The sequence below is a fragment of the Panicum hallii genome, chromosome 4, assembly GCF_002211085.1.
Source record: "Panicum hallii strain FIL2 chromosome 4, PHallii_v3.1, whole genome shotgun sequence".
Taxonomy (NCBI): Eukaryota; Viridiplantae; Streptophyta; class Magnoliopsida; order Poales; family Poaceae; genus Panicum; species Panicum hallii.
In genome coordinates this window covers 28417142-28487138 of record NC_038045.1, presented here as the reverse complement: position 1 = coordinate 28487138, position 69997 = coordinate 28417142, and the positions used below count along the sequence as shown (strand labels likewise).

The window sequence follows — 69997 nt, the reverse complement described above, 5'->3', positions numbered from 1 at the left end:
GTTTATTTACGAAAATCTCGGTTATGTGCAAGGATTTGTTTTGGAAAACATTTTCTAAATAAGTTTTCAAGTGTCGCTGAACACACGACGTGGATCCACACAGGATCCAAGTTTTAAATCGCTACCGGACTCCCCGTCCGCCGTAGCACACGGCACATCTGCCGGACACTTTCCAAACAACTCACGCCAGCCCATCCATTCCAGAGAGAAACACTAGTTATGTGACCACACCGTAACTTGCCCAGTACCGTGGGCACGGCTATTCGAATAGATTTTAACTCTGCAGAGGTGTGCAACTTTACCCACAGGTGGGGTACCGCAGCACGAACACCTTAGTGCCGGTGCAGATCCCATCGAAGCCCTTACCCACCTTAGCTAGACCTGACTAGCCACCACGGGATCTATCAAGGGTCATTCGACCTATCACCGAGGTTTAACCGGGGCATAAGTCACACAGAGCTTATCCCGTCTCCTTGATCACCCGTTGCTCCCAGCCCTCCTGATGGCTATCGGACTAACTAGTGGGGTTAGGCCAAGCCGTTGCCCATACAACGGTCAAGTGGTTTGCACGACAGGAAGCTAGGTGAGACGACACATCAACTCGGTCCTTAGGGGTGACAAGATGGATATCTCCCTTCCACGCTCAACCACACAGGTACGAGCACACCAACGGCAATTCACACAGAAATGCCATCCATCCCGTCTAACTCACTTTTCAGAGCCACATTTTATCCCTTCCCACACGCACACGCATTTCTTTGCAAAACCAAATGGTCAAGGTATGGTTATCACAAATAAGGTGACTATCCTACCATGTTTTCAGCACGCAAAACCATGCAAGTTTTATAAAACGGGCCACTGGGTTGTGTTTATAAAAACTAGGACAAAAATATGCATCAAAGGGCGGAGTTGAACTTGCCATCGTCAAACCCTTGCGGGAGGTCCTGATCGAAGCACCGTCCTTCGGGTTCGGGGCCGCAGAACTGGTCCTCGGTTGCTTGGTCGCAGTCGGGAACTTCTTCGTTCACTCCGTGTCCTACGACGCAAACAGACAGACATACAATCAAGCGAAAGGACTAAAAGCTTTTATCGTTGGGCTTGAATCGGAAATAATTTAGTTACGGAGTTAGGGGTGATATCTTTGGGTGGTTTCTTAATGGCATGGCCAAAACTATACTAGAAACGGAGTGGTAAAGTTTCGGGTCAATCGGAGGTCGTTTCGCACATAAAATGACGAGCTAAAGGGGGTTCGGGTGGTTAAACAGGGCTCCAGGGGTTTATTCGTAAGTGCCTGGAGGGGGCAAGGGCCTATTTGCAAATCCTAGAAATGCGCAGGGCACGCTAAAGGATGTCAAGTATAATTGGGTTTGTGTAATGGAGGGTTTACTTTGAAATATTAAAAAGAGCGAGGTTTCTTTTGCAAAGAACGGGTGAATAAGGGGTGTTCCTAAAAGGGGGGGGTTTCTTTGGGGAAATACAGGGGAGGCCAGGGGGTTATGGGCAAAATGCCCTTTCTTCTTCCTCCTGCCGCAGGAAACAGGGGAGGGGAAAAAGGGAGGGGGGCTCGGCGCCGGCCCAATCCCGGCGGCCGAGGCCCGAGGCGGCTCGAGCGCGTGGGGGAAAAGGGGGAGGGGCGCGTGGGGATCCCATCCCCGGCCTCACCTCGGGCTGAGGCGGAGCGTGGAGGCCGGCCGACGGGGGACGGCGGCGGCGGGTGGTGCGGCACGGGCGGGCGGCAATGGGGGCGCGGGGAGAGGCAGGAGGCGACGGTGGGAGCTGTGGGGGAACGAGGGGCTGCGCGAGGGCCTATTTATAGGCGGCCGAGTGGGCGGGCGGGTGGAGGCCGGCGGAGCGGCTCCGGGCGGCCATTAATGGCGCTCGGGTCGCGACACGGCGTGCGGCAAGGCGCCAGCGCCGAGGCGGCGTTGAGCACGTGGGGGAGGAGGGGCCGGGGGCTGTGCGTGTGGCAGAACCAACCTGAATTATACCGGCTCAAGTACGTGAGTCCATTCCTGAGGGCTCCAACGTGCTTCAAACGATATAATCCCTTGGTCTGTCGGGTAACGTCCCGATAAACCACCGATACACAGGATTAAATAAGGTTACCTCACACGAAGGTGAGTCCAGAGATACAATCACCCTCACATTTTACATCACAGAGACTTACATTACAAGCATTTCCAAAGGAAAGTATGAAGTTTCAAATTTAGAGAAAAGATTACAAACTGTAAAACTAGGGTTAAAAACAGCGGAAAACATACGCGAAGAATTATAACACGTCGTCAAGGTGGATGTCATGCTAAGCCCAGACACGACATCACTCGAGATCATCAGTATTGGTCGGGGACGGATCCCATTCCTCGGACCAATCTTCTGGAAAAGCACAGGGCCATGACAAGGAAAGGGTAGGGTCTTCAAAGGCTTTACCTGAAAAACATAAAGCTAGCAAGGCTGAGTATACTAATACTCAGCAAGGCTTACCCGGGATTGGGTATACTTTAGCCCATATCTAGACTTATGAAAGCTTATAATGGTTCTGGGTTTAGTTTCAGCTGAAAAGCAACAAAGAGTAGATCCTTAACTTCAAGTTTTAGCTTTCAGATTCTAGTTAATTATCCATTCTAGGTAAGCACCTATAACTAAGCAAGCATGGTGTAATCTTTGGTCAAACATCATCTTTGTTAACCATAATATTGCTCTTGTTACTCTATGTGATAAAGGGATTAAGCAGTCTCAATCTTCGTGAGAGGCGGACGATTCTGAATCGAATTTAACCTTGCAAGGTAAACCTAACTCACACGCTTGGAACATCCAACGATAGTTCCGAAGCAACCGTTTGCCTTTCATTCCAACTCGTGGATCAGATCCACCACAAGCGACTGCAGGAACATACGCACATCACTCGTGCAGGACATACGTCTGTAGCGCGACTACAAAACCCGTATTCCTGGTTGCCCTTGCAACACGTATTTCCTCAGTCGAACATAAGTAACCAAAAGAAGCAAATCGAGTGGTGGGAGGTATGTCCACTCCTCGGGCCGATTGGCTACTAGGCTTACCGCTTACCATATTTCGCGGCATGTGGTTAGTACTTTCAAATGCTTAACCACCGCTAACACACCCTGCGGCCTTATCCAATTCAACAACACAGACGGGGTATCACCTCAACCATGATACCTCACAAAACTCCCGTCCGGCATCCTTATAGTGATAACAAGAATGTAAACATTACAACTCCTATATCGCGCGAGTGACAGGAAATCACCCGACTTCTACCGGTCCTATTAGCTTAGCATCTAGTCGATATGACCTCAGGTGCAATACATTGGTTCCTAGGATTCATGCATCTAGGGTTTCAAGCAATTCCTAAGAACTTAATGCATAGAATACGTAAATAGATATAGATTGCAGTGTAATAAAATAGTAGGTTATGTCCGGGGCTTGCCTTTACTGGTGGGGCTGAAGTCAGAAATGTCAAAATCTTCCGAACTTTGGTTCGGGGCTTCAGTTAATCTCTTGATGACATTCACTTGGTCTTTAGAAACATCCTCTGCAGACTCCTGGGAGATCTTGTGGGTACCGTCTGCGGAAATAGTCGTATCTACATGCAATGCAACATTACATTCAAATGCGCGCACAAAACTATTTTACTTCACAATAAAGTTGCAATCTAACATTCATGTAACATACTACTCATATAACAACCAAAAAGATCTGAGCTAAACCTAGATAGAGCTTTAGGGGAACAACTAACTAGAATCGGCTACTCGTTGAAGATTACAACAAAGCTGATTGAAAATAACGAGGGTTTAGCTGATTGAAAGGTACATCGGGTTCCTAGATGATCGATGAAAGCATCGATTACCTTGGCAGAAGGATGATTCCTAAAGCAATGGTCTTAACTAAGATGTGCTTAAGTGTTATTCTAGGTAACTAAGTGTGGTTATATCGACTTGATTACGTCAACACAACAATTGAGTGACGTATAGCCGATTGGAGTGTGGTTGAGGATATATGACCGATAGATATAGATAGCCGATCATTCAGTCGATAAATCGACTGATAGGAGTACGTAGATAAGGAAGCGGAAACTAAGGATTGATCGGCCGTGTTTGACCGATATGGAAAAGCACCCAAAATCGGCTTGGGTCGGCTGATGGCAAGAATCCTAAGATTGCGTGTGCACCTTTGATACATCGACTATGTGTAGTCGATGCAGGATAGAACAACAGACTTGTATCGGCAATAGTCGATACTAGAAAGGTAACAACCGTATTAGCTAACCAGCCGATGGTAAAGTATCGACTGACAGCTGTTACACAAACATCCTAGACTCAAGGAAAGCGGATGCTTAGCAGCTGAACTGATAGCCAATGCTAAAGCATAGCCGCAAAGATGTTTTGGCTAAGCAGCAGACACACAAGAACTAACGGGAATCCTTATACGACAAGGAACTTAAAGAAACAGCAATCAAGACGAGGATAACGTCTTGACGGTAGGGATAGGAGCATTTGTGTGATGGATTAACTAATTACCACACTTTTCCACTTGAAACATACATCTTATGATTTATCTTTTAGTTAAAACACATGCATACAATATATGGTACAAACAAAGCATTCATTCCCTAACATTTAACCTAGACCACAGATCAAGACTTTCAATTCAAGAGCATAACACAAACTCGTAAATGTTCACTGATTTGAAACAAAGAAAGTTTTGAAAATTTTACAAAGGACACCCTAGAACTTTCTAAAACATAGCAATCAAGTCCCTGGTCCGGGAAAACAGATAACAGGAAGTTAACGGCGATATTCCGGCAAAGGAATCACCGGTATTAGAAACATTCAAAGAATCAGGGCAAACCTTGGTTGTGGAGAAGAACAAGCGGAAGTGAATTCCTGCGGTGAATAGGATTGGCAATGATAAGATGAGCTCGGTGATGACGAGATTCCGTGGATGACAAAGGAGTTTGTCGGGGATGGTCGCCGTGGGTGGAAGATGGCCTGTTGTCTCGCACGCGCTTGCTGAATCGAGTCGTGCTGGCCACTGGCAAACACTTCCGCTCGCATTCGCGAACGCGCCAGTTTAATTCCGCTCGGACCTCCGGGTCTTGCAATTCCGCCGCCCTCTTCACCTGTTGCGACGCCATTAAGGCCGGTCTATCACCGCCGCCGGTCTTGCGCTGTGCGTCGAATCCGCGCTACGTTACTCCTGCCTTGACTTCCGCACGGATGAAGGGAGTTCGCCGTGCGTGGCTCCTCCGAGCTCGTTGCATCCGGTCGCCACCTCAGCTTTGCCGTCTTTCCTTTCGGCTCGCCGCTCCTCGTGCATCTCATGAGCGAATGAGCTCGCACCTTTCCTTTCAATTCATCGGCCTTTGTCGGGCGTGCTCCATTGGTGGCAGTGCCCCAGACTGGCGACCGCCTCCTTCCCGTGCTTGCTCGCGTCGGCGCCGGCCTGAAGATTGGGTTCCCGTCCCTGAATAACAGCCGCCATCGCTACTCCTGCACCATCGCTGACAGCCTCACCGACACTTCCGCATACGTGTGCCTGCGCGTCCCCGCACCGCGAGCTCCGCGCTCAAGCTCGCGCAGACCGTTCTTCAACGCGTCACCGGTCCCGTATTCGCACACGCACGCCTGCACTTCGTCGTTCTGCTCGGCCACCTCTAGCACCTACCGCGCGCGCCAATCCCGCGCGCCCACGCTTCTGCTCCGCCGCGCGCGCACTGCTCTACCCGTGCGCCCGCATCTGCCGCACCTTCGTCGGCCTGCCGCCGCGCCCGAGCCAGTGCGCTCCAGTGCCCGCTTGCTCCTAGCGCCTGCGCAGCGTTGCCTGGATCCACTTTGCTCCTCCTGCACCGCGTGCTTACGCCGCGCCAGCTCTGCTCCTGCGCTCACCCGCTCACACTCATCTCCCGAGCCGCGCGCACCTGCTCGCCCACATCCAGCGTGCCTCCGCTCGGGCCGCTCGCCCAGCAACCGCGCCGCCTGGGCTCTGACCGCCCAGCGCCCGCGCCTGGCGCTGCCCACCACGCCGTGTACTGCTGCCCGCGCTTGCCCGGACCTGCCGCTCCCTGCCGGGGCCGCCTAGCGCAGCGCCACTCGCTCCGCTTCACGCGCTTGCTGTCCTAGCGCCGGCCCGCGCGCTACGCCGCCTGCGCCGCCTGGGCCCGCCCCGCCAGCACCTGCTGTCGCGTGCGCGCCCCGCCGCCAGCTGCGCGTCGTGCTTGGGCCGCTGGGCGCCGCCAGCTCTGCGCCGGGGGCCGCGCTCCGCCTACCGCTCGGGCCCCGCTGCAGCCTGGGCCAGCCTCCAGCGTCGCCCGCAGAGCTGCTCGCTCCCACGCGCAGGGGCCTGGCGCCGCACCACTCGCGCGCTCCTGCCCCTGGGCCCGCCGCCTGGCGCCTGCCGCAGCTAGCGCCGCTCGCCTGCCTGCCGCGGCCGCCCTGGGCAGAGCGCCCCACTCCCTCCGAGTACCTGCGCCGTGGCTGCCTGAACTGGTGAAGGAGAGGGTAGATGAGAGAGAGAGGGGATAGGTCTGCCGATGGAGAAGGAAAACAGAAGAAGGGAGACGCCAGGATAAGGTAGAAGAGAGAGGAAAGACAAATGGAATTCCCTAAGGGCTTATACGTAAAATCAGAAAACTGTAGGGGCCTATTTGTAAAACAAAATTTCCCGTTGATTTAAAACCCAAATGAAGAAATGCCCAAAACGAAAGTTGGAGAGTTTTTCAGGCTCTACAACATTTCTTTAGGGCTCAAGTTCAAAAACTTAAAATTTTACATTTTTACACGTGAATCTTTGAATAAAAGTCGGATTCGAATTGCTTTTGTCCTAAAAAATGAAACTTTATAAAATTCAGGACCTAAATGCAAGCATTTATGACACGTCATCATGACTTGCACTTTTACACTTTAGTCCTGAGTAAATTTAAAAGTTACTTTTGTAAATTAGAAACTCGCATAAACGGACTTGTACTTTCATAAAATTACGTAAACACCCTTATTTTTACCATTTTACTCAAAATTTTTACACACTTCAACACTTGCATTTCTAATGCAACTTTTGAATAAATAAATATATATTTTTACAAGGGATAAAATAAAGAAAACATGTTTACAAAACCACCTTTCACTTATTTTGAAATTACCCTTATCCAGGTACATTTTGCAAAAACAACCCTAAGTTTTTCTGTAATTACAAAAATACCCTTTTATTTGCACTTTAAATTTTCAAAAACTTCACATAAACACACATAAACTTTATACAAACAAACACATATTTCACACTAACAGATTATGTGCCTAGTTTACAAACACATGAACTGTCACATTGCGCACAGGGGCGGCGCGGGCGGCGAGGTGGGGTGCGGCAGCGGCGGGCGGCGCGTCGCCACGGCTCGGCCGTGTGCGCGGAGCGACGGGCGGCACGGCGGGCGGCGCGGCACGCGGTGCACGCGCGTGCGCACGCGTGGGCGCGGGCAGCCGGCGTGGCGCGGGCCAGGGGGGGCGGCCGGTGCCCAGGAGCTGGGCGGCGCTCGGGAGCAGAGGAGAGAAGGGAGGAGAAGAGAGGAGGGAAAAGAAGAAAGGAAGAAAAGGAAGAGAGGAAAAAAAAGGAAAAAAAAAGAAATAGAAGGGAGAGAGAAAGGAAGGAAAAGAGAAAGGGGAGAGAGAGTGTCGGCGCCGGTCGCGGTGGCGACCGCGGCCGGTCGGCCACGCGCGGGGGAGCGCACTGCGCGAGGAGGAAGGAATCGCGCCGGCGTTGATTGCGAAAAGCGGTCGCGCGCGGTTGTCGTGACGCGGCCGGGCGCTGTGCGGCACAGGGCGGAAAACGTGACAGCGCGCGTGTGGCGAAGAGGGTCAGGGTTTTTCGACGGTTAAGTTTTTAGTCGGAACGCGTAGTTTAGATTTGAAATTTTCGGGGCGTTACAAACCTACCCCACTTAAATGAATCTCGTCCTCGAGATTCGGCTGGCTTCTAAACAGATGGGGAAATTCCTTCTTTAGGGCCTCTTCGCGTTCCCATGTCGCTTCTTCTACTCCATGTCTACTCCACTGAACCCTGCATATCCGTACTTCGGAGTTTCTTGTCTTCCTAGTGACAGTGTCCAGAATTTTGACCGGTATTTCCTGGTATCGCAGATCCGGCTGTAGATCGATTGCTTCCGCAGGCACATGTTCTCCCTCGGGTACTCTTAAACATCTCCTTAATTGCGAGACATGAAATACGGGTGTATATCTGACATTTCTTCCGGTAACTCCAGTCGGTATGCCACTGCTCCGACCCTCTTCAGAACTCGGTACGGTCCAATGTATCGAGGGGCCAATTTTCCTTGCACTTGAAACCTTCGCGTTCCTCGAATGGGTGAGACCTTGAGATAAACAAAATCTCCCGGATTGAAACTTATTTCCCGCCTCTTCTTGTCTGCGTAGCTCTTTTGTCGCGACTGGGCTGCTTTCAATTTCTCGCGGATCTCCGCTACTTTTTCTTCCGCTTCTTTTATGAGTGCGGGTCCTACTAGGGCACGTTCCCCAACTTCTGACCACATCAGGGGAGTTTTGCACCTCCTTCCATAGAGGGCTTCGAATGGCGACATGCCCAAGCTGGCTTGGTAGCTATTGTTGTACGAGAATTCTGCATAAGGTAGGCTCTGCTCCCAATCATTTCCATAGGTCAGGACGCATGCTCTCAGCATATCTTCCATGACCTGGTTTACCCTTTCGGTTTGACCATCCGTCTGTGGGTGATATGCAGAGCTAAAATCCAACTTGGTGCCCATGGCTTGATGCAAGCTTTTCCAGAACCTAGAGGTGAATTGGGTCCCTCTATCCGAGACAATTCGGCTAGGCACTCCGTGCAACTTTACTATGTTTTCAATATAAAGCTTTGCCAGCTTTTCTCCACCATAATTAGTTCGTACGGGTATGAAATGTGCCGATTTAGTGAGTCGGTCCACTATCACCCATATGGAATCGTGTCCCTTCTGTGTTCGGGGTAGACCCACTACAAAGTCCATTCCTACCTCATCCCATTTCCAGACCGGAATGGGCAAGGGTTGCAATAACCCGGCTGGTTTTTGATGTTCGGCCTTGATCCTCTGGCAAGTATCACAATGGGCCACAAATCGTGCGATGTCCGCCTTCATTCCATTCCACCAATATTTTTGCCTTATGTCCATATACATTTTGGTGGATCCTGGGTGGATGGAGTAGGCTGAGTTATGGGCTTCGTCCACGATTAGCTGCCGGAAGTCTCCATTCCGGGGCACACAAATCCTATCCTCGTACCATAATATCCCCTTATCGTCTACTCTGAAACCCGGCGCTTTGTTTTCTCCAGTTTGTTTGCAGATCTTCATTAACTCTTGATCCGATCGTTGGGCCTCTCTAATTCCATCTTCTAGTGTCGATTGGATGTTTAGCACTTGGCTGGAACCTCGAGGAACAATGTGCACATTTAATCGTGCCATTTCCTCGCATAGATGATCATCCTTGGGTCCATAGGTTTTTCGGCTTAAGGCGTCGGCCACCACGTTCGCCTTTCCGGGGTGATACTGAATTTCCAAATTATAGTCCTTGACCAACTCCAACCATCTCCTTTGCCTTAGGTTTAAATCCGGCTGGGTGAAGATATACTTCAGGCTCTTGTGGTCGGTGTAAACCTCACACTTATTTCCAATCAGGTAATGTCTCCAAATCTTAAGGGCATGCACTACGGCTGCTAATTCCAAATCATGGGTCGGATAATTCTGCTCATGAGTCTTGAGTTGGCGGGAGGCATATGCAACGACTTTCCCGTCTTGCATTAGTACGCACCCTAATCCTTGTCGGGATGCGTCACAATAAATGACAAAGTCCCGATGGATGTCCGGTAGGGTCAGCACTGGGGCGGTTGTCAACCTTTGTTTTAATTCTTGAAAACTTCTTTCACAACCTTCCGTCCAGGCGAACTTCTTCTCCTTCTTAAGAAGTTCCGTCATGGGTCGGACTATCTTGGAAAATCCCTCGATAAATCTCCGATAGTACCCGGCTAACCCAAGGAAGCTCCTGATTTCACTAACGTTAGTTGGTCGCTGCCAGTTGGAGACTGCTTCGACCTTCTCTGGGTCCACGGCTACGCCTTCCGCGGTCAGGATGTGACCAAGGAAAGCTACTCTTTCCAGCCAGAATTCGCACTTGCTGAACTTAGCATAGAGCCTATGTGTCCTCAGCTTCTCCAATACTACCCGCAGGTGTTGCTCATGTTCCTGAATACTCTTGGAGTAGATAAGTATGTCGTCGATAAAGACTACGACAAACTTATCCAGCTCGTCCATAAATACCTTGTTCATGAGGTTCATAAAATAGGCAGGGGCATTGGTTAGTCCGAAGGACATTACGGTGAACTCAAACTGCCCGTAGCGGGTGACGAAAGCTGTCTTAGGGATGTCACTTTCCTTAATCTTGAGCTGAAAATATCCTGACCTTAGATCGATCTTGGAAAAGTACTTGGCTCCTTTTAGCTGATCGAAAAGGTCATCAATCCTGGGGAGGGGGTACTTGTTCTTAATGGTAACCTCGTTCAGTGCCCGGTAATCTATGCACAACCTCATACTCCCATCCTTCTTTTTGACAAACAGAACTGGGGCTCCCCACGGCGACGAGCTTGGTCTAATGAAGCCAATTCGTTGCAGTTCTTCTAGTTGCTTCTTTAACTCTGTCAACTCAGAGGCCGCCATCCTATAGGGTCTCTTGGCTATAGGGGATGTTCCGGGGATAAGGTCTATGACGAACTCTATATCCCTATCTGGCGGCATACCGGGAAGCTCTTCGGGGAACACGTCTGGGTATTCGTTTACTACCGGGACTCTTTCTAAGGGCTTGGCTTCCATGCTAAACATCATTGGGTCAAACTTACTATCCCGGGTATGGCAGATCACTTGTATTCCTTCGGGGTTTGTTAGGTGTACCACTTTGTCAGTGCAGCCTATGAGACCATTGTGTCGGCTTAACCAGTCCATCCCAAGGATCACATCTATTCCCCCAGGCTTAAGTACTACCAAATCTGCTAGAAAGTCTACCCCACTTAAATTGATCCTTACCCGTGGACAACCTAATTGACAATTGATGTCGCCTCCAGGCGTCCGGGTTAATGGGGGTGTTTTTAGTAGTACTGTAGGTATTTTGTGTTTCTCCACATAGCTCGAGGATATAAACGAGTGTGATGCTCCAGAATCAAATAATACTGTCGCCAGAGCCGAGTTGACTAGGTACTCACCGAGCACTACGCCTTGGGCCTCTTGAGCCTCCTGCGCGTCGATGTGATTGACGCGGGCTCGTCCAAATGTTTGCTGCTTCACCTGTTGGCTGTTGTCGTTGTTGCGGACGGGCACTCGGTTGGCTCCGGTCAGGGCTGGTCTGGGTCCATTCACTGTGTTGGAGAAGGCTGACGTGGCCGGCTTATTCTTGGCGTAAGGGCAGTTGGCGATGAAGTGCCCTGTCTCACGGCAGTTGAAACAGGCCCTAACGTTGCTGTTGTCGAAAGCAGCCAGGCTGGTGTTGCTCTGCGGGGCCCTCATGGTATTCTGACTCTTAAGCTGTGCTTCAGGGGCTCGTGATCCTGTCACTTGGGACTGAGTCCTATACTGCATTGGGGCCTGGGATCTAGGTGCAGTGTAGTTGGAGTTCCTCGGCTTTTGGAAGCGGTCCTGTTGGCGGGCCTTACTTTCCAGGAATTTGCGTTTATTATCCTTTCTCTCTTCAGCTTTGGCCCTTTCTGTGAGGATAGCCTTGTTCATCAGGGTGTTGAAGTCCGGATAGATCTGGGGAGTAAGTAAGGTCCGGAGTTCTGGGCTTAACCCCTTCTTGAACATGTCTTGCTTCTTATCGTCGTCGTTCACTTCTTCCGGCGCGTACCGGGCCAATTCTATGAACCGGTGGGTGTATTCTTCCACCGTCATGCTTCCTTGTTGTAGTGCGCGGAATTCATCCGCCTTGCGCTTCATAGTGGCTGAAGGGATGTGGTAGCGGCGGAACTCCCTTACGAATTCTCCCCAGGTGATGGTAGAGGCATCTTCGGCTGCGGCACAATAGTTTTCCCACCAGGATAATACTGTTCCGGTGAGCTGGTGGGCTGCCAGAAGGACTTTATCCCGATCCTGGCATTCGAATGGTTCGAGCTTCCTCTGAATTACTCGCAACCAGTCGTCAGCATCCAACGGGTTGCAGGATCCGGCGAAGGTAGGTGGCTTGGTCCTTAGAAAGGCCGTCAGCTTGTCGTTCATATTCTGCCCTCGTGGCTGCCGGTTAATGAGGGCATTCGCCAGAGTCTCCAGTATGAGGGTCTGGTTATGGATGATCTGCGCCAGGTCTCCGAGGGGTGGGGGTGGTGGTAGTTGTTCTCCTTCTTGACTTCCCCCTCGGTTCTGGCTTACTTCTTGGTCTCCTTGGGGAAGATCTTGTTCAACGGGATGTGCTCCGACACTAGCGGCTACGGGGTTCCGGCCACGGGAGGCCCTCGCGACGTTCCGGGGGGTCACCTGCTGATTGGGTAAATTGGGGTTACGATTATGTGATGTTTAAGTTGTTTAATTCGTATATATATAAGGCAGAATCTACCTTCTGCCAGTACCCATATAAACAAGCAGCACACAACAAGCTAGCATACAATCACAAACAACAAACACAACCCTTTTTATTATTGCAAAGGGGGTACAACTTGGGGGTACGACTAGGTCCCGTGCTACTCGGCCAGGGTCTCATCTTAAGGGTACGGCGTAAACAGAAAGGCTGGGGAGGGGCATCACTGGGATGGCGTGGTCGGCGAGGTGGCGTGGTCGGCTTCATCTTCAGAATCCAATCCCAAGCTACGTTCATCGCTGCTGTAAAAATCTTCTTCTTCCTCAGCTTCATAATCTAAATCTTCCTCTATCTCTTCATCTTCTTCTTTGTAGGATTTCACTGTCCTCCCCCTCTTTGATCTTCTCACACTTGATTCAGCTGGATCCCCATCTTCTGCAAATGCTAATTCTTGAATAAATATACCTAACACCTCTGGGACACCACCGAGAACTTTCCTTATAGCTTCACATATTTTCCTCTTCTTCTGAAAAAATAAACCAAAAAGGACAACTTGACCATGAGAACAAATAAAATGCCATCTGAAATGTACTATTTTGCTGGTTCATATTAAAAAAAATACTTTGCTGGAACACTAAAATGTTGGGTTGTGAGTGTGAAAAAAGAGACGTGTACATACCTCTGGTGCCAAATCTCTTGGAGCTTTTGACGATACAAGGCTATATATGTCATCCATTTGGAAAGGAGAGTCCTGCACCAATGAATGTGCCGACAGTTTGAGCTGAAAAAAAGTAGCTGTCAGACCCGGGACTACGGGACTGTGTACATAATGTAGTTCATACAAGAATAAGGGACAGGATATGTCCTATACCTTATCTATGTTGTACTCTACTCGCATGTGAAGTAGAACTAGACGATACAGAAGGAAGCTACTCGAGTTGTACTCGAGTACGATTCCTAGGCTAGTGTCGGACTAGGACTTATGTAACCCTATCCTCCCGGATATATAAGGGCGGGCAAGGACCCCCTCAAAACACATCAACACCCAAAGCAATACAAACCACCAAACAGAACGTAGGGTATTACGCACATCGCGGCCCGAACCTGTCTAAACCTTGTGTTGTTTGCAGCTTCGAGTTCCTGATCTCGGCGTCGCCCTACCTAAAACTTACCACCTCGGGTATACCCCTCGGTGGGCAGGCGGTAAAACACCGACAGCTAGCGCGCCAAGTAGGGGTGCGCATCGAAGATCCACCGGCGAACTTGATGGCTTCTTTCAAGTTCACCAGTGCCGTGCCCCCTAGGGCACGACGTTCATTTTCGGCTCGTGGGTCTGCGTCGCAGATGGTGCGGGCGATTTTCGTCGGTTCACCATCGACATCATGAAGCCGAAAACTCTCGCAGCGAGTTTTCATAGAGAGCTCGATGAGTTCGTCGACAATCTCAATAACTTGTCGACCCATGGCTCCGCTAGGAAGACCGAGGAGGAGTCCGTTTTCAACACGACTCTGCTCCGCGCTGCAACGACCACGCTCGGATCGGACTCGCTCCAATCTGAGAACTTGCGTAACCGATCACGACTCGGTCTACGCAATTCGGCCACTGAACATCAGGAGGCCAACAATTTCGAGTCCCTCTCCGCATTGGAAAAGGACTTGGACTATTTACTCCAAATCGGAAAACCCGAAGCCATCGCATGTCGGGGGGCTGCGGGTTGCCTTGGTGATAATGGTCTAATGATCACCTCCACTCCAGAAGGCTGTTTCGTGCATTGGAAGGGCATGAAATTCTCCGATCTACTCGAGGACGAAGTCAGACTCGTGGCACACCTTGAGCCCTTGCCTTTTCAGGAGGGCAAGCCTTTAGCCACCATGGCCGAAGAATCGACCGAGCTAGTCGAAGCAAGCTCTTACAAGATCATATCACGCCAAGTGTTGATGGTGAAACAGGGCGAGAACGATGGCATCTCTCCCAATGTCGCACTTGACATGATATCCAAAGACGAGGCCACAGCCAACACCGGCGACGAAAATAACTCCAAGCGTGAGGCACGAAGGGTGAGGACCAGATCCTGCGCAGCACGGCGAAGGAGGTTCAACGAGCGCATGTCAAGTACAAGTACCCTCAGGGCTTCAAGCTGATTGGGATCACCAAGTATGACGGCAAGCAAGCTCCCAGCAATGGCTACGATGCTACTCCATCGCCATAGAAGTCGCAGGAGGCTCCAACATCACCAAGGTTGTCTACTTCCCGATGGCTTTGGACCCTGCGCCACTCACATGGCTGGAGAGCCTCAACAACAACTCGATCGACTCCTGGGAGCGGCTCAAGAAAGTCTTCATTGACAACTTCCAGGGGGTGATCACCCGCGCAGGTACTCGTCATGACCTCGCTCAGTGTAAACAGGAACGTAACGAGCTCCTACGGTCATACACACGCCGTTTCTTCGACGTGCGAGCCACCATTACGAACATCTCGGAGAAGGATATTATCGACTGCTTCTACAATGGCATCATCGACCCAGGCATCTATAGAGACTTTGGGCGGAACAGACCAAAAACTATTGCAGGACTTCGTGACATGATGCACGACTGGTCCGAGCAAGAGGAAAAGATGTGTGAGCAGTTCCCGAGGCGCAATGACAACAACCTGAGGCGCACTAATGACAATCGCACCGACAAGAGCCAGCGGGACTACTCGGGTCCGTCCCGAAAGTGCAAGCCAGACGACCTCGTCGTGGTTGTGGATCATCCTTCGCGAGGCAGGAAGACAACGACGCAAGAGGAGTTTGAAAAACTCTTGCAGAAGAAATGCCCATGGCATCTAGGTGCCAATCATGCGGCAATTGATTGCTACCACCTCCGGAGGACATTCAGCAATCCCAGTGGCAACAAGAAGAACAAGCTAGCGGATAAAGAGCCCGAACCTGTCTAAACCTTGTGTTGCTGGCACATCGCGGCCTGAACCTGTCTAAACCTTGTGTTGCTGGCACCTTCGAGTTCCTCATCTCGGCGTCGCCCTACTTAAAACTTACCACCTCGGGTATAACCCTCGGTGGGCAGGCGGTAAAACACCGACAGTAGCTAATGATTTGAGTAATGCTTAAAAGGGTCAGAACATAGATGTTCTAGCTTTCCAAAAAATACCTTAAGCTTGCCAAATGAACCATCACGATTCGTATCCAGCTTGATGACCTCGTTCAACAGCTTCCTTGTCCATGCAGCAATCCTTGGCATGGTGGCAGGGATTTGTACATTTTGAACAACTAGAGAATCTGCATAGATAATCTGAAAAAATGCACAATATTAAATCTCTTGAACAGAAAAAAAGAAGTGGATGAATATGGAAAAAATATTGTATTGAGTGAGACTTATGACAAGCGGTAGGATGCAACCCTTGACAGAATTTTTCGTGTTGATCTTTTTAGCAGCAACCTTGAGCTGGTCGACCACAAACTGACACCAATTCAACTTCTTCACTCTTGAGACGTCCACTAATGAGGGACTAGGACTTATCCCCAAGCTGGTGGGAGGGTACAGAAAAATCGACACTGCGATCATCAGCCAGGACCTTAGGAAATCTTCGTTTGCGTCCTTGTTATTCTTGATCCTTTTAATTATTTATTCAATCTTTGGTGCTGAACCTTGCAGAATGCCAAACTTGTTGTGTATAAAATTGATGGCGTCCACGTCAAGCTCATATTTGACTTCAGCACCCCTGCTTGGCAAATGCAATATATCAGCAACGGATTGTGCTGTGACTGAAATCCTTCCCCTTCCAGAGAGAACAAGCTCTGAAGTGTCTGGATTGAAGCACTCAACCATTAGCCAGTTTGCAAACTTTGTTGGAATGGTGGCGCATTCAATCTTGAGCAGCCCATCGAAATGCACATCTCGAATCATCTTCTTCCGATCTTCAGACATGACCCTATATAGCTTGACAAACCTAGTAGGGGAGGCCCTGTTCCTTAGAACCTGCACATTATAGAAACGAATAGAAAAATATAAGAACCTTAGAGTTTTGTATTGTCTAGCCAGATGCGCTGGAATACCTATGCTACCTTAGAGTTTTGTATTGTCTAGCCAGATGCGCTGGAATACCTATGCTAAGTGTATTAATGCCTACTTATTAAATAAAACTTGCCTAATTTGATGCATGAATTTGCCTAGCCGAGAGAGGTATTATTGCCTAAAAATAAAAATGCATGACTATATTAGTAAAATGACAGATGGCAATACCTACTTATTAAATAAAAGTTGCCTAGTCTGATGCATGAATTTGCCAAGCCAAGAGAGGTATTATTGCCTAAAAATGACCATATTACCAGAAAATGACAGATGGTAGTAGATATTGTGACATACAACATTGGATGCCCGTCCTTGTTTCTCCTTCTGTACTCTTGGCATTGGCATTGTAATTTATATGTGTTTTTTAAGAAAAACTACACATTACGAAAGATAAAAAAGGTCAATGATGATGGGGGCTGAGGGGCTAAAAATCGCAGTCATCCAGCGAGCTACCACACCGGGGATTACATGATTTTCCGCGCTCTCGCAGAAAACCACAACCACTTTGGTGGATTTTTATGGTTCGAAATAGAGACTTCTGTGACCATCAGCCCCTCAGCTATGCAGGTAAAAAAGAAGTCAATGCAAAACATGAACTATGGTTTATTCAGATAAACAACACCTAAAAAGTCAGTGCATAAAAACTGTGAAAAAACCAAGGTATCCCATACATACCCACCGATCTCCAACAAAAACAGCTGAACTATATTTCAGGGGGTCAAGACAAATCAATGCATACCAAAACCTAAACTATAATTTATTCAGACAAAAAACTCCTAATCATCAATCCAGAATCCGTAAAATCCCCACCCCCTCCTGATATCCCCTACCTCCCTACCAATCCCCAACAAAACCACTACCAAAATGTAGCCCCAACACACAGATTTAATGCAACAAAAATACCTAAACACATAAGCATCCACTACAAAACACAACTACAAAAAAAATGTTACATTACGAAAGATAAAAAGGTTAGTGATGATGGGGCTAAGGGGCTAAAAATCGCAGTCATCCAGGAAGCCACCACACCGAGGATTACATGGTTTTCTGCGCTCTTGCAGAAAACCACAACCACTCTAGTGGATTTTATGTTTCAAAATAGAGACTTCTGCGACCATCAGCCCCTCAGCTATGCAAGTAAAAAAGAAGCCAGTGCAAAACCTGAACTATGGTTTATTCAGACAAACAACACCTAAAAAGTCAGTGCATAAAACTATGAAAAAATATGATATCCCATACATGCCCACCTATCTCCAACAAGAACCGCTGAACTATATTTCAGGGGGTCAAAACAAAATCAATGCATACCAAAACCTAAATGATAATTTATTGAGATAAAAAAACTCCTAATCATCAATCCAGAATCTGTAAATCCCCCCTCCTGATATCCCCTACCTCCCTACCAATCCTCAACAAAACCACTACCATAATGTAGCCCCAACACATAGATTTAATGCAAAAAATAAACACCTAAACACCTAAGCATCCACTTAAAAGAACTATGAAAAAAATGTTACAGTGCTGGATGGGGGGATTTTCAGTTTAAATCACCTGTGGCACTTTTTCAACTAGCAGAAATCCTTCCACTATAAATACAATCTTCGTGCACTGAAAAGTCTGGGGGAAATCCACATAAGCATATATGAGAGGGAATCTGAGCAACGCGGCAAAAAAAGGGGGATCCCTCACCTTTCCACCACCAAATTGCAGAAACACCTATCTGAGACAAGTTGTGAAGAGATTCAAGTGGATGCACGGGGAGGGGGGATGAGCTCAACTATCTGATCTGCGCTTCCCGCACTCCTTCCCAGCTCCGGATTCCAGCTGCTCGGGGGCAATGACCTCCACCAAAAAGCAAGAGCAAAAAACAGCGAAAAAACCTGGATTAAATGCCATGGGAATCAAAATGATACGAGCGTGCTGGAGGAAAAGCTCAACTTAGTACGATCTCCGCTTCAACCCACGTGATTCCCCGCTGAGCGTCCAGATGCGCAAGCCGATGGGGGTGATGCAGCCGAAAATCGTCGGTGGGTGCGAGAGCGGATAGAGGAGAGAGAGAAACCCTAGAGAGAGAAGATGACTAGAGGAAATGACAGGCGCGCGACCCAATATTTTGAATAAATTTCCCCTCTGATTTCTAGAACATGGGACCGGCATGTTGCCTGTTAGTGGGGGTGCGAGCGGGGCGCGTGGGCGGTGCGTGGGACCGGTCTGTCACGGGGAGGCTAAGCGCGCGCGCCCGAGGCTCGTTGGATGGAGGACGGGCGGTGGATCCAATTGGTCGTTCCGTCGGACAAAAATACAGCTCGCTGTTATAGAGTCATTACCATGAAAGAATAGTGATTGCGTAAAATTTGTTAGGTTTGGTAAAGTTTCTTTTATCTACGCACACCCTCTCTTTTAGCGAATTGCACAACTGGCCCGAACTCCGTCTCTATGACAAGTGGCCCCACGTATCGACTCCGACCCTACAAACCAGCGACAGACAACAACGCATAAACTCGGACCTCAAAACCCTGTCCAAAAACCCTAGCCGCCTCTCCAACCAAAGCGCGCGAACTCCCAGCTCAGCGGCGGCGGCGGCGGCGGCGGCGAGGAGGGGATCGCAGTCCTGCGATGGGGAGCGACACGGAGGCAGAGAATAAGAGGGCTCCGGTGGCCCTGGCCCCCATCGCGAAGCCGCTTGCGGGCAAGAAGCTCTGCAAGCGGACCCTCAAGCTCGTCCGCCGAGGTCTGTACGGTTCCTTTGCCCTCTTCGCCGTTGGTTTAAAACGATTTCCCATGTTTAGATGCGATTGTCTCAATGTTTTTGCAGCATCTGAGGCCAAATGCTTGAAGCGAGGAGTCAAGGAGGTTGTCAAGAGTATTCGCCGGGGGAACAAGGGGTTCGTAATTTATACCGCTTTACTCTATTCCTGCATTTTTTTTTCATTTGTTTGCTTTATGGTACAGCGTAGTGAAAATGGGAACTACCGTTCAATATTCGCATTTATTTCACCTTTTTAGGTTCAAACATAATGACCCATTGTGACTCCCAAGTCTCCAACGAACAAATTGCATATTCGACTGCAAAACTAGAAACTCCTGGTTGGAACTTGAGAAGTGGGAACTTTATCAACAGAGATTCTGAAACAAATTGGACTTTCTAGTGTGATTTAGCAGCTTCTATCTGGGACACATTAATTAAGTAGGATTTTTGAAAACCTTTAAACTAGAATTTAAACTGTCAAACAGAAAATTCCACCAGAATTGGATCATTCTACCGACGAGGGGATGAAGGTTATGGATTTCTCAGTTGACTGTTTGAACTTTCATATTGAAATCAAATAAACATTATCCTATGGAAAGCTGCGTATTGAGGTGTTGATGGCTGTGGCTGTTGGAGCAGACTTCGATGGTGATTTGGACAGCAGTGCTTTTCTCTGTTGGATAAGGTGGCAGATGGATATTTTTTATCCTTTTTTTTTGACCCAGACCATGGTAGGTTAGAGAGGATGAAGAGGCAATGAGGTGTTTCTTTTTCTTTTTTCTTTTTTGCTAGAGAGGAAGCCAAGAAGAGAATTGATTGAGACAACACCTCACGCTGCGATGTTACTTTGCATCAGGCCCACCTGTCAGTCTCCTGAGGTCTTTTTGCAGACTCCTGACCAAATAAGCTGACACTAGTTAACATGTGTGTTTGTCAGTCTAGCGACCCATTCTACTGTTAAGAGAATCCGGTAGTTGGAAGATGCATTGACACGGATGAGAATTGACAAATGCCATCCAAATCAGTCTCTTTTGTCAACGTATTTATGAAAAATATTAGGTGGAGTACAACACAATACATACTTTGAGTAGGACTATGGATGCACCTTGCTGACATATTTGGGCCAATATTAATGGCCCCTGGCTCTTACTCAGTTTTGATCTGTACTCAGGAATCTGGAGTGGTATTAGTTTCCACCAGTTGAAAAATAGCGTTCCACTGTTCCCACTAGTTTGGGCTGGAATGAGCTGGAAACTGCTTAGTGCTAAGAACCATGTGAACCCACCCAGTCACCGGTCCATATGGCTTCTTAGTTTCAAATTAGCCCAAGTGCGCAATGGGATTTTGAAATTCAGTAACAGGTACTTGACCGGTCAGGTTCACCCTCTTAGTAGTGATAAGATGGTACAATCAAACTGATTGTGTGGCAGGTAGAGGCACCCGTTCATTGTCATGGCCTAGTAGACCTGTTTTTTTCGGAGTGGTGGCACAACCCATATTCTACAGCATCAGATCCGATCATTACTAGGATACTTTTTGCACTGTAACTCTAGCTGTAGACGTCCAAGTCGACTTATAGGGGAAAAAAGTGAAATTGATAGCAAGTAGCACTTTTACTTAGCCTACTGGATCTTGACATGACTATGATACTTTTATGCATTTTAGTCGATGTTTAAAAAAAGGAAGGGAAATTGATAGCAATCAGCGCATTGACTTAGCCTAACTCTACTTCGGTATAACCAAGTACAGCAGTTTTCTGACAGAAAATTTTTATTTTTATCTTAAGATATGTTGTCGAATTTCCAATTATCCTCTTATGCAAAACCAACAACCTCCTCTGTCATTTACTAGAAATATTAGTTTGTTAGTATCCTAGGCATATCCTTCAGTTATACCATATAGTTAATCAGGGAAGCTGTTTCTCCTAGTTGGGAGTTCACTGAGTAGTTAGGCCAATTGGTGTGCTAGCTGTTTACCTAGCTAATATTAGGTTCACCAGGACTTGCCCCATTACCTTCCGATGCCAATCTTCATGATGTTCTGTTGATCAACATAACTTCTCCTAAAGGAAGTAGTTGCCATTCTGCCTTAATAAATGCATTTATAAGTAAATTACTTATTTGCGTTGATGCATTGTTGTTTGCTCATTTTCAAATTCCTAGTCTGGATAATTTGTGTTCCTTGTTTTTTTTCCGATTTTTTCATTAACTTCCCTATGTTTTGCTTTTGTCTTTGTAGATTGTGTGTGATTGCTGGCAACATTTCTCCCATCGATGTAATAACTCATGTTCCAATACTCTGTGAAGAAGCCAATATTCCTTACGTATATGTTCCGTCAAAAGAGGTATGCTGCACTGAACCTGCAACGCTCACTTTAAATCCTTGTCTTTGTTTTCAGCATGAGCGTGAAAAGGAATAGGTTGTTATGATGCACTCTGACTAGGACATGGGAATCGCAGTATTGTACAAATATCCTTAAACCAAGTAGACAGGATGTATATTTTAGTTCGTATGTTACATGAATCACGACTAGACTTAGCTTGGAGAGGACTCATGTTCTCCACGTTCACTGATTTTCTTCCCTTATAGTTCTAGGCATCAAAACTGAATGAAAAAGAGAAGTTTGTTCTGTCAAAATTTAGGAATGAAAGAGCATCCACCTAGTCGTCCACTCAAAATGATTAATTTGGTTGCGTCTGCAGCTAATTAAGAGGATGCATAACTCAGATGGTCTTGTCCACCTCTCTGATACCTGTCCTTAATTTCCACTGAAGATTTTTTTCCATTAGTGCTGATCATAGTTTATGGGATCATGAACTAACTTTTAGACCAAAGGCATGGCCCGGCTTCTATTGAAAGCAGATCGTTACTGGGGTTACCAGTTTTTACAGGGGAACAAAGCTCCTGAGTGAGCTAGCAGCAGAAACACACCCTCCACAAAAAGAAGAAACTCCCCCTCTCGAACCATACTAGAAGACACTAACAGAAGAAAGGAAAACAAGCTTTTTAACTATCTGTTGGCGGCGCGCCATGAACCCGCAGGCCTCCAGCTTCCAGTCCGTCCTCGAGCTTCCTCAACAGCCACCGCCTCTTATCCTGGTCTTCAGGCGACGCCATCTTGCTCCACGTTCGCAGGAAACCGATCACCTTATAAGCCAGCATTTTCAGGCTAGAGATTAGTTTATTTTCAAAGACCCAGTCGTTGCGGGTGCGCCAAATAGCCCACGCCACTCCAGCAAACAAGTAAAACAAAATCCTCATGTTATCCCTCGATGGGATCCCATCGATCTGCTTGTGCAGTAACTCCACCGTGGTTGGAATTTCAGACCAACCCAGACTATCAATAACCCAGCACCATATGAACGTGGATGGAGGGCAGCAAAACAGCAGGTGGTCAGTGTCCTCTGTTAGATTGCACAGTTTACATTCTTTGGGGCCATCCCATTTTCTTTTCTTCAGTTGCACTGCCGTCTGTAATCTGTCCTGCCAAATCATCCATAAGAAGATCTGAATCTTAAGAGGTAGTTTTGTCCTCCACATTTCTACCATATCTCGGCGGATAACGCCAGGATCCACTATAAATCTGTATAATGAGCGTGTGGAATATATGCCCTTCTTTTCCAGCCCCCATTTTGCAGCATCCTCACTATCAGTTAGAGATATTTGGGATAATTCCTGTTGCAAAGTCGCCCACTCCTCTAGCTCGACTCGGCCCAGGTTTCTTCTGAACTGTAATCTCCACTCCACATTGCCGGCTTCAGCGACTGAGATGGCTTGATCCGAGCTGATCTTGAACAGATGGGGAAACTTGACCATAAAAGAACAGCCACCACTCCACACATCTTGCCAGAATCTCGTCTTTCGCCCGTCACCTACCACCATAGTTTGGCCATACCCATACCACTCTCCTGCTTTCAGCAGGCCCTGCCAGAACTGCGACACCCCTCTATTCTTTGCCTGAAAGAAATTATTCCTGCGGAGGTATTTCTTCCTTAGCAGGTTTATGCACAAGCTTTCCTCTCCACTTCCCAGCCTGTATATCCATTTGCCCAAAAGGGCAATGTTCATCGCTCTAGTATCAATGAAACCCAGTCCTCCCATTTCCTTTGGTTTGCTCAGTGCCTCCCACTTTATACATTGGACATGTCAATGAACTAACTAGTGGCATCAATACAATATAATGATTTCATTGGACTTATTTTGATTTTCATGAATAGTTGCATTTACCATTTGATTGATACTAATGTGCTAACAATGAGTGGGAGACCTGTTGTTGAAATCAACTACTTAAGTAAAAAACATCCTTGCTCCTTGCCCTAACATCAATTTTCCCCTCTCCTGATGATCACTTCTTTTCTTGATTTGGAGCAATTCTTTATTGTTCAACCTTTTCTGTACCTATCATTTATCCATGCTGGTACTAAGTATTCTTTTGTATATATCAGATTTTTGACTGATTGGAACTGTTTGAAGGGAAAGTACTTGGAAATTAAGTACCCAATGTCTTAGAAAACACTTTCAATTAGCTTGTACTTTCTTTGAATACATGTTTTCACTGCTACCCAAAGTCCAGATAACAACCTTACTTTGCTGCAAAATAACCACCTGCCTTGCAGTGTAGCTTTTATTAGTAGAAGCTATAGCATATATGCTGTAGTTCTAGGACTAGGAATCACTGAAAAGAACAAGAAGAGAGCAAAACTAAACAGTATAACAATCAACAATATAATGTCACATTTTCATGCTATTGTCCTGATGAGCCTAAAACGCTGATCGTGATAGTCCATATCACAATCATGAGATTCTACTGATGCGTTTTGTTTCCCCTGTTCTCCACAGGATCTCGCGACCGCTGGCACCACCAAGAGGCCTACCTGTTGCGTGCTGGTGATGACCAAGCCAGCCAAGGGTGAGCTTGAGGGTGAGGTCAAGGAGCAACTCAAGACGGACTACGACCAGGTCACGTCTGAAGTCGCCGGGGTCACGTCAGCGATGTTTTAATCTAAGCAAACTCACGGGGCCAACAGAGGCGCCGAACCGGCATCCTTTCGTTCCCTTTCTGTAATTCTGTAGAGTGCCAGTGTGGCCTATCAGAATATCACTCGCCTTCCTGTACGAACCCGTTAGATATGTGCCTTTTTTTACTCTCTATGAACTTGTGGGATAATGCCAGTTCTTAGCATACTAGCAGCATCCTTTTTATTTTTTTGAAAATTTAGCAGCATCTGTTTACCTTTGGGTTCTTTTTTTTTGGTGTGATATTTCCACATCATGTCTGCTGCCTTTTTGCGGTCCTGTGCGTCCTCTGCAGTCTGCATCGGGACAAAACATACGTGTTGTGTGCCTGTGCCCCGACCACACGGATCGTGGATCATCCACTGTTGAGCGGCCAGTGTAGCTGCACCTGCTCCTGCGCAGCCTCGGCCCGAGAGGGTGGTGGTGTGTGTGCAAGTCAGGTGCAGCCCAGAAGGAAGAAGTGGGCAGCGTGTGTGATGATCGGGACTAGACGGCGCCCGTCCCGTGGCGCGGTCGATCCTTTCTTGGCGTCCTGGCCGCGCGGCCTGCCTGCCGCTCTCGCTCGTCTGCCGGCTTTGTCCGGGGGTGGCGCAAGCCGACGGCGGCAGGGCTCCGGTGATGGATGGTCCAGGACTCCAGGCCAGGCCAGAGCGCGGCCAGAGCTGGGGGCTCTGGTGATAGTAGGGAGGGAGCTAGCGAACACGTACAAGCTCGGCCGGTTTGGCTTGGATTCTGACGATCTGTCCGGTGGCTAGGCGATTGCGTGCGTCCGGGCATGATCTGGTCTGGTCCGGACTGGGTAAAATCCCTGCGGCAAACGCTGGAGGACGGTGGCGCGCGGTCCCCCTCGCCTTGCGGTGGGGGCGCGTCAAAATGGGCAAAAGCCCATGCTGTTCACCGCTCTCGTTAGGAGCAGCTAGACCGTTAACGTTTACTGCCGCCGGATGCTTTCTTTTCTTTACGGTTTCTGCCACTTCTTAGCGGGGGCGGGTCCAGGATTCGAGGTCTGAGTATTCAAAAATTTTAAAGAGTGAAAAAAATTAATAACATAAAGTAGTATAGATTTATAGTACATAATTAAATACTAAAATAAGATCGAGAAGTGAGGCAATATGAATAGGAAGCCTATTTCGTGGTATTATTTTCTCTTTTTACTACATATACATGTTATATATTATGTATATAAATTTTTTTGCTAAAAATTTTAGGTATTCAGCTGAATACCTATGCACCAGTACCCACCCCTGCTTCTTGGCCTACAATATATGTAGTCATGGTCACAACACTTCTAACCACCATGCATCAGCATGGACAATGAATTGGATAGATTTCTCCCATGTAATTGATATTAGTATGTTCTGTATGTGTAACACAAAACATCAGTCGAAACTCAGACAACTTAAAAGAAAGGGAAAGAAAAAGGTCACTCGAACTGTTTCAAGGTAAATCAAATATTTGGGAAAGCTGCTCAAACTATTGCAAACTGTGACCCTGAACCAAACGAAGATAGACATGACAGATAGTAAAATAAGTGACTTGTACTAGGCACTGTACAGCTAGTGTTCTTGATCCATCTTATCAACTCATCTATTCGACAGAATATTAGACTAGAAAAAAAAAACAAGTGAATTCTTTGTGCTCATTTTGAAAACATGACAAGCATTTGTTCGGCTAAGATCTGTAGGATCTTACTGGGAGTTCCTTTGGTGTTGGAATGGATGGAGTTATGCATGCTCAATCATTGGCACTTTAATTGTAGCAAGTGGTCCAGAACCAATTTGTCAATACCTAGCCTTTATCACAATCTGCCAACTTTCTTCTGTTGTGTCTGGCTCCTAAACTAATAAAGTAATAAATACGATGCACTTCGATATCAAAGAAATTGGATGCCACTTGACACGTCCCTGCAAATTTTATCAAGAATGTTACGCCTATAACACATCGCGCTAAGGAACCGTGTTACACCGTAAGTGCGGAACTAAATGGCATGACAAGAGAAAGATTAGATCGTCCAACTCGACGTGGCCATCAACCAAACAGGTGTCGCGCGCGCAATTCTGTTATTAGGTAAAGCTACCACTTCCGTGATTCCACATTGAAGCACATATTCATACGCTTCGCATCAACGGTTAGTTTCCCATCCAGCTCTTGGTGCTAAAAAAAACTCAAGATAGCTGCCTACCTACACTGCATTTTGCTAGCAGAAGACCAAATACTTTTTTTTTCTTTTGTCACCCACCCCTTTCAGTGAGAGTTGACCTGGACCATGTATGGAGAATCAAATTATGCAAGCCGCAAGCTGCTTGCATAATGCACTCTGAATTTATTTTCCAAAAAAAAAAGATGCCACAGAGAATCAGAAAAGGCAAAGGCATGAACTCAAGTGCTCGGCATGTGGACGAAATTATTCTGTGCTTCGGCGAACTTTAATAAGTAGAGTATTTTTTTGGCAGCAAGAGAGAGCAGTAGTAGCAGCAGTTGAAGGGAATGGAAGTGGATGCTGGAGTGGAGACAGAGACGAGGAAAAAGCGGGAGAACCAGCAAGCGAACAGAGATGCACGCACGCTCGCTCGCTTCTCGAGTAGGCCTCCAGCGCAACCAACTCCTTCCTTCCAGCTCAGACTCAGAGCTCACACCACCAGGACTCCAAGGAGGGGGATGTTTAGATTCTGTTCTCTTGGGATGAGCCGTGCAACTCCAAGCACGCCCTCCTCCACAGCCCAATATGGCAATATGCATTTCTAATTAAGGGCAGTATAGTATGGGCAAGAGGTGTGGTTAACAACTAACAAGAGGTCATGTGCACTCTACATGCACACAAGCGCACAAACAATGGCTTTATTCTCAGAGCAACTATTCAACAGGACAAAAAGTGAGGCGGTTGGAAAGAGGGTTAGAGCAATTCCAACTGAGTACTCAGATCTAAATCACTACTCCTACATGTGGGAGCTTCTCGTCCATATTCTGAAAGCAAGGTAACCACGGGCAGTAAGAAGGAGAAGGCGCTAGAGGGACACCCCATGGGATCTTTTGATTTGTTTGTTGACCCCATCTGTCCAAGCTTGGATGTTTAATTTTTAGTAAATACACACGTAAATAGATTGATGTACTCTATGTTCATAAAGCACCCTAAAAGCCAACATGTCCATTTCATTTTCACTGGAATTACATAAACCCTACTGCATTTCGATTCGATTATGAGTTTGTCCCTTATAAGTTCTTTTTTCCTCTGATGCACTTAACAAGCTTGGTTTTCGTTGGTGTGGCATTATCGAGTAATCTAGTCACCACTTTCAGTATTTCAGATAATACTAAAAAAAGAGACGGTAATCATTTGTGCACGGCCGCCATGCATCCAGACGAGTGCAAAGCACGTACTAGTAGCCCGGCAGAAATTCCCTTCGCCTTATTCCTCCCGTGTCTCCATTTCGCCTCAGCGGTTGAGGGCCACCGGCTGTCATCATCCGTGCCTCCTCATCTCGATCCTCTCCTCTCGTGCCAAAGACGCTTTTGCTGCGTCGCTTTATTTGTTCCTCTTTCCAATCGCCTTTGGCCGCCTCCCTCCCATCCCATGCAATTCCGACACACTTCCCGAGCCAACCAGTGCCAGTGCCCGGCTGCCCCACCCGGCCTTTGGCAATTCTTTGCCTCCAGATAATCCCCCAAAGGAAGCTTTGCTGTCGAAATTTTCTTTACTGCGGCCACAGCACCGTCGCAGCTTCCAATAAAGCTCTCTCCATTCCATCTGACATTGCTTTATGGCACGAATGATGGGTGAATTCTTCTTTTTTGTTCGCTATCTACTCCGAAAAATTTTGGTTTGAATTCTGTCTATTTTGTGTTGGAACAGATTTGTGAGGCGCGTGGCAACTTTCTTTTATTTTCGGGAAGCCGTGAGCTTACAATAATGGCTCGAATTTGAATGATTGCAAATTTGCAATCCAACTTAAGGGATGCGATTAGAAAGGATGCGCTTATATCACGCCACACCAAGGATACCTCAAGATCACAGGCGAATTTCAAAGTGGGCAGCAATATTTGTATCCTTTTTGTTTGTACAAACAGAACAGAAAATTGATGAGTCCAAGAGAAAACTATACATTTCACCCTTTGTTGTTCCCCTAATTGGCATAACCGAACGTCAATACAGCTACCACACATGCCGATGAGAGGGGTTAGTTTTCTTTTTCTTTTTTTTCTTGCATAGTAGTAGCATTGCACTTGCACTTTTCTCCCTATTTGACAGATCTTCATTATGTTTGAATATGTGGGCTTTTGGCTCAATATTTACAATTAAAGAATTAAAAGTCCACTATTAAATGCTAGTCAGTTATTGTGTAATCCAGTAATGAAAATGGAAGAGTATTTCAATCGACTTAAAAAGTGGACTGTTTGTACACCGCTTGTGAAGCCGGTAAAAGAGGATTGGCGAGCCCCACGCGCGCGTGCCGCCTCGCCGGGCCGAGGGCGTGCCGTGACCAGCCGAGCCTGATGTGCAGCGTTCCAGGGCGGATGTTTTGCACCAAGTAATGGCCATTATAACCACGATTCATTCACAGCGATTGATTCTGCGCGAGTTAATCGCCATTACGTTGTTTGATGATGTTAATGACGTTCAAGTGCATCCTCCCGTCCCCAGACTCTCATCTATATCACTAGGTGACTTCTCCTCTTCCTCCGTACGTGAATACACCTCTCTTCCTCCCTCTGCTGCTCTTCTGCATTCCCATCGCCGGCGCTACACGCACATCTTTGCTGAGAGTAGGTGCCTCCGGAACCATTGCCCGCTGAAGGTCCTGCATGGGATAGCGGGGCAATCAGATTTTTAGGGAGCGTCTTCACGCGACTGCTCGCCAAGAACCGTGTCGTCTTCACCGGCGTATTGTTCACCATCCATCCCTGCGCACCAACTCCATTCCATCCGTCGACATCGCCACCCGTAACTCTTCGTCGCCTGCGTACGACTACTTCCTCAACAAGTATGACTACTTCCTCAATAAGTACGACTACTTCCTCAACAAGTACGACTACTCAGTGCCTCGATCGACTACTTTCTGAAGCTCGATCGACTACTTCCTGAAGCTCATACGACTACTTCCTGAAGGCCATCTGCACTACGCCGAATTTGTTCGACTACTTCAAGCAGGCCAGTCGAGCGTGTCCGCTCCAGCTGGTAACGGTGCATTCGGTGCCTCCGGCACTAGTCCCACCTTGGGGTATAGTCTGATACTCTTCTATTTTATTGGATTCATCATTAATTTCATGTTAACTTTGAACACGTGCACATGCCTTGTTTCACTCATCATAATCATCAAATATTAATAAATTATATGTGTGATTTTGAAATTAAAATGTACCCGAAAATGTCTATTTTTCTAACAATCCAAAAACCTGATTTTATTGATAGGCTTACGGTAGCTAACTTTGCTGCAACAATAAGACTGAGCATTTTTTATGGTTCCAACTTTAACCGTTGGCGTGAGTGGGTGATATTGTGGTTGACAGCATTGAACATTATGCATGTGGCAAAGGCGAAGCCCGAACAGTTCACTCCAGAGGAAGGGAGTGCATTTGAGGCTGTCGATAACCTTTTCCGAGGCTGCATCATAGGTGTTCTAGCTGAAAACCTAGTGGACTCATACATCCATATCAAAATGGGGAAAGAAATGTGGGAGGCTCTTGATGCTCAATATGGAGTTTCTGAACACTGGTAGCAAGTTGTATGTTACGGAACAATTCCTAGACTATACGGTGGTGGAAGACCATTCTGTGATGGAACAAGCCATGAGATAACATACGCTAGCAAAAGATCTCCGAAGTTGCAGCAAGGAGAGTCCATGTGTGTTACCTAACAAGTTTGTGGCCAGACGTATTATCTCCAAGTTGCCACCTTCTTGGAAGGACTTTGCTACTTCACTAAAACACAAGAGATAAGAGTTCACCATCGATGGGCTCATTGGTACTCTTGATGTTGAAGAGAAGGCGAGAGCAAAAGACACATGTGGAAAAAGAGTTGTCGGATCTAGAGCCAACTTTGTTCAAAAGAATAATAATTTTGTTTAAAAGAACAACTCCCACAAGAACAAGAAGAAGCCACCGCAGACGCAGAACCAAACAAAGACTAAACAGACAACCACTTTCAAGAAGAAGAAGAAGGGAAACTGCTATGTGTGCGAGAGTCCGGACCACTTCGCTGGAAAATATCTGCATCGTAAGGGCATGAAATCTGCCAACATGGTCATTAGCAAGGCTGGAGAAACATCGGGTATGGTAATTCATTACCTATAGTTCTTTCAGTATTTTGTTTACCTGAGTGGTGGGTTGACACTGGTGCTAATATTCACGTGTGTGCTGATATTTTCTTATTTTCTTCTTACCAAGTTGGGGGGACTGCCTCCTTGGTGATGGGGAATAGATCGCATGCACATATTCTTGGTGTTGGTATGGTCAATCTGAAGTTTACTTCAGGCAAGACCGTGCAGTTGAAGAACGTGCAGCATGTCCCCACCATCAAGAAGAATCTAGTCAGCGCTCTCTACTGTGTAGAGATGGTTTTAAATTAGTCTTTGAGTCCAGTAAATGTATTTTATCTAAGTTTGGAATATTTGTTGGAAAAGGTTATGATAGTGGAGGCTTGTTTCACTTTTCTTTGGATGATTGTAATAAAGTTGTGAACAACGTGGTTAACATTGATGAATCTAATGCATGGCATTCGAGGCTTTGTCACATTAATTTTGGTTGCATGATGCGGTTAGCAAACTTGAATTTAATTTTAAAATTTACCTTTATCAAAAATTCTAAGTGCCATGTATGTGTTGAATCAAAATAAACTCACAAGCCTCATAAGGCTGCAGAGGCGAGAGACTTGGCGCCTTTAGAACTAATTCATTCCGATTTGTGCAAAATGAATGGCGTGTTGACAAAAGGTGGTAAAAAATATTTCATGACATTGATCGATGATTGTACTAGATTTTATTACATCTATTTCTTGAAGTCAAAAGATGAAGCTTCGCACTATTTTAAAATCTATAAAGCTGAAGTAGAAAACAAACTTAAAAGAAAGATCAAGAGAGTTAGGTTGAATCGTGGTGGCGAGTACTTCTCAAATATTTTTACTTTATTCTGCGAGGAATATGGTATTATTCAAGAGAGGACGCCTTCCTATTCACCTCAATCAAGTGGGGTTGCAGAAAGAAAGAACCGTACTCTAACTGATTTGGTTAACGTCATGTTGGATACAATGGGATTTTCCAAGGAATGGTGGGATGAGGCTATATTGACTGCATGTTATGTCCTAAACCGTGTTCCTATAAAGAATAAAGAGAAAACACCATTCGAGGAATGGGAGAAAAAAAGGCCAACCCTTTCATACGTGGTAGTTTGGCAAAGATTAGTGTGCCAATAACCAAGAAACATAAGCTTGGATCTACAACTGTGGATTGTGTCTTTCCAGGTTATGCTATTCACAGTGTTGATTATAGATTTTTAATAGTAAAATCTGGAGTACCTGACATGTATGTTGGTACAATTATGAAGTCCAGAGATGCGAGAATGAATCCAATCCCCTTTCAAATCGGCGAGGTAAGGCGACCGAACGGCCGACCCTCGTCTTACTTTTTTGAAAATATTTTTCCCATAAGAGATGAAACAAGTTCATCTAGGCAAGAGATTATCGAGAAAGATATCTCTACCAAGCCAATAGTGCACAATGAATTTACACTTATGGATCATCCTGATGAGGATAACAATGAACCTCCTAGAAAGAGCAAGAAATAGAGGACTGCAAAGTCTTTTGGTGATGATTTTATTGTGTACCTCATGGATGACACAGCTAGGACCATTGAAGAGGCATATTCATCTTCTGATGCTGAATATTAGAAGGAAGCAGTAAGGAGTGAGATGGATTCTATTATATCTAATGGTACTTGGGAGGTTGTTGATCGTCCTTATGGGTACAAACCTGCAGGATGCAAGTGGGTGTTTAAGAAGAAGCTTAGGCCGGATGGTACTGTTGAAAAGTATAAGGCTAGGCTTGTGGCCAAGGGTTATACTCAGAAAGAAGGAGAGAACTTCTTTGACACTTATTCACCTGTTGCTAGATTGACCACAATTTGAGTGTTACTTTCCTTGGCAGCCTCCTATGGTCTTCTCGTTCATAAGATGGACGTGAAGACAACTTTTCTAAATGGAGAGTTGGAAGAGGAGATCTATATGGATCAGCTAGATGGGTTTGTATCAAAAGGTCAAGAGGGAACGGTGTGCAAGTTATTGAAGTCTGTATATGGCCTCAAGCAAGCACCTAAGCAGTGGCACGAGAAGTTCGATAGAACTTTGACATCTGCCGGCTTTATTGTGAATAAAACTGACAAATGTGTGTACTATCGCTTTAGTGTAAGTGAAGGAGTGATATTGTGCCTGTATGTAGATGACATACTAATTTTTGGGACAAGCCTTAATGTGATTAAGGAAGTCAAAGAATTTTTATCTCAAAGTTTTCAGATGAAAGATTTGGAGTAGGCTAATGTTATCCTTAACATAAAGCTGGCAAAGGATGGAAATGGTGGGGTGATTCTGTCATAGTCTTACTATGTGGAGAAGGTTCTGAGTCGCTTTGGGTATAGTGACTCTAAACTTTTCTCAATTCCTTATGATGCCAGCATAATTCTAAGGAAAAATAAAAGGATAATGAGATATCAGCTGAGATATTCTCATATTATTAGTTCGTTGATGTATTTAGCTAGTGCTACGAGGCCTGACATTCATTTACTGTGAGCAAACTAAGCCGGTTTATTTCAAACCTAGGAGATGATCATTGGAATGCTCTTGAAAGAGTAATGCGCTATCTAGTAGGGACAATGGACTATGACATTCACCACATCGGGTACCCTAAGGTACTAGAGGGGTATAATGATTCGAACTAGATCTCTGATGCAGATGAGATAAAAGCCACGAGTGGATATGTGTTCACACTCAGAGATGACGCTGTTTCCTAGAAGTCTTGCAAGCAGACTATCTTAACGAGGTCAACAATGGAAACAGAACTCACAACGCTGGATACCGCAACTGTTGAGGCCGAGTGGCTTCGTGAACTCCTTATGGATCTGCCGATAGTTGAAAAACCGATACCGGCAATTCTAATGAACTGTGATAATTAAACTATGATTGTCAAGGTGAACAGTTCAAAAGATAATATGAAGTCATCCAGGCATGTAAAGAGACGGCTGAAATCTATCAGGAAGTTGAGAAACTCCGAAGTTATAGCCTTAGACTATGTTCAAACGGCTAAGAACCTGGCAGATCAATTTACAAAGTGTCTTTCACGAAATGTGATAGATAATGCATCCATGAAATTGGGCCTGAGACCCACGTGAGTCATTGTATAGTGGCAACCTGTTCTATGTGATCGGAGATCTCGTGAATCAGGATGGTAAAACAAACCATAGTATGACTGAGAGAAGAGAACCTTTGTAAAAGGCTTATTCCAGGTGAAAGTTGCATTTCTCTTCTATTCTATATGGAAGGTTGGCTTATGCCTTCATATGTTCCAAGTGGTTTCTTTGAAATAAGGGAGTTGTTTCTTTGAAATAAAGATGTTGTCCTACAGAACATCTTTTAGGAGTACATCTATATGAGTGTGACTATTGGTCATAGTCTATGACATTTGGTGATCTCTAGAAACTTATGAAAGGTTTGGAGTATGACTTATAAGCTCCAAACCGCGGGGATGCTTATGCAGCCTAGTATCAGTGTAGGGCTTTGGTAAAACTTGTTTGCACAAGACTGACAATTCAAGACATAGTCCATTGTACATTTGTGAATAAGTGTAGCCTTTATTCTAGATGGAAGTTCAACTTAACAGTCTCCGTCAAAAAATGGTATATCAACAGGGTATGAGAGCATTTTCAGTGTGGCTTGAAATTCTTGGTGGAGATTGTTGGAATATGTGGGCTTTTGGCCCAATATTTGCAATTAATGATAAATGCTAGGGAATTATTGTGTAATCCTGTAATAAAAGTGGAAGAGGATTTCAACTGACTTAAAAGATGGACTGTGTGTACACCGCTTGTGAAGCCGGTAAAAGGGGATTGGCGAGCGACACGCGCATGTGCGCTTGCTAGCCTCGCCAGGCTGGGCCGAGGCTGAGGGCGTGGCGAGTCGAGTTGAGACGTGTCAGTGTAGTGCCGTGACGAGCCGTGCCGAGCCTGACATGATGTGCTGCATTGCAGGGCGAATATTTTGCACCATGTAATGACCATTATGACCGTGATTCATTCATAGCGATTCATTCTGATGATTGATTCTGCACGAGTTAATTGCCAATACGCTGTTTGATGGTGTTGATGACGTCCAAGTGCATCCTCCCGTCCCAAGACTCTCATCTATATCACCAGGTGTCTTCTTATCTTCTTCTGTACGCGAATACACCTCTCTTCCTCCCTCTACTGCTCTTCTGCATTCCCATCAAATATCTCCGATGAGAGCAGGTCCCTCCGGAACCATTGCTCGCTGAAGGTCCTGCACGGGATAGCGGGGCAATCAAGATTTTGGGGAGCGTCTTCACGCGACTGCTCGCTTAGAACCGTGATGTCTTCACCGGCGTACTGTTCACCATTCGTCCCTGCGCACCAACTCCGTCCGTCGACATCACTGCCTGTACCTCTTCGTCGCCTACGTATGACTACTTCGTGAAGCTGTGTGACTACATCCTCAACAAGTACGACTATTCGGTGCCTCGATCGACTACTTTCTGAAGCTCGATTGACTACTTCCTGAAGGCCATCTGCACTGCATCGGATTCATTCGACTACTTCAAGCAGGCCAGTCGAGCATGTCCGCTCCAGCTGGTAACGGTGAATCCGGTGCCTCCGGCATGGGATCCACCTCAGGGTACAGTGTGATACTCTATTTTATTGGATTCATCGTTAATTCCATGTTAACTTTGAACTCGTGCACATGCCTTGTTTCACTCATCATAGTCATAATTTATTAATAAATTTTATGTGTAATTTGGGAATTAAAATTACCCGAGAATGCCTATTTTTCTAACACATTATGTGTAGAGACCCTTTCTTCCGTTCTCGTGATTGGATGATGAAATTGTGTACGAAATATCACAAAAAGTAGATATATGCACAATAATATGATTTTACCGACAAAATGAATGTTTTTGGTGGTCTCTATTGCGCAACACGCTGTCGAGTAATTGGTGTGCAAGATCACCATGCATATCGAAACATCAAAAATAGATTGACAATAATGGAGAAAAAGTGATCTCTGGCTCCTTGTTGACTATGTATTTATATAGGATTTGAATCCCAATATTTTTCCAAACTAAGGCATTTTCTTTAATTATTTTACCTGACAATATTTTTTGATTGGTAGGCTGTATATGTATATCTTTGCAATTACTTGGTGCTTTGATCCAGATTCGATCAAAATTTATAATTCTCGACCACCAAAACTCTCAAAATGTTTAGTCCGGAAACTCAAAAATAATCAACTTCATTTTGTCATAAAAGGTGCTTTTATAATCTCATACTTTTATTATACATTGTGTCTTACTCGTATTAGTTATTATAACTATGTTACAATAGAAAATGACCAAAAATTGCACCTCGAATATTGTGAAAAGTAAATAATGCCAATTATTGTTTTTCACTGGAGGTGGTAGTTTATGGTCGTGTAAAAGGAAAACTATAGTTGAATAGTAAGTATTGATTTCTTTTTAAACAACATATATCAACACACATCTTCCCTTTTCTCCTCTTCGTCTTTCCCACGAACCCCTAGAGCAAAAACGAAAAAAAAAACGAGCTGAAAAAAAATCCACCCCATTGTTTTCTTTTCTACCATCCCGGTTTCCCATGGCAGGTCAGGTGGCAGGCGTGTTTGTTCCCTCGCTCCCACTCCCCTGCTTTTGTGCTTTTGCGTGCTGCCGGAGCGCAAGCATCTTCTTTTGTGTCATTTGTGTTTCAGTCTGACAGGGCCCCAGGCTACCCCCTGCCCCGCACCGCCGCTGCCACTGCCGCTGCCATCTCGCCTTTGCCTAGCTGCCTCTCTCTCTGGCGTGGGGGAGAGAGAAGGCTGCGCTGCGTTGCATGCTTTTCTTGGCCTCACGCTTGTTCCATGTTCGAACAAGCACTGCACGCAGGACACACCAGCAGGCAGGCACACACACCTCTCCTTCCTCTCCCTTCTTCACCCTCTTGGCTCAGCCTCTGGCCTGCCTCCGGCAATGGAGGCGCCTCCACCATCTCCCCCCTCCCTGTTGCTCCTCCTCCTGCTTCTCGTCTCCTCCCCTTCGACTTCAATGGCGCTCCTCTCCCCCCAGGGCGTCAACTATGAAGGTTCCTTTCTCCCTCCCTCCCTCTGTTGCTTTCTTTGGTCTTCGTTCTAGTTCTTTTCTTCTCTGCTTCGGCCTTGGAAATCAATCCCCCCCCCCCGTGGGGTTTGCTGTTTCTTAGATGAAAATGAAATCAAGAGTCGATTGTGTTTGGTTGTTTCTCCTTTTTATGTCTTGCATTGGAGGGTGCTGATCCCAGTTATACCGATTATTTGCCAGTGCAAGCTCTGATGATGATCAAGAACCTGCTCACGGACCCCCATGGCGTCCTCAAGAACTGGGACAAGGACTCCGTCGATCCCTGTAGCTGGACTACGGTCACCTGCTCGCCGGACAAACTCGTCACTGGACTGTAAGCAAGCCACCTCCTCCTTCCTTATTACTATCTCTATCCACCGTAGAGCTTTTCCCCTTGTGTTCAGTGTTGTTACCAGTGTTCTGTGGTTGTTTGTTTGATTGCTTGGCAGAGAGGCGCCAAGCCAGAGCCTCTCTGGCATGCTCTCCCCAACCATAGGCAACCTCACCAATCTTCAGATCGTGTGAGTGCTAATTCTTCTCATGGATGATAGCCTTGTCATTGGCAGTTCTGCTTTCAGTGTTCCTTTTTGACCACAAGTTGATCCTTTGCTTTTCCTTCGCTGTTGCAGTCTCCTGCAGAACAACAACATCACTGGCCCAATCCCAGCAGAGATTGGCAAGCTTTCAAAGCTCAAGACACTTGATCTCTCCAGCAACCACCTGTATGGTGGAATCCCCACCACTGTGGGCCACCTTCAGAGCCTGCAGTACTTGTGAGTGCAGCTCTACAGTACAAGCCTCCCATTAATGCTGTTCTTTAGGCTTTCACATTAAATAGTTCCTGTCTCCTGTCATGCTAAGCTGGGATTTGTTGCCATGTTCAGGAGGCTCAACAACAACACCCTGTCTGGTCCATTCCCTTCAGCATCAGCTAATTTGTCCCAGCTTGTTTTTCTGTGAGTGTTTGTGTTCATGTTTGGGTGTTATTATACTTGGGGTCTGTACTCACTGTGCGTTGTGTCTTTCAGAGACTTGTCATATAATAACCTGAGTGGTCCAATACCGGGATCTTTGGCAAGAACATACAAGTAAGGCTGCAATTCTGGGACTGTTCTTCTCTAGCACTTAATTTTCACCATTAACATATATAATTTACATGTGAAATATTACAAATAATGTTTTTCTCTGCTGTTTTTCTTGCAGCATTGTTGGGAATCCCCTCATCTGCGGTGCGAACACGGAGAAAGATTGCTACGGGACTGCACCAATGCCAATGTCCTACAACCTGAATAGCTCACAGGGTGCTCTGCCACCAGGAAAATCTAAAAGCCACAAGTTTGCAGTCGCATTTGGTACAGCAACTGGTTGCATCAGCTTCCTCTTCCTAGCTGCTGGATTTGTGTTCTGGTGGAGGCATCGCCGTAACCGGCAGATCCTTTTTGATGTCGACGGTAAGCAGGCCTCGATCTTGATGTTTACTTGCAATCCATGCATCATTTGGTAGCCTGACAGATTGACAATTATTGATGAAACTATTCTTGGGATGAATTGGCCACGTGCAGACCAACACATGGAGAATGTCAGTCTTGGAAACGTGAAGAGGTTTCAGTTCAGGGAGCTTCAGTCCGCAACAGACAATTTCAGCAGCAAGAACATACTAGGGAAAGGTGGCTTCGGATACGTTTATAGAGGGCAGCTCCCTGATGGAACCCTTGTGGCCGTCAAGCGACTGAAGGACGGCAATGCTGCGGGCGGTGAGGCACAGTTCCAGACCGAGGTTGAGATGATTAGCTTGGCACTGCACAGAAATCTTCTCAGGCTCTACGGGTTCTGCATGACCGCCACAGAGAGGCTTCTGGTCTACCCATACATGTCAAATGGAAGCGTCGCATTGCGCCTGAAAGGTAAGCTTTCTCAAGATTCCATTGTGCTTAAGATTATATCCTTGATAGCTAGTCTAGCCTCATTCTGTCAGTAAACCAAGTGGAACAAGTGCTTGCTTTAGTCCTATAACAAACGCACTTGCAGTAGTGCAGAACAAATTCTCAGTTTGCTTTCCCTGATCATGCCATACCTAAAAGAACGGTGTTGAGTTGCAAGTTGCGACCCGATAAGCCAAATTCAGAAAATAACTGGAATTGGATTCTCCCAAATTTTTTTTCTCCATTGGACAAATATTTGGCACAACAAAAAAGCATATGATTCCTATCAAGGCAAATCTTCACTTTATTCCTCTGTGGTGATTACAGCGAAGCCACCTTTGGATTGGGCGACTAGGAAGAGGATAGCTCTTGGTGCAGGGAGGGGGCTACTCTACCTTCACGAGCAGTGTGACCCCAAGATCATACACAGGGACGTCAAGGCGGCCAACATCCTGCTAGATGACTACTGCGAAGCCATTGTTGGTGACTTCGGGCTCGCTAAACTCCTCGACCACCGGGATTCACATGTCACCACTGCAGTGAGAGGCACTGTTGGTCACATTGCGCCTGAGTACCTCTCCACTGGCCAATCGTCTGAGAAGACCGACGTCTTTGGCTTTGGCATCCTGCTGCTGGAGTTGATTACCGGTCAGACCGCGCTGGAGTTTGGAAAGGCGGCAAACCAGAAGGGAGCCATGCTGGATTGGGTAAGAAATCTACAAGTCTTACATGTTGCTCAAGAACTTAACAATAAGGCATAAGAGATCTGCCAGAAGTGCATGCTTAAACAAGCAATGCATTGTTGGTTTCTTGATTTACTAAGCAATAAAAAATTATCAATAATAAACTTGAAAGATCTGCCAATAGGTGTTTGATTGATGAAGCAACGCATTGTGGGTTTTGTTGGTCAGGTGAAGAAGATGCACCAGGAGAAGAAGCTGGACGTGCTCGTTGACAAGGGGCTGAAGGGCGGGTATGACAGGATCGAGCTGGAGGAGATGGTGCAGGTGGCGCTGCTGTGTACGCAGTATCTCCCCGGGCACCGGCCCAAGATGTCGGAGGTGGTCCGGATGCTGGAAGGCGATGGGCTCGCGGAGCGGTGGGAGGCCTCGCAGCGCGCCGACTCGCACAAGTTCAAGGTGCCCGAGTTCAGTTTCAGCCGTTGCTACTCCGACCTTACCGACGACTCATCGCTGCTGGTGCAGGCCGTCGAGCTCTCGGGCCCAAGATGACACGACACGAGCCAGCATATAGCATCAACACCACCAGCAGTTGCTGCACCTGTACAGACAGCATGAAGACTGTGAATCCTGTGTAGATTGGGGAATAAATTGAGCCATACTAAAATAAGTATAGATGTGTATTAGATGAACTGTACAAAAGAAGAGTGTAAGGTTTGTACTGTTATGGATGTTTACAGGTTTAGTAGTAGAGACTAGCTGGGAAGGATCTTTTTTCTTGAAGTGGAAAGTTTTTGCCTTGCTTGTCAATTGTCATGCTCTGTTGACTCTGTCTCTCTATGCTTTTCCTTGCTGTATTTTTCAGAGTGCAACAGGTGCTAAAGTCTTATCAGAATCCTCAGTTGATCTGGACATTCTAAATGAAATGCTGTCCAAAGCCTTGAATTTTATTTATTTTATTTTTTCTACATCAAAATTAGGAGCGTCTGGCTCGCCACTTTAGTAGTTTGGTACAAGCAAAACACCGGAAAATGGTTCTTGCTCAGTACAATAACTTAGCAGATTTCGATGTTTTGCGTGGATGGTGAAGAAATGAAACGGGATTTCCTTTTAGGCTTTTACCATGATTAGAATGGTTTATAAAAAAAAAAGAAATTTGAGCTACATGATATCATGGTGAGCGTAGGAAAGAGATGAGCACACAAAGATGTAGGAGCGCAACTTTCTTGCGAGCTCGCATGGTGAGGCCGGTCAAATCAGTAGGAGGAGCGACGAGCGGCGTGCGTGTTTGGCGGGGCGGCTGCACGGAGCTTCTCTTCGCTACCGTTCGAAGTCGGTTTTTATACGTATTATATGAATTTGGATCACAACTTAACAACGGGCCAGGATTGTTTCAATGGGCCGGCTCGACAATCCACTGGGCCGACCCGCACCACGCCCATCCCGCTGGACTGTGAACAAGAAAAGCTTTGGAGCAAGCAATCGAAAGCTCTCAGTAGCGCCGCGTGCGCGTCCCATGGCCTGAGCCACCGAGCGGCGAGCCCGCGCCGCCGCCCGCCGATGCCCACGTCCCCGCCGCCCTCTCCCAACGCTGCATCCCTCACTCCAAGGGCCGCCGCGGGGCTCCTCGCCCGCTGCACCTCCCGCGCCGCCGCGGCAGCGCTCCACGCGCGCCTCCTCCGCTGCTCCCGCGCCTTCTTCCGCTCCCCGTACCTCGCCAACTGCCTCGGCGCCGCCTACTCCCGCCTCGGCGCCGCCCCGTCCGCTATCGCGCTCCTGCGCGCCATCGCCAGGCCCAACGTGTTCACCAGCAACATCCTCCTGTCTGGGAACCTCGGATCCGGCCTCCTGGAGGACGCGCGAAGGCTGTTCGACGGGATGCCCCAGAGGGACGCGGTCACCTACAACGCCATGCTCTCCGGCTACGTCGGAGCCGCTCTTCCGAACGAGGCGTTACGCCTCTTCTGCTCCATGAGGGAGCATGGCGTCAGGCCAACGGGCTTCACCTTCTCCATAGTCTCGTCGGCAGTTGCCTCTGCCCACCACAGCCAGCAGCTTCACGCCGCCGCCGTCCGACACGGCCTGGCACACCTTGATGCCGTAGTCAGCAATGCACTCATTGATATGTATCGCCGCATTGGCCTCTTTCAGTATGCAGCACACGTCTTCTCATGCATGGAAGAACCAGATGTCACCTCCTGGAACTCTGTCATGTCAGCTTACAAGGACCAGGCTCTCAGTGGTACTGTCTTTGACTGTTTCCGGTCCATGAGGAGCAAAGGCTTCTCTGTCGATGGCTTCAGTGTGTCCACTGTGCTCAGTACCTGCTCAGATGTCAAGGATTTCGCCAAAGGTGACCAGATGTTGGCCCTTTGTGTTAAAATGAGCTTCCTTACAAACTCCATTGTTTGTAGTGCTGTTATTGACTTCCTCTGCCTGTCTGACAGACTGTCTGATGCTGTTCAACTTTTCAGAGGAATGCCAACATGGGACTCAGAACTTTGCAATGCACTGATATCAGGCTATGCAAAGGGCGGCCTAATGGAGGAAGCCCTCAGCCTCTTTGCAGCATCTATACGAAATGGTGTTGTTCCAACCGAGTTCACATTTGCGAGTGTGCTGGGATGGAGTTCATGCTTTGGTTTAATGGAGCAGGGTACTCAAATCCATTGCCTCGTTTGTAAGCTTGGGTTTCAGGATGATGTAATTGTCTCCACGGCCCTTACAGACATGTACTGTAAATTGGGGTTAACAAGGCATGCCAGGAAAATTTTCAGGGCAGTTGTTGCCAAGGATCTGGTATTATGGAATACAATGCTGCGTGGTCTATTGCAAAATGGAAGAGGTAAGGAAGCCCTTGGAATATTTAGAAGGATGCTCAAGTGTGGTATCCAACCTGATAGAATCACTCTTTTTGGAGCTTTGTCTGCATGTAGTTTGGAAGGTTTGGTAGCTGAAGCACTGGATATACTTACCCTGTTTAAAGATACGTACTGTATTATGCCTAGCCTGGAGCACTATGCTTGTGTGGTCGATGTGTTATGCCGTGCAGGAATGTTGAGAGAGGCAGTGAATTTTGTAGAGAACAAGCTGCTGGAGTTTGCTGCTGCTACATTCTCTAATATTCTTGAGGCCTGCATAATCCAAGGGAACACTGGCATGGCAGAGCTAGTTGCTGAAAAGATGGTGATGCGAAAATCCCGATCGTCACTGCCATATATTGTTTTAGCTCACATATATGGTGCAAGATGTAAGTGGGAAAAAATGGCTGGAGTATGGAGGTCAATGGAAAATCAAAGAGCAAAGAAGGCTCAGTCATGCAGCTGGCTATGTATCAAGAATCATATTTATGTGTTTAAATCGGAACAGATATTGCACCATGGAAAAGGAGCTACTTATGAGGTGTTGGACCTTCTATTTTGGGACATGATGGATCAGCCCAAGAAGAGTGAAGGATTAGATTGTCTCCAGCTGTTCCCGGACTATCCTTAATGCGCTTCCTAACAAGTTACCTTGCCTTGACAATACAGAAGTTTTGGAGTGTCAAAGACTATGAACACTCAAAAAAGGTGTAGCAGTTACTAGAATCCTTTTGCAATATTGTACCTTACTTCTTTTCCAATCATTTTTTATTGGAATTGTTATTTACAGGTTGCAGTAAACGTTTCCAAGACCTGGTTAGACTATTGAAACCTGGCAATTTCTTTGTGTGAATGTAGCTACTGCAAGGTTACAGAAGATATTGAGATATATGACAGGTAAATTTCTTCTTTAATTTCAATTGCTACATAGAATTCATCAATACTAGCAAATCATCTGGGTTTTTAAAATTTCTTCTGGGTAGGTTTGGTACTTCGGATATATTATTTCCCAGATCTTCAGCGTACATGTCAGCTGATTAGTTGTAAACTAAATAGAAAATTGTAAATATCCAGACCTAATTCCTACATTTTGTTTGCAATGTTTCATCAACATATCTTTATAACAGTAGCAGCTAATGTGCTGGAAATTTATTGATCAAGTTACAAATGAGATATATCAACTTTCTGAAAGCCTTTAACCTACAGATGTTTGGTGGGTGCTGGTCATTCCCTGCACATGCTGTGCTGTCAAATGACATCACTTGATCACGCTATGTGATGGTGTCTCTGTCTTTGTTTCTTGCACTGGTAGGTGTTGCGTGCTTTGGTACTACCAGTGCAAGTTCTGATGATCAAGAGCCTGCTCAAGGACCCAATAGTGTGCCCACAAACTGGAAATCGGACTCCATCGACCCCTGTGCCTAGTCTTTGGTCTCTTGCTCACCAGAGATTCTTGTCACTGACTCACTGCACTGTAAGCTAGACCCCTGGTCTCCATCTATTCCCAGCTCCAATTCAAAGCCACTGTATAGTTCTCATGTTCTTGTCGTTCTGTGGTTGTTTGATTGTTTGGCAGGGAAACTCCACGCAAGAACCTTTCCGATCTGCTCTCCCCAAGCATAGGGAACTTGATCAATCTTGAGACACTGTAAGTGTTCTTCCCTTGTGTACCGCAAGTTTTGTGTTAGTGTTCCTTTTTTATTATTGGGAGGTGTTTTCTGTCCCAGTCCGCTGCAGAACAACAAGATAACTGGGCATATCCTGACAGAGATAGGCCAGGTAGCAAAGCTCAGTACACTTGATCCTTCTAGTACTTGTAAGTGAAGTATACGCGCCATGTCACAACTTGTTTTCCCTTTTTGCCATTTCTTAATGGTGTGTGTTCTTGTTTGGGTAACCATGGTGTGCGCTCACTGTACACATGTTTTTCAGGGACATGTTGTACAATAGCTTGAGTGATCCTATACCGATAACTTTTGCTAGAACATTCAAGTAAGATCCTCTTGTGTTTGTTCTCCTCTACAGCATATATTCTTCCTTTTGTCTTAGGCACGTAGTACATATATAGGAAGTCAGTGCTTTGAAAGAAATTTGTAGAAAGTTGAAGGTTTGTGTTTTTTCGGCCATTGGTTTTCTTGCAGCATAGTCGGGAGTCCTCTCATCTGTGCTGAGGAACAAGGTTGTACTAGGGCTGTGGCGACACTGATATCCTATCCCTATATCACCTGTCAACAGTAGAAGCCACAAGTTTGGAGTTTGCTTACCTTATCAAGGTGCAGATAACCAGATGTAACTGTGAGTATTTAGGTCCAGCAACAACATGGCTGTAACGTAGTCCAACAAGTACTTAGCCAGCCTGTTCTCTTCTAACGGGGCTAATATGCTGTAAACTATTTTACTCGTCGCTTGATGATAAGGCAGTAGTTTTCCGTCTTAATAAAAGGTTCTGCTGTTTACGATTCAACAATCAGCTGCATAAGCTTCTTCTTTATTACTGATGGATTGTAATTCTTTCCTATTTCCATGGTAAGCTGACCGGCCTCAATGTTTTCTTCTTTATTACTGATGGATTGTAATTCTTTCCTATTTCAATGGTAAGCTGACCAGCCTCAATGTTTGCTAGAAATCCATGTAAAGTAAATTTATTGACGAAACATTGCTTGTTCTTGCAGTGTTGGTATGGATTTCTGGCCACTTCAGACCATCACGTAGAGAAGGCTAGGTTTCAGTAGTCCAAGATGCTTGAGGCTGTGACTAGTACAGCACATTCGAAGCGATCGCATCCTTGATAACGATGGCGGAATAGAATTTATCGCAAGAAATCAAGAACATTCTGTTTCCTCTACTGTCTACTCCTATGATAAAGACAGTTGCTTTGTACGCTACATATTCTCACATTTATCTGCACGTATTATGCCTAAAAGAAGAGTGTTGACTGTTGACTCAGAATTGCAAAATGCAAACTGATAAGCCGCCGAGCATAGATCCTTGCTTTTTCTTTCTTTAGACGATGGTTTGACATGACGAATGCATAGGATTCCTATCCAGGGTCTCGTTGGGTTAATTCCGGATGGAGGGGGTCGGAGAGGAGTAATGTCCCAATTCCCTTGTAGTGAAATCAATCCTGTATGATTACTTTCACAACCAGCAAACAACAGTAATTCTGTCCAGAGATGTACTATATTTTACATGAACTGTACAAAAGAGCACAGGGCTTGTATTGATATGGATATTTGTTGGTTTAATTCTGTTATCAGTAGCAGGATGACTAGTGTTGATAAACTCAGTTCGGTCAGTTTACCAATTTTTATGCTTCCTTTTTTAATTCCTAAAAGGAGTCCAAAAAAATAGAGTATTTTAGGTTAAAGTTCTTATGGCATAATTACCGGCATAAGAAAAAAAACAGACTAGCTAAGTGGGAAATCCGTTGCCAACCTAAGGATTAAGAGGTCTAGAAATTCAAAAATTTAGACATACAAAACAAATATCTGCTAAGTAAATGCTTATATTTTTTAAATTGCACAACGAAGAAGTACAACGAAGATGGGATGTGGCGGGAGTTAATTCGGAAAAAATATCTAAAGCACAAGTCGATAGGCCATGTTTATAAAAATTGTACAACAAAGATGGGATGGGTTCGATATGGGATCGGTTTAGGGGCCTGGGGCAATTAAAGTTGAACCAGATTATATAGATAAAATTCTGGGAAGACGCATGGCTGGAAAATCAGTCATTAAAATCCCAATACCCAAATCTGTGTGAAGAAGCAATTTTTTAGTTTAGGGGCTCGGGGCAATTCAAGGTGAATCAGAGTACATAGATAAAATTCTGGGAAGACACATGGCTAGAAAATCAATAGTTAAAATCCCAATACCCAGATCTGTATAACACTGTTAGGGAAAACACGCTATGGTGGATGAAGTTCTTAGATCAATACCAGTTAATGTCTCTTTCGGATGGGAAATAAGTTCAATGAATGGTAAAATGGTACATGGTACAACTGGTCTAGTTTGGATGTGCCTAATTGTGGTCCATAATTGTTGCGTGCACATGTTTAGCATTAGATTGCTAGTTAACTAAATTGCTAGTTAAGTAAGAGTGTAGCTAACTTAATTTATCCTCCGGTCATAGCATCTTCAGTTTAACCTTTATACATGGAATAAAGATAAAAGTGCAAGTAGAGTGATATGTGTACGCGAGCCCGCCCCTCAAAAAGGCTGGATAGTGGGACTTAGGAGATAAGAGTATTAAGGTTGTGTTTGGATGGGGGACTAAGGGTCTAGCCAGGCTTAGCTAATGCAGGTTCGGTCTGTTTGGTTGCCTGCAGAGGCCTGCTAGCCAAGCTTACCTAACGCAAAAGACGTCCCTTGGCCTGGCTTCGGTAGTACGCGAAAATCTACGGTTCTAACTAAGCCAGGCTTGTACTAGCCAAGTTGGCGCATCCCCTCACCTTCCTCCTGCTGTTCTGCTTTGCGCCTCCGCTGCTACAAGCTTGCAAGGTCGTCCACGGCATCAGATTGAATCATTCAACTGGGCTCTTGCCCCAGCTCCCTTTTCTTCTCCGCAATATTATTCTTGGTGGTCTGAATGGAAGCTTCACCTCAGGAACCAACCGGTTGCCTCCTACTGCACCACAATTGACCCAGAATACCGACCCACAATCAATGAGGTATTATAAATTTTCCTTTTGAAATGTCATTCCTTTCAATACGCCTGTCTTCATCTTTGATTAACTCATCATTATTCTTTCTACAGCTGATAGAAACATCACCTCCGGATATGAGTACCAGTGGCAATCCGATCAAGTATGGCCCAGTAAAAGAGAACCCTTTGATCGGCCACAATGCTCCATCAGTGCAGAATTTCCTCAAAGGAAAACGAACGCTCAACATCAAAACCACCTCCAAGAAGAAGAAGCAAAAACGGCTGATGGTCAGTCGAGGTATCTTTTTCCAGCCGATTTCGATAACTTTCACTACTCACAACAGCACACCATTTTCATCCATGTTTCCAGGAGTCAAGCATCACACTTCCCCAGCCGAGCCCGATGATCAATACACTGGAGAACCCTTCTTAATCAATTCTGGAGGACCGTGTTCCATCCCCAGTCCCGAGGTCCAGCGTAGAAAGAGAGGTATACATAGCGGCCGAACTCAAGAAATCCCAAGAAAGAATAAACCAAGCTTTTGCAAAATACCTCTATGCTAAGTTAACTGAACAGGCATCGGCTTTGGCACTTGGCAACATCCCTTCTACTGATCAAAATATTCTGCCGAATATGGAGGATGACGACGTGGCCACACCTGAGGATAACCCCACTTTCAATGAAATAGTACGTCACCTGTCCTCCCTACGAATTACATTGCCTACATCGGACGTTTTCCTTTGATTTCGTTTATCCGACTACCCAGATGATCCTAAGGGTGGTCGACTTGTCTCCGACCCTCTCTCCAACAAGAAATATTCCATTAATAACGAAGGAGCGGACCCTAGAATCACCGGATGATTCTCTGATCCTGCGTGATGTACCCTCTTCATCGGCTATGATCCTTCATGGCACCCTGCTACTATCTCCAATCCTAAGGTGGAACTTAGATGGAAACATGTACTTCCCTGAACTCGCACCTTGTCGGATTACCTTTACAATTCACATTTACTTGACTTTTGCTGGAACAGGACACATGTTCAAGCAGCTTGTTCTCATCGGATACTGATGAAGCAGCTGTTACTGAAGAAGCATCAAGGCACTCTTTTTGATGACACCAAATTCCAACTCCAAGGTATACTCCAGCTCCTCGATCAAGATATAGACATTCTGGTGCAAGTTGTTGGGCCGATCCTATCCATCTTTGCTAAGGTGAGAGATTTGTTGCCTCCCGACCTGGCATCGGTTCTGACCCTGGTAGCGTACATCGAAGGATTCCAACCTCTGGTCTTGGAAGCAAAGAAACGCATAGCTGACCGTGCCGCCCGCCAAAGTTAGAAAGAGAGGGACACGACTCATGCCAAAGAAATTAGGCAGAACATCTCTGATATTGAAGCTTCATCGGCTTTAATCTCCACAGAACTTGATCGGCTAAGAGCCAAAGAGGCAGAGCTACTCAAAGAACTCCAAAAAACACGAGAAGCAATTGAAACCGAAACGGTAAGGCTGGAGCGCATCCCTACCCTTAGCAACCAAGCTAAAAATGAGTACTCTGCCTTCACTCGCCAAGCCAAGCTTCCTACAATGCTTCCAAGTCAATCCCTAGCTCAGATGTAGAAGATCGACAAAAGATAGCCAATGTTGATGACATCCGTCTACGTGTGGTAGAAGCAAGCCAGAGAGATCTGGGGTTGTTGTTAGACACTTAGCCATTCTTCGGCTTTAAACATTTGATGCTTTTGTGCCCTGCGTGGCAATCCTTATATTTCGAAATGATGAGCCCTTTGTGGCAAAGAACAAGTACCGGATGTAAATATTTTTGCTCTAAAGGTGGTACTTGTTGTATTGGCTATTTCTTAGTCGATGTTTTCTTTATTTACATCAGCTTTACTTTCCTCAATAATCTAACACTTTTGAGAAGGGCCACATATTCCGCTAGGTTGCTTGTTCAGTATGGTTGAGCCGAACGAGGGGACTTGGAACCTGCCCCTATCGATGTTTTTACCGCCAGCCTACCTAGGGATACCCTAAGGTAGGAGACTATTTGGTCAGGGATCGCTGGATCTAAAACTTGAAGGTAAAAGCGAAGACACAAGACACAGATTCAGACAGGTTCGAACTGCAAGAGTAGCGTAATACCCTACGTCCAATTTGAGGTATTGTATATTACGCCCTGCGCTTGGTGTTGAGGTGCCTATTGGTTGCTTTGCCGATTTAGGTAACCCCACCCTCCTTTATATATCCTAGGGGTGGGTTACTAGTGAAAGGACTGTGATGTCGCTTGGAGTGGGGGGGGGGGGTTGAATAGGTGAACCTACAATTTTTCACTCCAATGCAGCGGATAAAATTCACTGCCTGCCAAACCCGAAACTTCTGGGTTTGTAAATCCGGAACTTCCGGATTTGAGCAGAGCAGTAGGAGATCACGAAACTTCTGTGTTTTACAAATAGGAACTTCCGGGTTTACACAGAGCAGAGTGAATACAATAAATTTAGTGCAAGTAAGTTCAAACCCGAAATGCAGAGTAGGCTTAGTGAAGTTTCTGGAGTAAGTCCACACAGTTCCTGAACACAGAAACACTACCAACCAAGTAGATCAACCAATATGACAAATACCACAAAGAGTGCAATGAGGTGGGGAACACAAAGATTTGTTTTACCAAAGTTCGGATTCACTGCTTGCTACCAAAGCTGCTACTAAAGCACAATGAATCCTACTCTCCGTTGAGGAATTCTTTAGGATGTGAGTCTATTCCACCTCACTTTCACCGAGTCGGGTCTTCTTCCAACCACTTCCGCAATTCACTAAGTTTGCTTCTTCCCTTTCGGAGGCGAAGCGCAACCTGCACAAACTTCCCGCTGCTCACCACACGATTGGGAGCTTGCTGGGCAACCTCTAACCACCTAGGAGGCAAGACCTCCAAGAGTAACAAATGCGGAGCACAAGATTTCAGCCAAACTCAAGTGCTCAAGGTTTATTGTACTCTCTAGTGCTCTCAAGAAGTCACTCTCTCAAACCCAACTCAAGGATATTTTAAGAATCACACAATCTCACAAAGAGAGGTTGGGGAGAGCTCAACAAGGCTACCAAGCTTTCTTAGGATGACCAGCAAGCAGCAGAATAATTCCTGGAACAGCAGCCCACCAAGGAGGGGGCTCAAGGGTATAAATAGCTAGGTCTAAAGAAACTAGCCGTTATGTGACAGTTAGAACCTGGAACTTCCCGGATTCCTATAACCGGAACTTCTGAGTTTTCAAACTAACTAGCCATTAGTACCACGTATGCAAAACCCGGAACTTCCGGGTTGGGAGACCTGGAACTTTCGGGTTGCCCCTGTTAATTCCACCCATTGTGCACTTGAGACTTTTGTGTCTCTCTAAACTTACTTGGGTTACTTGAGCACTGAGACTAAACCAAAGCACAATGTGATGCATCCCTCTTGATAGTACGGCACACCTAGACTTAAGATCAAAGATAGATTACATTTCAACCACTTGAGTTTCTCAAAAGTGTACCATGTCGTGCCTTGATCATTCTCAATCTGAGGAGTGCATCCGACTTGGTTTATATAACTTGATCACAACTTCCTTGAGCTAGTGACTTGAACTATTATCTTTGAATGAAATCCACTTCTAGTTCAAATCACCATCTTCACAATAAGATTGTAGAAAGATTGATACTTGCTAATATGAACACCATACATGACCAAGATTCTTCAAGTTGAATCCAAGAAAGTTTCTTCACCCTAGCGTTGGTGCCTTGGCACAAACCAATTTCCCTTCGGCAAGCTTAGTCCCTCGAAACACTATCCCGAATTCCAACTCTTCATCCTTGCATCATATAGAGTTCCATATAGGTTTGTATCATAATTAAATCATCAATGGAGTCCATTCTTCACAATTCTTTGCAACTTATATCGTCTATTGATAGATTGTCCATTTTTTCACAATTCTTTGCAACCTATATCGTCTATTGATAGATTGGCCATTTCTTCACAAGATATTCCCTTCTAGCGCTATGACCTTGTCAACAAGTTTTATTTGGATATGAGAATAAATAGTTGTCACCAAACACGTGACTCAATCCATATAATACTCATTGCTTGACAATATCATCACTTTAATCATAGCCTAGTCACAAGTCTTGTCATATAAGCCTTTTATCTTTACTTTCAATACCTTTCATCACAAATATTCCATGGATATGACAATCAATTTCTGCTCATATGCTCAACAAGATGGTTAGTTCTTTAATCATGGTGTTATTCAATTCACCAAAACCCACTAGGGGCCTATATGCACTTTCAACTAGTCGGTTATAAGGTAGGAGTTCTAGTAGGATTATAGGGTAGAGTCCTAGTAGGATTATAGATGAATCCTAGTAGGAGTCTGACTTCGTTTTCCTTGAGGGTAGCTTCCTTGCGGGTACCTGGGGATCTATCCTAACAAGCCCCTGAGCTCTTCGCAGCCAGCCGAGTAGTGTGGGCTTCCGAGTACTTTTGGAGTCATCCTCGAGTTCTTCTGAACTTTGCCTAGAATGTATCTTTCCGAGTACTTTCCTGGCTGCTTCGAGGCTGTGAGGTGCTCTTGCCTGAGTAGATTTCAAGTCTTCAAAAAATTATCTTTTATATGGGATGCGATGAAAATCTCACTCCATATGGAGTAGCCCCTGAGCTTTAGGTTGAATCGAAGAATCAGACTGAGGGTCCAATTAGTCTTGAATATTCTTTCCTTTATCTTCCAAATAGATTTGAAAAACAAGTCGCCTGTAGCCCCCGATCCTTGAATCCAAATCCCAAATTTGGAAAAAAGGTTCCAAAAGAACATGGCAAGCGTTGTAGAATTTTGTAGAATCTGAATTGACGGTTAAAATATTATTCAAAACATATCTTATCCCAAAGGACCCTTAGGCCGCCGCTAGTTTTTTAACCATGCAGTAACCTAGGGTTACATTTTTCGCCTTTAGTCTTCACATGAGTCAGCATCCGAGTATTTTTGCGGCGTCCAGCCCTCGAGCTTATGAGCTAGGTGAGCCGTCGAAGCCACATCGAGTAGTTATTGGTGCCCAGCCCCCGAGCCTGGGAGCTAGTGGAGCCATTGGAGATGTGCCGAGCGAACTGGGGAGTTGTTGCTGAAGCTCGATCTGAAAAAGATAGTGCATACATTATGTAGCATAATGTGAAGATACCAAAATTTATTTGGTAAACTTTTTGTGTCAAGCTTTGTTTAGGCTATGTAAATCTCCCAAGTAGTCCGCCTATTACATTTAAGCACCTGGTCCTGTTTTATACGTTGCTCATAGCATGTACGAGATCTTTGTCTTGTGTACGTGAAGAGGCATTAGGCGTGACAGAAGAGCTGAGGTTTCACGGATTAAGGCATGTGCTACCCGAGTAGATTAGCGACCGTTAAGAGAAGACAACATTCAGAAATAAGAAGTCGGCATTGCGACAAAGAGGATGCTCGTTGGCATAAGGTAGTCGGCGAGAGCGCCTGTTGCAGCATGCATGTCCATAGGGTGTAACCGCTGTGTGCCCGACACAACTCGGTGTATCAAGCACGTGGGTGGTGCTCTACGAACTCGATGTACCAAGCGTATGGGCTGTTAGTCAGCAAACCCTAGAAGTAGTCGATCATGGTGTAGCCGGTAATTTCCATCAAGAGGTTTACCCAAAATGGTAATACGATCCTGTGAGGAACAAGTCAGAAAAGGTATAAGTGACTTAACTTGATTTGTGGACGATTATCGACGAAGCCGTGGCGGCTGTTTGTGAAGCCAACTAGTCGGAATTTGTCCCCAACTAGTTGTCGACGGTGTGAGGCCCGTCCTCGACTAGTTTCTAGTCGAGACGAATAGTTGAAGTAGTCACCAGCGTGTCAGTGGTGTGGCACGAGCTGGAGTTGAGCTGAGTAGTCGAGGTTGATGTAGCCGTTCGCTCAAAGATCTGATCTTGAACTTGACGAATTGATCTACCACATGGAGTGGATAATCTTGATGAAGAGGTCCTTTAGGCTCGCCCGATGATCTTGACGATCTACCCCACAATGGGCGCCAACTGTTGGTGTTTTTACCGCCAGCCTACCTTGAGATACCCTAAGGTAGGAGACTATTTGGTGAGGGATCACCGGATCTGGAACTTGAAGGTAAAAGCGAGGACACGAGACACAAATTTAGATAGGTTCGAGCTGCCAAAGTAGCGTAATACCCTACATCTTGTTTGAGGTATTATATATTACGCCCCGCGCTTGGGTGTTGAAGTTCCTGTTGGCTGCTCTACCGATTTAGGTACCCCCGCCCTCCTTTATATATCCTAGGGGGCGGGTTACTAGTCGGTTACAAGGTGAGAGTCCTAGTAGGATTATAGGGTACAGTCCTAGTAGGATTACAGAGGAATCCTAATAGGAGCCCAACTTTGTTTTTCTTGCAGGTACCTGGGGATCTATCCCTGATAGCCCCCTCCCAAGGCAGCGTTAGGTCTTAGGCCTTAGCTCATCGCCGATTTGAATCTGCACCCCAGTTTGCCTTCTTCATCAAACTCGTCATCCATTTAAAACAAGCTTTCCGAGCCAACTGCTTGGATCGGCTTTAGTCCTTGATCGGACATTTGCAGAAACTCACCTTCCCAGAATTTTCCTGATAAACACTTCACACCTTCGAACTCCCATGATGGTGCATCGGGCGATGCTATACTGATGATGGTGTTGGAAGATAGTACCACAATGTCGTCCCCTTGCCACTGGATAAGGCATTGGTGCATCATGGACAGAACGCAGCAGGTGTGGATCCAATCGCGTCCCAGAAGCAAGATATATGATCCTTTTCCGTCGATAATGAAAAAGGTGTTAGGTAACATACTGCTGATAGTCAACTCCACGTTCAAAACTCCTCTATCCTGGGAGCCATTTCCTGCGAAGTCCTTGAGAGTCATATCGGTCTTGATCAAATCTTCTAGTCCTTTGCCAAGCTTCTGATAAGTCGTGTATGTCATTAAATTTATGGTAGTGCCGCTATCAACCAGCATCTTGGTCATTGGCTTCCCATCAATGAAACCCTTCAAGTATAGAGCTTTAAGATGCTGATGCTTCTCTCCTCCTGGCTTGTCGAACCGGGCTTGCTGAGGATGCAGAACCAAGTGTGCAGCAACTTCTTCCTCGTCCTTCTCATCGGACTGATATCGATATTCTGCAAGCAGGAAAAAGATCATATTTATATCGGTTGATGTTCCGGGCTCATCAGCCTTCTTCTTTGGGCGCCAGATTTTGGCGGCCTCAGCCTCTTGCTCAAGCTGCTCATTTTGCTTGAGACGTTGCACTCTCCTCTTCTAAGACCTGGTCAAACCCCCGGGACACAATTCCGAGTGAAATTCCGGAATAAACTCGCAATGATACGAGGGTTCATCCGATTCTTCAACTCAGCTTTGACTAGCCGATTATTCTTGTGGAAACCTAACCTCTCATGCATCGAGACCCTTTTTTGTGGCTGATCACGACAATCATATTCTTCTGACCGCCTGTCGCGCATTGGCTTTTCTCCTTTTCGAGATTGGTACTCAATCCGATCGTGGTTGGAGCGATGTTGCCTCTTGTAGCCATGAGGGTCTTCTTGACATTCGTCGCATCTGGGCAATCTTGAATTGAAGGTAATCTCAGCCCTTCATTCCAGAAGTAGGCAAAGAAAGGACAACGCCAGTGTGACTCTTGATCATGCCGTGTTGCCTCTCGGCGCCTTTGGTCCCTCTTCTATTGATGTCTATATTTATTCAGCAGCATTTGTGACGTCAGTCTCCGGTGCCGTGCACCGCTAGAGGCCCATTCCATCCCATATCGGCTGTTACGGTAAGCACGATAATTGCCGCTCTTGATTTCATCAGCCGATATTGGACATTGGGATCCACTAACCCGGATTCTCTAGGCCTCTGCGACAGCAGCACCTTGGTTTTTCCTTCCTCATGCTCCACCATGTTGACGTTTGCTGCATGGAACGGATGTTGATCAATCTTAATCGGCTTGCTATCTTCTATCTAAATTCTTCCTTGCTCGATGCCAAATGGATCTGCTGATGAAAAAACTTGCACTCATTAGTACTATGAGAATTGGAATTATGCCACTTGCAGTACTTCTTGTTCTTTAATTCTTTGACCGATGGGATATTGTGATTCGAGGAAAGTTGAATTTGCTTTTCCCTTAGCAGAAAGCTAAATATCTGATCAGCCTTATTCACATTGAAGCTGTACTTTTCTGTGTTGGCCTTGACCCACGGACATGATAGTAGCTTTTTGTTCCTCGTCCATTCGGCCAAACCAACATCATTCTCTACCTTAGAGTCCGAGAGCCCACACGAGCATCGTTCTTCTGGTACTGGCCATCCTTGGTGTTGACATCGTTTTTTGACATGTGTCTGGCCGATGCTAGGGTGAAGGAGGTAGGCGATGGAAGCTGGCCAATGTTGAAGCAAAGTTGGCCGATTGGCTGATATAACGTTGCAGCCAATGGAGCGGAGTTGGCGCTGGTGGTTTACATCAGAAAATTATCACGTGGAGTCCAAGTCATGTATTAGTTCATTAGTTATGGAAAGTCTATTTTCTTTTAGTCAAGTCATATTGTGTCGTGATCAACTAGGATTTGTTAGTTAGCCTATAAATATTGGCCTGCAGGTTTGTAAACAATCATCATCAATATAACAACAAAACCCTTTTCTTATTTGTCAGCTACTTCGCCAAACCCTAGTTTCGTAGCTTTTTCTCTTTTCCTTCAATGAGTTGTTCCGACTCGCTGGGCTGCATCGTTTTGATCTCCGGCTTGCTGGTAAGTTCCATGATTACCAAGCAAACTAGATCTTTGATTGATGGTGCATCACTTCTTTCTCGATGTATTCACTCACCAATTATCGATATTTGCTAGTCTTTGTTAGAATGACATGTTTAATCTCGCTTAGCTTAGCTTTTATCATGGTTGTCCATCTTAGATCCAAGTTATCTATCGGCTTTTACTGCAGTTTTTACTATTTCAATCTACTAGATTAAGTTTAGCCGATTGGATCTAGACCTAAGTGTTGCTCACAAGCATTATTATGTAAAATTAATACTGCTTGCTTTCTGAAATTGGCTGATTCTAGCCGGTTGGTTTGTATCGAATGTTTTGGCTTATACTCTCTATGGAACAATTTGGAACACCAGCCGATACGTTCCGGTATTTGACTGTCTTATTCCTTGTCAATCGCAGGTCAAATTAACTGGCACACCTAGCACCTACGCGAAGTTATTTTGGAGCCTACACCGGAGTAAAGCAAATATCCTAGGTCCTCGCGTGCGGCCATGCAAAAAGCCGATAGCTGGTTTTTTGCGTCAACACGCTTTTGGCACGCCCAGTGGGACAAGAGGATGACTTCACCATGTCCATCCCGATACCGGAGGAGGAGGACAGTGCCAATATCCACAAGGTCACTGAGGAAGATCTCAACGTCACCTAGAAGCAGCTACTGGAGAAGGCAGTGGAAGACTACAGAAAGGCCTGCCTTGGAACTTTCAGTGTCACCAAGAGAGGAGAGGCTATACAGAAGAATGCCTTCCCGAAGTTGCGTGAAATCATGATCACTGAAGATGTGTTATCGCCATAATTTGGCTGGGCCAGAAGGTGGGCTGCGAGCAAGATGGGCTCAAAGAATAATTGTAATAGGCTTGCGAATCGGCTCCTGCGCGGGCGGTTTAAGGCCAGATTGGCCATGTACCTAGTTAAGTTAATTTAAATATAGATAGTCAGGATTCGTGTCATAGTCGGTTAGGATTGGTTAGGAGAGGCAAGTCTCCGAACTATAAATATGTACCCTAGACTATAAATGAAAATAACAACAAGCATTCACAAACAACTCTCAGCGCATCGCTACCCCTGTTTAGGGTTTCTCTCAGGTAGGTACTATGCAGCCCCGATCACGCATCGCGTGATCGGGGCAGCATCATCCCTACCAATTTATCTTTATATTTCTCGTGCTGAAGCGTTGTTGATGGCGAGTAACACCAGTTATCTTAATGTGTATAGGGATGCATCGGCTTTTCATACTGTATCCGTGCATTGTTCATCACCTGTAAACATTTAGCTATCCTCATGCCCGATCCCGGGTGTAAGGGCAGCACCTTGCTCTGTTTTGATTAGTAGATCCAAGCTGTTATGGTTAGTCTTTACTCATTAAAGATTCGGTTTAAGATCTGTATGATTAGGTCCTTCAAACGGGTTAAATGATCCGGCAATGCGTTTGATGCTTTGTATTAATCTAAAGAGGGATTGTTTTGGAAATCGGCTTTTTGTTGGTTTTTAAGTCTCTATTTAGGTTGCTATTCTGTTATCTTTCGTATTTGTTAGGCTTAACTACACGTAGAATGTTCCAGTTATATGGTGAAAGCTTTAACCGTAGTAGATTGAATTAGCTTATTGGTTACAGAGCAAGTTTATATTAGTATCAAATATATGCACTTTGTTTAGATATACAGATTCGATGTGATACTGGGAGACAATCGGCTCTTTACAGCCGATATCGGGGATCACCCGATGAGCCGGTCACGACTCGGACTAACGTTTGAACGTGTCTGTGCATGCAGGAAACTAACTGAGACCACATCTACACCTTCCTGATTAGGTACAAGGTCAGGTGGCACGCCTAGCAACCCAGACGCCAGGTCGTGTGCCAGATCCTAGGCCGATGACCGAGGGACTGGGGCCCACCAGCAGTCCCGGGAGCCTCCCGGCTCCTCATGTTGCCTGTCGCTGCTCGCCGGTGGGTTTCGACCGACAACACATTCTGGCACGCCCGGTGGGACCATCTTCATCGACTACATCAACTTCCGGCATCGGGATGTTGAGGGAGGATCCAATCATGTACGAGGAGCTGCCTGCTGAGCACAAGTAGTAGTATTATGAGATCAAGGCTCTCTTCGAAGCCGATCTCATCGGCTCTTTTGAGAGAACCCGCCACCACGGCGTTAGGTGGAAGGGGTTCTCACCTGAAGATGCTCTTGATGACGTGGACCTATCTACCCCTTCAGAGGATCGTACTAGAGCTCTGCGCCAGGAGGTGAACTACATGGTGGCTCATTCACTACATCAACACTCCGAGGGCCTGGTGAACGCTCTTGAACATGTCGCGCTGCGTGTGGTTCAAGAAATCTTGAAGAATCAGTACTCTCCATCGGGACCTTCCCTGGGGAGTCACAAAGGAGAATTGCTGTTCCAGGCCAAGCCACCACTGCCCTATACATTTGCGGCTCCAGAATCGCAAGGTTCACCGGCATACGTCGTCTACAAGATGGGAGGTGACCCTGTGGATCATCAATTCTTCAGTGAGCCGCCTAAGGAAATTCCACATGGGTACATGTGTTCATATATACTAGACAACAATAACCCAGTATATTCGGCACAGCGGGCGACTCAAGGTGTTTTTGGAATAGATGCCGATAAGCAAGCATGGCTAGCTAAATATGCCACTGGGCCGAGTCATGATAGCACGCATTCGGCCCCAGGAGTTCAAACTATGGACCAGATTAGTACCATCTTGAGGGATCAATTTGGTATTTTATCGAAAAGGCGAGCAATCGGCTATACTAAGCCATATTCAAGTGAATATGACTTAATCCCTCTACCACCCAAGTATCGGCTCTCTAAGTTCACCAAGTTCAGTGGGTCGGAAGGGTCCAGCTCTATTGAGCGTGTGAGCCGATACTTGGCATAATTGGGGATGATCTTAGTGTCGGATTCTCTGCGAGTAAGGTTCTTCTCACAGTCTCTTACAGGGCCAGCTTTTGGATGGTACACTTCATTGGGCCCTGACTCGATCCGCACATGGAAGCAGCTGGAGGAGCAGTTCCACATCCAATACCACTCGGAAGCTGCGGAGGCTGGGATTGCTGATCTGGCGCAAGTCCGGCAGAAGCGACGGGAAACTATGGTAGAGTATATCCAGCGCGTTAGGGAAGTCAAGAATCGATGCTATTCGACCCAAATTTCAGAGAAAGCGGCAGTCGAGCTAGCATCCTTGGAACTACTGAAGCCGATCAAGGATCTCGTCTTTCAATTGTAGTTCAATTCTTTAGCGTCTTGGTGCAGAAATTGACATCATATGAGCAGTGCCACCCAGAATTGTACCAGGATAGGTTCAAGCGTCAGGTAACATTGATCGACACAGAAGACGCTGAAGATTCTGGGGATGATCAAGAGGTAACAGTTGCAGAGTGGACTCAGGGGGCAAATCCCGTGTCCTGTAAGTGGGTGAAGCAGCAAGGACCTGCAAAGGGTTTTGACTTCGAGATGAGCAAGGTTGAGCAGATATTTGATCTGTTACTGAAGGAAAAGTAGTTGAAGTTACCAGAAGGCTATAAGTTTCCTACAGCACAGGAGCTACAAGGGAGGTCATACTGCAAATGGCATCATTCTTTCACCCACAACACCAGCGACTGCAAAGAACTCCATCGACAGATCCAATCGGCTATTGAGCATGGCCGATTGATCTTAGGTCAGTATGCCATGAAGGTCGACACCCAGCCTTTCCCAAACGTGAACATGGTAGATGGTTGTGACCGATCTGCTTAACAATAATTGAATTTCGCATTTGGCATCAATATGGCGGGGCCTACGCTACGTCGCTATGCAAGGAAGGAAAAGGCCGATCCCTGCGATCGGCCCCAAAAAGGGAAAAGGAATACATCACTGAAGAGCAAGTAAGACACGTCAGAAATCAACGGCCGGCTTCTGCCCATCTCCTCAAGAAGTATGAATACCAGTACCGACAACGTCTGCAGTATGAATCAGAGGGTGAAGAATATGAGCACCATACTGGGAAGAGTCTGAAGAAGCGTGAAGATACATATGACCATTGGCATTGCCCATTCTTCAAGTTTTGCTAGGACTCCGGTCCGATTGCCTTCTGTCAATGATTGCCCATGCAAATCTCAGAAACGTGATGCAGAAGGGGTCTCGGTGTTTCAGCGTTTGGGACCTGTGCCACCCCAGCATGAGCAAACTGAGCCATCATGCAAAAGGGAGGACCTTAAAGAGGAGGAGGACGAATATCACCGGCCGCGCTGGTGCCCTGATGGACTTAATCATTCCCAGAAACGCAGGATACAGCGGCTGCGCAGTTTAGAGGAAGCCGAGGCCAAATATCTCGAGATGCTAAGAAAGGCGCGCTCGGATTTGGCGGATAAGGTTCACCACACCCAGAAAAGGGAATCGCGCCCTCGTAAGAAAGAGTGGCGTCCTAAGACAACAAGAGCCGATGCAAAGACATCGGCTGACGCGCATATGGTGTTTGTACTCCCTGAGGAGTTCTACGCCCAAGGCTGTGAAGAGTTACCAGTAGCCCAGCTTGACTTGGGCCACGGCCAGTCATATTCGAGAAGCCCTGAGCAAAGAATTATAAGCATTTAAAGGCTCTATATCTCAAGGGTTACATCAACAGCCAGCCTATCAACAAAATGTTGGTCGACACTGGTGCAGCAGTCAACATAATGCCATACTCAGTGCTGCGTCGGTTGGGGCATTCTACTAGGGATTTAATCAAGACCAACATCACATTGAGCGACTTCAATGGCCAAACATCAGAGGCACAAAGCGTCCTTAATGTGGATCTGACTGTGGGAAGCAAGACTGTCGCCACCTCTTTCTTCGTCGTCAACAGCAGGAGTACTTACACCATCCTACTTGGGAGAGATTGGATTCACGCCAACTACTACATTCCTTCCACGATGCACCAATGTCTGATTCAATGGGATGGAGACGAAGTAGAGGTGGTTCATGCGGATGATTCGATCGAGATTTCACATGCCGCCATGAGTATCTGGGACGCAGAAGATCAAGAGCCGATTTCAGGAATCAGTTTGGAAGGCTGTGATCGCGTGGAAGCTACAAAAAGTGGGGTGAGGCTGATCTTATCCACTGGCCTTATAGAATAAACAAAACATCAAGGGCGAGCTATTCTGACGCACTTGGCAAGGCCGATCCCTGCGATCGGCCCCAAAAAATAAAATGTAAACTCCTGATGACAAGTGTATTGCATAATTGTAGCAGTTACAAGGAGGCCCGCTCTAGCAGCCGGCCATGCATCAATTGTAAAGTTTCAAGGATTAATGAAGATTATAAGGCGGCCGATCTTAATGATTGGCCGAAACTCTTTTTGTCACATTCTTTGTCCATTTGCAGCGTTGACTCGATTAATGATGGAAAGCTAGGATACGGGTTTACATCAGCTGACGAGCTCGAAGAGGTTGACATTGGTGTTGGGGATAAGCCACGACCAATATTCATCAGCAAAAAGTTAAGCCCGTGTCTACGAGAGCTGATGATAGCTTTGTTGAAAGAGTACGCAGATTGTTTCACCTGGGATTACACGGAAATGGCTGGGTTGGATAGGAGCATCGTTGAGCATCGACTCCCTCTCAAGAAGGGATTTTGGCTGTTTCAGCAGCGAGCACGATAAATGAAGGCTGAAGTTCTAGAAGAAGTCAAGAAAGAGGTGGAGAAAATGCTAGAAGGAGGATTCAGAGGCCAATGATCTTGCACAGATGGCTTCGGGATACAAAGCTATGGCAGACGGAGCCGATCTTCAAGTACACCTGCTGGAACAAGGAGACTGAAGAGCTGATATCTTTAATTACTTAAAGGATCCAGCTCGGGGGGCACCTAAGAGGATACGTTACAAGGCCATGAAGTACGTCCTGATAGGGGACGACATGTTCTACAGGACTTTAGAAGGATTGTTGCTCAAATGCTTGGGGCCGATTGAATCGAATCAGCTCTTACACGAGGTCCACGAAGGCACTTGTGGGACTCACCAATCGGCTCATAAGATGAAGTGGCTGATAGGCGATCGGGGTATTACTGACCCACCATGCTTGAAGATTGTTTAGAATATTATAAAGGATGTCAGGCATGTCAGAGGTTCGGGAAGATACAGGTGGTACCAGTGTCAGTAATGAACCCTATCATCAAACCCTGGCCATTCAGAGGTTGGGGTATGGACATGATCGGCAAAATTAATCCTCCATCTAGCAAAGGCCACCAGTTCATTTTGGCCATCACGGACTATTTTACCAAGTGGGTGGACGCCATCCCTATGAAGTCAGTGGCGTTGAAGGACGTCATCAATTTTGTTGAAGAACATGTCATTCACAGGTTCGAGATTCCTTAGACCATCACAACAGATGGGGGATCGGTCTTCATATCAGAGGAGTTCAAAAACTTCGCTACTGACATGGGCATCAAGCTAATCAGGTCCTCTCCAATCTATGCTCAAGCAAATGGACAAGCTCGAGATGCGTAGAGTTCCAAAATGACCTAACAGTTGAAGAATATGTTGCTCTGATGAACGACAACCTTGAGGACCTTACGGAACTCAGACTTTGATCTCTTGAAAAGATCAAAGAAAATAAGGCCAAGGTAGCTCGCGCGTACAACAAGAAAGTCAAGCCAAAAGAATTCCAAGTCGGAGACCTGGTTTGGGAAGCGGTGTTACCATTGGGGACTAAGGATGCAGCGTATGGCAAATGGTCCCCAAATTGGCATGGGCCTTATAGAGTTGACCAAGTCCTACCTGGGAACGCATATATGCTTGAGGAGTTAGATGGCGTCAAGTTTCCGGTGGCTGTCAATGATCAACATCTCAAGAAATACTTCCTAAGTATATGGGATGATGGGCAATAAAGCTGATGCTACGCATCAGGCTATGAGCCGATACGTTCAGTTGGTCCGAACAAGTGAAAGCCGATGTTACACAATGGGCTGCACATAAGAAAAGGGGCCGATACGTTTGGTTGGCCCGTAAAAAAATATTTTATACCCAACACACTGAGTTGGTCAAATAGCCAATGTATAATCATCGACTTTAGAAGTGTAATCGGAATGCATGCAAGTTCTGGGCGACAACGGGATACATGAGACAAGTACAAAGCGTTGTACTGAAGAAATGCATCAATGGCCGCGATAGCGTCAAGACGGACGTGATCGGCTTCTGCGATCACTGCCTCATCATCCTTGTCCTCGCCTGACACTATCTTTCGACTCAAAACACTCAACTCTATGAGCTCTGTCTTCAGCTGGGCAGTCAGATTCTCTGCTTCTTGTTGGGAGCGGGCTATGAGGTCTTTCTCATCCCGGATGCACTACTCGGTTGCCCGGACTTTTGTCTTGAGGTCTTCCAACTCCCTCTCCAAAGATTGAAGTCTTTGGGAATGTGCAGAAGTGCAGCTTTAACATCCAGAGCCGCCTTCTTCTTGTTGAGTAGCCGGCACCTCTCGGCAATATTGGCTTTTAAGGGGGCTTGTGAGCGACGGACTTCAATCCTTTGCCGAGCCTTTTCTACCTTCGCCCAAAAGAAGAGAAGATGTCCGATTGGCCAGAGTTTGAGTTGAAGGATCTCTGGGAGTTGGGGCTTGATCTCCTCAAGAATTTGCCTCACTTCATCGGAGTTTTGGACCAAAGAATCAATTGGAGCTGAGAGCAGGTCCTTCATGCGGAGAAGTTGGATGGCGACACCAGTCGGCTGTGGTTGATGATCATCTGCTTCGAGTATGGCTGAGCCAACAGATGCAAGGTCAAACGAGAGCAGCTCCGAGAGTTTCAAGCCTTGAAGGAAGGCAGAAAATTAGTACGGTACAAGGAAAGGAAGATGGAAACGGCTCAGAAATATAACGCACCTTTTCTTGAGTAGGATTGATAGCCGATAAGGTGAAAATTGGCTCCTGCAGATCCTGAAGGTTGACCAAAGTATCAACCGTCGTTGCAAGATTCTCTGGAGTTTCTAGGATCGGATCCTGGAGGTTGCTCAAGGTGTCGACTGTCGATGTAGGATTCTCTGGAGCCTCTAGGGTTGGATTTTCTTGGCGCGCTTGCTCTTCCCCAGAGGAATATCCATGATATCAGCCTGCAAGCAAGGAAAGAGTACTTGAGTCGAAGTGTACCTGTTTAAATGACCAATTCTAAAGGGACAATCCGAACTTGGTTGATGTTGGGAGCTTCTTGATCGGTAGAAGATGGTTCGGCCTCCTTCCGAATCTTCCTAACAATCATCTTCCTCGCCTTAATTTGGGCTCGGGGGGCAGCAACGTCGGAGACTCGTTTTCGCTTGGAGGCCGATTTTATAGAATCAAGCTGGATCCGCATTATGACCTTCGACAGGGGAGGTGCGTCCTTGCCAAAGAGGACTACAAGAGCAACTGGTGAGAACTTGAAAGTGGAGCCATCATCATTCCTAGGCTCCGGACCATCCTCCTGCTGCAGAGAAAATAAGCAAAATTAGAGAAGGGGTCAAGCAAAATCATAAAGAAGTACTAAACTGATGGTGATACCTCTTCCTCAGGGGCTTCATACTCAGCATTAATCTTCTACAACATTAGCCCCAAGGCTTTTTGAAAGACGTAAGTCTTCCACATTGACCACCAATTCTCGAAGCCAATGGTCGAAAAGGTAAACGATAAGTCGTCGGGGATTGGGATGTGAAGATCAGTGTTGGCTATAGCATCTTTGGCTGGTAAGAATATCCGGCAGATCGACTCTACTTCTTGTCAGATGGTGGAGGAAGAAGTGGGGAGGAATTTGCCCAAGACCAAATTGCCGGGCTGCTACGACCGGCTGGTAAGATTCATAGCCTGGTTTGATGATTCTGTTGGAGGTGCTCATGCCGACAGGAAGGATGAAAGGACGGATCATGATGGAGTACAAATGCCGAGAGCTTTCATCATCGGCAAAGTCATCCAATCTGAAGGTGCTTGGATTTTCAAAGATTTCAGAATCTATGTAAGGAAGGTAGATTGGATTGTTCAAACCTTGGTAGAATACTCTAAACTAGCTTGAGGCATCTGTGGGGTTCAACTTGCTACCGGGAAGACTATACAAAGCTTGGCCAAAGCTGATACATCTAGTGCGTCTCCCACTCTGATTTGGGAAGGAATTATTGGCTAGAACAGGGAAGTTTGGTATGTGGTTCTGAAAGTACAAGTGAGCCCATAACTGAATGAACCACCAGGGACCACCAGTTCTAAGTTTCTTTTGGGAGAGCAAGCTCGAAGACATCAGGTGAAGATATCTATAAACTTCCCCAAGAAACAGTTTGCCAAGGTCAGTAGTATTACCTCTAGCCAATTCATATGCTAGAGAAAGGTAGTTTTTGGTTGGAGCAAGGGAAGGACCGCAAAATATGAAGTGTTCCAACCAGAGGTTCAGAAAGGCCGTATGTTCCTTCTCAGTTATAGGGCCTTTGGTTTTGATGTGCTAGTTTAGGTAGTGTCACACCCGGTTTTTAAAGGACAAAACCGAATGCATAACTATATGTATGCCAGGATCAAGTTCCATACATATAGTGACTTCATCAGTGAATAATCAGCAACAGTATCACGAAAAGAGAATTTAAACACTATAAAGATTATCAAAGTTATACAGCTTATCCTGGAAACGAAGACTCCAAACTTCATAGGCAATCGACCGGGGGTGGCGCAGGCCTAGAACTCAGCATCATCTTCAAAAGACTTCACATCACTTTCTCCTTTGAGCAGCAATTATAACAAGTGTGAGTACACTTATGGTTGGTACTCAGCAAGTGTTGGGAATTATATGACATGAAGGCAAAAATCAAGGAAATGCTAACTGGCTTACTATGATAAGCAATTTTAGTTGGTCAAATTTTATTAGCACCTGATTACTAAGGTATAAGTTCATACCAAAACCCACTTTAAAAGAAATAGAAGAGATATAGTATAAGCATAACCACAACCATAAACATGGTCCACGATAATCATAACCATAAACATGGTCTACGATTTAATTCATCTTCAAGTTCAATTATCATGTGAGGGTCCAAGCCGCTCTTAACCGTGAGCACGGCCGATATATCAGTTTTCACTCTGCAGAGGTTGTACACTTTACCCACAATTCGTGTCTCCCGATTTGCCCAAGGTAGCTAGCCTCTTAAGCACTTCCGAGGTGAGTGGCAAGTGATTCACTACGAGGCCTTTACAAAGACTCCCTAACTTATGACAGTCCGCTGAGGTTTCAAGTCAAAGCGGTCATAACTCTCCCTAATGAGGCAGACGCCTTACCCAGGACCATATCATACCCTCAAGAGGACCGAGCTATACCCCGACGATGCAACCCCTCTTGCCCTTTTGGTAAGATTATCATAAGCTAGAGTCTCTAATTAATTAGCCAAGACCAGAGCCATATAGTATTGTGGTTGCGCTGTTTTCCTGGGTGGTTCTCCATGTTCCGATTAAACATATAATCTTATGATTAACAACACAAAGAGCATGAACATGGATAAAACAGGTGAAACATCATCATTATTGTCATCATGATTATATATTATTCCCAAACCAGGACCAGTTATAGCAACTAAGCAATAGCTACCCAACAATAAAGATAAAACCCAGGTTGACAAGGAATGATCATAAAGACTAGGCATATCCTTAATTAGGATCCATCAAAATTAGGACACATGCATGCATATAAAGAAAATGTTGTATTTATTGTCATTATTAGGACAAAAGCAAGATCAAGGAAACACTTGCCTTTCTTTTAGAGAATAGCTGCTCAGAGTCTTCAACTCTTGTTCTTGAAACTCTATATCTTCAAAGCTCTTGGATCACGCTCCTTCTAACGTCACACAAGCATCGGGCCGAAATCATACCAGCAAGCAAGCAAACAAGAACAACTAAGAACGGGTACGCCAAATAAAAGAAAAGCTTTAAAAGAGCAAACAAAAGGATAGGGCTCGTTGCTACGGTCACGAGAAAGAAAGAAACGTGGAAAACGGAGCTAGGGTTGAAAAGATACAGCTATCGGAAGATTTATATTAAAAAGAAATAAAGAACTATAGGCTTTTATTTATTTTAATTTAGAAAATCAATGTAAAAGATTTAGAAGAGAAATATCTCTAATTATAAATAACTTATATTATATTTGCATTTATAAAGACGAAGTAGAACTTAGTCAAATTTTATATACAATTCTCTATGTACAAATTACACTAATTAAATAATTAATTAGAAAAGAAACTGGTGAGAGCATCTAAACGTCGAACTTTATGATTCGTGTTGAACTAAACAAATTAAATTACAAACACATTTAAGTTCATATTAATTGAGTTAACATTACTTATGAAAACCGGAGAAAAGACTTAATTGGATTTTATTTCGGAAACTAGATGAGAGAATATTATTCAAATTAAATTGATATTTAAATTTAAAAATAGGAAATACGGCACAACAACGCTACTAAACGATAGCTTAGGGTTTTGGAAGACTAACGCAAAAAGAACGGATCGAAACGGATCAAAAACACGGAAACTACGCATAAAACAGTGCTGCAGGGACCTATACGCAATTAACTATAGACTTTAGGGGTTAGCAGAAAAGAAATACAAGATACAGAAAATAGTGCTTGCAAAACAGGAAAAGATTAGGGTTAGATCTAAAAAATTCCATGGTGGGGCTGGATTGAAAAGATATAATAGATCTAGGGGGTTTTCTGCAAATTTTACAAGACACAAAAAAGAACAGGAAATTTACGTCTTTCTCCAGGGACTGGATTGCAAGATCTCGAGTTCCTCCATGGCTGCTGCACGGGAGCTTGCTGCCGGCCAAAATTGGAGCGATTTAGACCATGGGAGAGCACGGGAAGTGGGGGAAAAGAAAGAGGAGAGGGAGGGGGTTCGATTCCATGTCTTACCCGCAGCGGAGATGCACCGAGGCGATCGAATTTCACGAGAGAAAATAGCAATGTCAGGTCTGTTCATGCATGTTCCGTTCCTGCGCTGGTTCTGCTCCTGTTCGTTCTGTCCTGGGTGGCAGCAGCAGGAGGAAGGCAAGGGGAAGGGCAACGCAGGGGGCCGGGGCGGGCGGCCTACATGGGGCGCGGTGCAAGGGTAGGGGCGGCGCACAGGGGCAGGGCGACGCGGCTGCGCTGTTTCCTAGGCATCTGTTCATGGCAGCAGCGTGCAGGGAGGAGCGGGCAGGGGCGAGGGCGGCGCTGGGCGCACGGGAAACAGGAGGGAGACGGTGCTGCGCAGGGGAAACGGGCAGGGGCTCACGCGAGGAGGCTGGACGCGCAGGGGCAGCGCACAGAGACGCATGGCGGCGCTGGGACTTCGGCTGGGCAGGGGCGCACGGTGCTGCACTTTCTGATGGTCGCGTGCAGCACAGGGACGGCACGCAACAGGGGTGCGACGCAAGGGCTCGCAGCGACGGTGATGCAGCAGGGGCACAGGCGAGGGAGAGGGCTACGGCGACACTGGCTGCACGAGGAAGGTCGCAGGGGGCACGGCGACGGCAGTGCTCATGGTGCCTCGCGAGCAGTAGGGAGGCCTGGGCGCTCGGCCTCCTGGTGGCGGCGCTGCACACGAAAAAAAGGACGGCGACAGCAGGATCGATGCAGGGCTAGGGTTACGCAGAATTTATAGAGCACGCACGAGCCGACGCAGGGGAGAAAAATTAGGGCCAGCTACCGGGGAACGGGAGGTGCAAGGCGCGTTTAAATAGGCCAGGAGATATTATGCTGGGCTCCAACTCGAACGAGGATAAGGACGCAGCGGCGCATCGGGCTGAGACTCATTCTTGAGTCCGGATTGCTCACAGGAGATGAGATTGGACCGACCAGCGGGTCCCACAATTTAGCGAGCAAGGAGAGGATAGAAGAGGTAACGGAAAGAGAAAACGAGATTGACCGAGTGAGTTCGGTTATGTGCCGAAACAGGTTCGAGTGAGGGCCGAACGTGAAAATTAGCTGCCTGTGCTGGTTGAACATGAACGAGTTATTCGAGGGCGCGGAAAAGAGAAGGAAAGGATCAGGCCGAGTCGTTGGAGCTGACGGTGATCGAACATCATCAGAAAAATACTGAAGACGAGCCACGAGGCGTCATTTTCGAGCATGACTTGATCGGAAAAAACGGTTAGAGGATCGGGAGCTCGATGGGACATCTTAAAGATTCAGAGAGGACAAGGTTAAAAGGACATACAACAAGATACGGCTTGGTCCGACTGCGATGAAAATCAAAATAGAAATATTTTCCAGAACACATTTTCAAAATAAATCAAGAAAAGTCCAGATAAATATTTCAAACCACGAAAACTATATCCGGAAGAAACCCAAAAATTCCAAGGGAAAACTCGGGAGGTAATTTTAGGATACGAGGAATCCAAACAGAATATTTGGACTTCATGAAAAAGAATCTTAGAGCTTTCCAAATAAAATAAAAATGGATCTAGCTCTAAGATAAATAGAATAATTGCCAGAAAAATCTTTAAAATTCTTGGAAAATTCTATTGATAGATGAACATATTGTAAAAGATAGTCACATCCTAAAATTAAATATTTTAGGGTGTGACAGGTAGGCACCCCAATTTGTGCATTCTGTTTTGGAGGACAACTTAAAGGGGACCTCAGGCATTCTGTAAGCAGAGGGGCTAGGCGATGCAATGTCCAAACCAGTAATCATTACCACATCCATGAGGGTTGGAGTCATCCGCCCATGGTAAAATAAAAAGCAGTTCATGGTATCAGACCAAAAATAGCCGATGGTTCTCAGAAGGTTTTCATTCTTCTCGAGGGGGGATAATGACAGAGACAAAGCGTCAGCTATTCCTATGGTTTCCCATGTGGGCTGATAGGCTTTTGCTACTCTGTTATACCAAGATACCCAGCCCTCGGGAGGATTTGGCTAGGCACGCAGGCTGTCGGCCTAGGAATCTAAGTCTATATATTGGCTTACAAATGGGATTCGATTGGCCTCACAAGAAATCAAATCTATTGGACGCTCACAAGAACAAGGCCCAAGAAAAAAGGAATTAGGGAAAGAAGGATGCGGCAAAAGAATGTCTGAAGAATTGATAAGAGCCAAATAATAGGAAAGGATTATTTAATGCTTCAAGGGTTCAAATAATTACTTCATTAAATTAGCGAAAGGTCGGAGTTTTACCTTCAGACCAAGGACGCTTGCATTGACATTCGAGGGTTCCACCATCTAAAGCTCCAATGGTGATCGAAGGCTCGAGATTGGATCTAGGGTTTGCTTTGCGAGTCTTGAGTTCACGTTCTGAAGCTTTGATCTGGGTTTTGCGATTGGATTTGTGAGCAGGGGTTTTGGAGCGCAACTTGCATACGGGGAACC

General features: G+C 46.0%; 4 protein-coding genes and 1 long non-coding RNA gene across 13 annotated transcripts; 3 read left to right on the top strand and 2 right to left on the bottom strand.

The window, feature by feature from the left end:
- Positions 1 to 12652: 12652 nt before the first annotated feature.
- Positions 12653 to 15609, bottom strand: LOC112889737. The gene is made up of 3 exons (XM_025956501.1): positions 15487 to 15609; positions 13240 to 13341; positions 12653 to 13086 (listed from the first exon to the last, which is right to left on the bottom strand). Exons 1-3 carry the CDS (start codon positions 15565 to 15567, stop codon positions 12784 to 12786), a joined length of 486 nt encoding a protein of 161 aa, XP_025812286.1. The 5' UTR covers positions 15568 to 15609; the 3' UTR covers positions 12653 to 12783.
- Positions 15610 to 15708: 99 nt separating this feature from the next.
- LOC112888692 lies at positions 15709 to 18731 on the bottom strand. Its single transcript, XR_003227905.1, has 4 exons — positions 18317 to 18731; positions 18179 to 18244; positions 15995 to 16534; positions 15709 to 15847 (listed from the first exon to the last, which is right to left on the bottom strand). It is a non-coding gene; the product is annotated as an uncharacterized LOC112888692 (long non-coding RNA).
- A 402-nt stretch (positions 18732 to 19133) lies between these two features.
- LOC112888361 (H/ACA ribonucleoprotein complex subunit 2-like protein) lies at positions 19134 to 24612 on the top strand. Its single transcript, XM_025954563.1, has 4 exons — positions 19134 to 19358; positions 19443 to 19512; positions 21615 to 21720; positions 24216 to 24612. The coding sequence occupies exons 1-4, from the start codon at positions 19244 to 19246 to the stop codon at positions 24375 to 24377; spliced, it is 453 nt and encodes a 150-aa protein (XP_025810348.1). The 5' UTR covers positions 19134 to 19243; the 3' UTR covers positions 24378 to 24612.
- An 11758-nt stretch (positions 24613 to 36370) lies between these two features.
- LOC112889718 (LRR receptor kinase SERL2-like) lies at positions 36371 to 40185 on the top strand. Of its 3 annotated transcripts, XM_025956476.1 has the most exons (11): positions 36488 to 36739; positions 36955 to 37087; positions 37203 to 37274; positions 37383 to 37526; positions 37638 to 37709; positions 37782 to 37841; positions 37957 to 38204; positions 38316 to 38657; positions 39003 to 39382; positions 39587 to 39814; positions 39881 to 40185. In XM_025956476.1, exons 1-11 carry the CDS (start codon positions 36628 to 36630, stop codon positions 39905 to 39907), a joined length of 1818 nt encoding a protein of 605 aa, XP_025812261.1. In that variant the 5' UTR covers positions 36488 to 36627; the 3' UTR covers positions 39908 to 40185. The 3 variants fall into 3 exon arrangements, with proteins under 3 accessions (XP_025812263.1, XP_025812262.1, XP_025812261.1); XM_025956478.1 differs by having other exon boundaries at positions 36371 to 36739; positions 39587 to 40165; XM_025956477.1 differs by having other exon boundaries at positions 36449 to 36556; positions 39587 to 40165.
- A 620-nt stretch (positions 40186 to 40805) lies between these two features.
- On the top strand, positions 40806 to 45359 carry LOC112890119 (pentatricopeptide repeat-containing protein At1g43980, mitochondrial). 7 transcript variants are annotated; one of them, XM_025956979.1, is made up of 8 exons: positions 40806 to 43113; positions 43423 to 43690; positions 43793 to 43864; positions 43944 to 44032; positions 44149 to 44208; positions 44358 to 44511; positions 44748 to 44810; positions 44889 to 45359. In XM_025956979.1, the coding sequence occupies exon 1, from the start codon at positions 40916 to 40918 to the stop codon at positions 42845 to 42847; it is 1932 nt and encodes a 643-aa protein (XP_025812764.1). In that variant the 5' UTR covers positions 40806 to 40915; the 3' UTR covers positions 42848 to 43113; positions 43423 to 43690; positions 43793 to 43864; positions 43944 to 44032; positions 44149 to 44208; positions 44358 to 44511; positions 44748 to 44810; positions 44889 to 45359. The 7 variants fall into 7 exon arrangements, with proteins under 7 accessions (XP_025812764.1, XP_025812768.1, XP_025812766.1 ...); XM_025956983.1 differs by lacking the exon at positions 44358 to 44511 and having other exon boundaries at positions 44889 to 45191; XM_025956981.1 differs by lacking the exons at positions 44748 to 44810; positions 44889 to 45359 and having other exon boundaries at positions 40806 to 42924; positions 43007 to 43113; positions 43529 to 43690; positions 44358 to 44710.
- Positions 45360 to 69997: the final 24638 nt, after the last annotated feature.

Excerpts from the sequence above, each read along its gene's own strand:
- LOC112890119 (XM_025956979.1), top strand. The coding sequence starts at position 40,916 with ATGCCCACGTCCCCGCCGCCCTCTCCCAACGCTGCATCCCTCACTCCA.
- LOC112889737 (XM_025956501.1), bottom strand. The coding sequence starts at position 15,567 with ATGAGGAACTCGAAGGTGCCAGCAACACAAGGTTTAGACAGGTTCAGG. Across the intron at positions 13,342-15,486 it reads GCAACACAAGGTTTAGACAG|CTCAAACTGTCGGCACATTC; the intron begins GTTCGGGCTCTT and ends ACTTTTTTTCAG. Across the intron at positions 13,087-13,239 it reads CAAGAGATTTGGCACCAGAG|AAGAAGAGGAAAATATGTGA; the intron begins GTATGTACACGT and ends TTATTTTTTCAG.
- LOC112888361 (XM_025954563.1), top strand. The coding sequence starts at position 19,244 with ATGGGGAGCGACACGGAGGCAGAGAATAAGAGGGCTCCGGTGGCCCTG. Across the intron at positions 19,359-19,442 it reads CCTCAAGCTCGTCCGCCGAG|CATCTGAGGCCAAATGCTTG; the intron begins GTCTGTACGGTT and ends ATGTTTTTGCAG. Across the intron at positions 21,721-24,215 it reads TATATGTTCCGTCAAAAGAG|GATCTCGCGACCGCTGGCAC; the intron begins GTATGCTGCACT and ends TGTTCTCCACAG.
- LOC112889718 (XM_025956478.1), top strand. The coding sequence starts at position 36,628 with ATGGAGGCGCCTCCACCATCTCCCCCCTCCCTGTTGCTCCTCCTCCTG. Across the intron at positions 36,740-36,954 it reads CCAGGGCGTCAACTATGAAG|TGCAAGCTCTGATGATGATC; the intron begins GTTCCTTTCTCC and ends ATTATTTGCCAG. Across the intron at positions 39,383-39,586 it reads AGGGAGCCATGCTGGATTGG|GTGAAGAAGATGCACCAGGA; the intron begins GTAAGAAATCTA and ends TTTGTTGGTCAG.